At 44.0% G+C, this 72,089-nt stretch overlaps 3 protein-coding genes across 6 annotated transcripts; all 3 read left to right on the forward strand.

Moving 5' to 3' along the window:
- The first annotated feature begins 14,090 nt into the window (after positions 1-14,090).
- LOC127766338 (uncharacterized) lies at positions 14,091-14,652 on the forward strand. The gene is made up of 2 exons (XM_052291409.1): positions 14,091-14,423; positions 14,524-14,652. Exons 1-2 carry the CDS (start codon positions 14,091-14,093, stop codon positions 14,650-14,652), a joined length of 462 nt encoding a protein of 153 aa, XP_052147369.1.
- Positions 14,653-26,107: 11,455 nt separating this feature from the next.
- Positions 26,108-27,910, forward strand: LOC127766339 (protein FAR1-RELATED SEQUENCE 5-like). The gene is made up of 4 exons (XM_052291410.1): positions 26,108-26,574; positions 26,704-26,890; positions 27,417-27,665; positions 27,806-27,910. The coding sequence occupies exons 1-4, from the start codon at positions 26,108-26,110 to the stop codon at positions 27,908-27,910; spliced, it is 1,008 nt and encodes a 335-aa protein (XP_052147370.1).
- Positions 27,911-32,328: 4,418 nt separating this feature from the next.
- On the forward strand, positions 32,329-35,871 carry LOC127767804 (uncharacterized). 4 transcript variants are annotated; one of them, XM_052293251.1, is made up of 4 exons: positions 32,382-33,394; positions 33,500-33,651; positions 33,752-33,858; positions 34,678-35,806. In XM_052293251.1, the coding sequence occupies exons 1-4, from the start codon at positions 33,243-33,245 to the stop codon at positions 34,726-34,728; spliced, it is 462 nt and encodes a 153-aa protein (XP_052149211.1). In that variant the 5' UTR covers positions 32,382-33,242; the 3' UTR covers positions 34,729-35,806. The 4 variants fall into 4 exon arrangements, 1 of the variants encoding a protein (XP_052149211.1); XR_008016518.1 differs by having other exon boundaries at positions 32,329-33,262; positions 33,500-35,871; XR_008016519.1 differs by having other exon boundaries at positions 33,252-33,858; positions 34,737-35,871.
- The last annotated feature ends 36,218 nt before the right edge of the window (positions 35,872-72,089 follow it).

Here is a 72,089-nt window from a genome sequence, read left to right on the forward strand (position 1 = left end):
ATTTGGGGTTCGTATGACCAAGATATGATCATCTGAAGTTTAATGCTATTATATGGAGATTTGCGGATTATTATAATTAGGCTTTGCAACTATAAAACATACGTAAGCGCTAGCCTGGAAAAGACAGGAAGGCTGCGCCGTTGACATGCAGACCCCACATGTCAACCTAAAGGACCACGGTAGACCGAGTACACAGAGACTGTCCACGAGTCGATGGAAGCGGACCCCGTGTGTCAACCGAAGCGAGTGGCCGACAAACGGACTCCACTAGACACATGGAAACCACGCGGCTACCGAGCGGGCACACTAACATGGTCACCACACGCACAAGCGAACGACTACCGACACCAGTACACGGGTACCGGGGTCGACAACCGCACAACGGGTACGGGGCGACACCGAAAGGACGAGGATGGTGCATCGAAGGAGAGATCCTTACCACCACGCAACGAGGCGTGGGAACGACGACGACGAACGGGCGCGGCGGAGACGGACGGGAACGACGGAGACGAACGGCGAGGGGACGACTTCGGCGGCGATCCTTGGACGAAGGCGAGACGCGGCCGGTGCAACGCTTGACGACGCGGAGCCGAGGACGAAGACGAAGAAGGAGCTGCAGCGGCTCACTTTACGGACGCGGACGACGGACGAGAACGACTTGACGGAGGGACGAACGCCACGACGATGAGGACGATGACCGGGAACGGCGAGAAGGCGACGAGGGCAGCCGGCAGCAGCTGCACGGAGACGAGGACGGTGTGGAACACGCCGCTGTGATGACGATGATGGTGGCGGCGCAGCGAGACGACGAGCCGGGCGACCGACGGGACGTCGATGACGAGGACGAACGGTGATGACGACGACGGACAGCGGAGCAGTTCGGATGGAGGGGAGGTGAGGCCGAGGGCAACCTTGACGCGTCCGTTCCCGATGATTGGGGCCACAAATCAAGGGGGAAATATGGGGGAAAGAGAGAGGAATCAATGGGTATTAATTCCCACTAATTAATTTTGGAATCCAATGATTTAATCGCACGGATTTGAGGGAGGAAAGGAGCTAGGTTTTCGGGAGAGAGAAGGGAGGCCGGGTGGCTGGAGGAAGAAGACGACGACCGCCGCGTGGGCCCCGAGCGGGCGCGCCGTCAGCGCGCGTGCAACGCGCGTGCACGGCAGGGGGCGCGGCTTGGGCCGGGCAGCCGGCCCAGGAGGAGAGGAGGGAGAGGCGGCCCGGGGGAGAGAGGGAGGAGGAGGGAGTGGGCCGGGAGGGGGAGGGGAAGGGAGCTGGGCCGAGGGGAAGGCGGGAGGAGCGGCCCAAGAGAGAGGAGGGAAGGAAAAAGAGAGGGAGGAGATGGAGACTTTGGCCACAGGCTGAGGGAGAGAGAGAGGGTGGACTTTGGGCCAGACTTGGCCCAAAGGAGGAAGGAGGATTTATTTTTAGTTTTTCTTTTTATTAAACTTTGTTAATTGTTGTTGTTGCTTAATAAATACTTCCGGTGCTCTGAAAATTCAAGTAAAATTTGAGGGCTCCTTTTAGACCAAGAAGAATTTAACAAAAATTCTCCAGAGCATATTCGAATTTTTCTTGTACGTATTTTAGTGTTTGCCAATTTCTTTTCGAATTTTAATTAATTCTATTATTCCATTTAGAGAATGATTTTTATTTTGGGATGAATTTATCAGCCCGTGACATCCCGACACAATGTGCATTTCAATAGATGATGACAGGAAGATACAGATCACCCCTCGCACCGTGAGGCTTGCCCTGGGGACCCTGCTCGGTGGAAATGACATTGTAGTCCCATCCCACAAGGTTGTGCGAACCGTTCAAGAAAGCATCACCGATGAACTGGGAATTCATAAGAAGGCTAGGTTATCAGCAAAACAGTTGATCGAGGTGATCAAGAGCTAGAAAGATGACCCCTAGGCCGTTCGATATTTCATCATGGTACTTAGGTCAAAGCTCCTAGTTCCAACTACCGATTTTTATGTGCCCAGGGGCGATGTCCGGGTCGCCTCCGACCTCGACCGGGTCGCTGCTATTGACTGGTCCAAGGCTGTGTTCCGGGCTTTAAGTGACAGCATTAGGTGTTAGCGCCAAAACCCGGCATCGTCAATAGCTTCTTGTGTCGTATTCCTCGTGGTAAGCCATTCCGTTGACATTTCCTTTATTTTATCAAATCTTTCTTTACCAGCAAATTGTTGTTTCAATGCTAATCGCCGGTCTGTTTGCTATTTGTCAACTTCTTTTTCTAACTTTGTGCCTGCGTACACGGGTTAAATATATGGACAACATACTGCCACCAAGAGACATTGGGCTTGATTTAACCTTCACCCCACGTATATAGATGTTTACTAAGGACATCGTGGATAAGCTCATTGCTGCTGATCAGGAAGCAAGCGGGGACGGCATGCCGCCTTTTGGCAACCTCCCCATACGTGTTGTCCCCCCTCTTATTTTTATTGATAGTTTTAGCTCAATAGTATGCAGTATAACTACATTGTGTAGTACAACATCATCTAAAACATGAGAACAAGGGCCACCATTCTACTATTTTGCATGTCTTAAAGTTGAAATATTCGTTGTTCTGTAAATGTCAATGTTCCACACACACCCATTTATCGTTGACAATCTCGACAGTACTTTTTTTTTCGCCGCTAACCCCATGATTTGTCCCTCGCAGCTGCGACCGTTGGAGAGTACTTGCAACGCCAACAAGCCTGCCGACAGGGGAAAGGGGCCAATGGTTGAAGATATCAGGGCAGCGGTGTACACCTTCCCCAATATGTCTACTATTCTTGGTCCACACCATCCCTATCCGTGTACTTTTGTTTATGACCAGACTGAGCCACAAACTAGGCCTTACCCACTAGACATGTGGAAGTACGGTAGTGCTTTGCAACAGAGGCCCGAAGACCAGTCCTTATAGTGGCCGAGGTGCTGCTATCAAAACCATGTACCTCGAGCCCAGCCTAAAACCATTTTGGGGTTTTTGAAAGGAGGGGGAGGTGTGTGTCCATTTCCACATAATCTAATCATTCCATAGTGTCTAGGTGATATGAGAATTCCCAAAGTCTAAAAATTATAAAACCACCTAATGTTGCCTAATTAATCAGCGAAGCATTAACCTAAATTCATACTAGTGGAACCATGAATAGAGTACCCACTAGTTGGGGTTTCATTTTCCTAGGGTGAACAAGGTATTAATAACAATAGCAATAATAATAAGGTCATAACAAGGGTAAATAGGCATGGCTAAGTAAAACAGTGATAACGCGGGAATTTAAATAAAGCGATAATGCATTAATTTAAAACAAAATAATTTTAAAACATAGGACAACAATATGTTCAATGGAGATGTGCCTTGCCTTGCTCGCTTTCCCAAACGTCGGCTTCAACCCCACGAAGAGCGGATCTTCCGAAGCTGCAGCGTCTACACGACCAACGGAAAGAAAAAGGCTTTTACTCTAATAAACTCCATATAACAAGCAGAAACAAAGCACAAAAATGGGTTCTTGACTTCTTAAGGAAAAATTAGAGACTTTGCGGTCCAATTCCGAGTTCAAATGGCCAAGATATGGCCATTTGAAGTTTATATGCTCTTAATGTGAATATTTGCGAATTTCTTCATTTAAATTTTAATTAAAAATAGGGTTTATTGCGTCAGCCGAGGGGAGGGGGCGCACGGGCCGGGTCCACGGGAGTGGTGGGCCCCACGCGGCAGCCCCTTGGTCCACGATGGACGGGTGCACCCGCGGATCACTAGCCGGCACCGTGGGTCCCACGTGTCAGCCGCACCCGAGGGCACGGGTGGCTGACGGCGGGGAGAAAGGGCGGGGAGTGGCGGAAACGGACGGGGGAGGTACGGGGAGGGTTTATATAGGGTCGGGGCGAGAGAGGGCGGCCGGAGGGGAAGGAAACCGGCGCGGCGTTCTCGGGCTCCATCAATGGCGCCGGCGAGATTAGGGGAAGGGTTTCCAAACAAATCCAAGGGAGAGAGGGAGGGAAAATTGGGGGGAAAGGGAGAGGGAATCGGGGGAAACATTTCCCCCCACTTGATTTTGAACGAGGGCGGCTAGATGCGGCGGATTTGGCGGCGGCGGCAGCGCTAGGCGCGGGCAGAGGGAGCGGCGGGAGGAGGGGGATGACGGGTGGGCCCCACCCGTTAGCGAGGGTGGCGGGCGGGCCCGCCCGTCAGCGGCGCACGCGCGGGGAGAGGCCGAGTGGGCCGCGGGGAGAGGAGAGAGAGAGGGGGAGGGAGTTGGGCCGAATTCGGCCCAAGAGAAAGGGGAGAGGGTTTTAGGGTTTTTTTCTTTTTATAAAACCTTTTTAACTTTGTTTATTTCTTGATAATTATTATTTGTGCTCTGAAAATTCCACTAAAATTTATTTACACATTTTAGGCTTTTAGGAAATATACAAAAATCCTCCAAGCCTTATTTGACTTTTAGCTTTGCACATTAATTTTTGGAGGCTTTCACTAGGATTTTAATTATTCTAAGCATAATTTAAGGGATATATTTTAGGGTCGTTTTGGGACGTGACAAACCTACCCCCTTAAACGGAATCTCAACCCCGAGATTCGGAAGAACTGGCGAAGAGGACGGGATGGGCTGCCTTTAGCTCGTCTTCACGCTCCCAAGTAGCTTCTTCCTCGGCATGGTTGCTCCACTGGACCTTGCAAAAGCGGATTACTCGATTCCGGGTCCTACGCTCCATTGTGTCCAGAATCTTCACAGGCTTCTCCACGTAGGTCAAGTCTTCGCGAACATCAATCTGCTCTGAATCGGCTTGCTCGGATGGCACTCGAAGGCATTTCTTGAGCTGCGACACGTGGAACACATCGTGCACATTGCCCAAGGATGCAGGCAGCTCCAACTCGTAAGCGACTTCTCCGCGTCGAGCGATGATGCGGAAAGGTCCCACATACCTAGGTGCAAGCTTCCCTTTTGTCTGAAACCTGTGCACTCCCCGCAGTGGCGTGACCCGAAGATACACAAAATCATCCACTGCGAATTCCAGTTTGCGGCGTCGGTTATCTGCATAACTTTTCTGCAGAGACTGGGCCACTTTTAAGTTATCCCGAATGGTTCTGACTTTAGCCTCAGCTTCTCTTAGGATATCAGTCCCGAACACTTGGCTTTCTCCAACTTGGTCCCACAACAGCGGAGTCCGGCATTTGCATCCATACAACGCTTCATAGGGTGCCATTTGTATGCTGGCCTGGTAGCTGTTATTGTAGGAGAACTCAGCATAGGGGAGACTCTTGTCTCAGGTCCTCCCAAAATCCAGAACACAAGCACGGAGCATTAGAGCTTCCTGAAGTATCAACTGTTTAAGTTCCTTGTTGTCCGGAACGCATACACGATTTCCATTCCATAAGGTTCCGTGTTCATCTTTCGTGAAGCCAGCGGCTTTACCCTGCTTCATATTCTTGAGGATCCCCTGCATATCCGGATCATTCTTCTGAGCCTTGCGTATTTGATCAAGCAAGGTGGGCTTTGCTTCCAGTGCAGCTAGGAATCCATGGCTAACGACACTTAGGTTCAGGGCTTCCAACTGTTGATTAAGTTCTGGTGGAATGCCGCAGACACAAAGAGCGTTGCAGTGGCCTTTCCGACTCAGCGCGTCGGCCACCACGTTGGCCTTGCCAGGGTGATAATGGATTCCCACATCATAGTCTTTGATGAGCTCTAACCATCTTCTCTGCCAAAGATTCAGATCCGACTGGGTGAAGATGTATTTCAAACTCTTATGATCGGTGTATATTTCGCAGCGATTTCCAATGAGATAATGCCGCCAGATTTTCAGAGCATGGACCACCGCGACCAATTCCAAATCATGGGTAGGATAGTTGCCTTCATGGGGTCGTAGCTGGCGTGAAGCATAAGCTACCACATGACCTTCTTGCATTAACACACACCCCAATCCTTGGCGCGAAGCATCACAGTACACCAGGAAATCCTTGCAGGTATCAGGTAAGATTAACACTGGTGAGGAAACCAGCTTTTCCTTGAGAGTTTGAAATGCTCTCTCACACAGCGGACTCCACACAAATTTTTCTTCCTTCTTCCGCAACTGCGTCATGGGCCTGGCAATTTTGGAGAAATTCTCGATGAACCTCCGATAGTACCCTGCTAAACCCAAGAAACTGCGGGCCTGGGTGACCGTCTTGGGTTGCTTCCAATCGGTGACAGCTGTTACTGTCTTGGGATCCACAGCGACTCCTTTAGTAGATATCACATGCCCTAAGAACTTGACTTCGGACAACCAGAATTCACACTTGCTGAGCTTGGCATACAACTGATGTTCTCAGAGCTTTCCCAATACTAGACGGAGATGCTGCTGATGTTCTTCCTCGGACTGTGAGTACACCAGTATGTTGTCAATAAAGACCACAACGAACTTATCCAAATACTCCATAAACACCTTGTTCATTAGATTCATGAAGAAGGCAGGAGCGTTGGTCAAGCCGAATGACATCACCGTGAATTCATACAATCCATACCGCGTGGTGAAGGCAGTCTTAGGGATATCTTCTTCACGGATACGCAACTGATGATACCCGGAACGAAGGTCAATCTTGGAAAAGACAGAGGCACCTTTGAGTTGATCGAACAGATCATCGATCCGGGGAAGAGGGTACTTGTTTTTGATAGTGACTTCATTGAGAGCTCGGTAGTCAACGCACATCCTCTTTGTCTTGTCTTTCTTTTCTACAAAAATCACGGGAGCACCCCAGGGAGAAGTGCTCGGCCGTATGTACCCCTTCTCTTTCAACCCTTCCAACTGCTTCTTGACTTCGGCCAGTTCATTCGCTGCCATACGGTAGGGTCGCTTGTACATGGGAGTGGTTCCTGGAGCAAGATCTATCCTGAACTCAATCTCCCACTTTGGTGGCATATCGGGTAGCTCTTCCGGAAACACATCACTGAACTTGCTGGCAACAGGTATTTCTGACAGTCCCAGCTGATGAAGTACTGAGTTGCCGGTGGGAGTTGGGTGCGCAAAGAAGACAACCGGTTGATCAGGCCTCCGGTACACAGTGACAGTACGTCTTGCGCAATCCACTACTCCTTGGAATTGAGTCAACCAATTCATCCCGAGGATCACATCCAAGTCCTTGGTGTCAAGAAGGATCAGATCCGAGGGAAAAGAAATTCCCTGGATCTCTATAGGTATGGTCGGGCTATAATACTTTGCTGTCATAGCCCCTCCAGGGGTGGTGATGAGCAGAGAGCTCCTAAGCTTTGCTACCCTTAGTTGATTTCTCCCCACGAATTGCACAGATATAAATGAGTGGGAAGCTCCAGAGTCAAACAAAATGGTAGCGGGGATGGAATGAATGAAGAACGTACCGACGATGACATCTGGAGTTGTCAGGACATCCTCCGCAGTAACGTGATTCACACGACCCCGGGTGGCATCCTTACCACCGTTGTTGGGGTGGGGTGGCGCTGGGCCTTGCTGACGCCTCGGCTTTGGGCATTTATCCGCGAAATGCTCAGGCTCGAAACAGTTGAAGCACAGACGCTGCTGACCTTGAGCATCCCTGCGACCTTGACCAGGCTGCATAGCCGGTGCAGGAGGTCGGGTTGCACGGTTCCCTTGTTGATTCTGCTGTTGCTGCTGCGGCTGTGGGACACGAACCACATACTGAGGGCATGGCACGGGGCGAGGCTGTTGCTGCTGCTGCTGTGAGGAGGATCCCCCTGGATAGGGATTGGTGTAGTGGATCCTTTGGTTAGCCCCCTGTTGATTACGAAAATTCGCCAGGCGACGCTTGTGCGACTCCAGTTCCTTGTGCTTGGCTTCTAGGCGAATGCTCTTGTCCACCAGGCGCTGGAAATCGGGATAGTCCCCAGAGACCAGACGCACAGAAAGTTCAGGGTCCATCCCTGCCAGAAACTTCTCCTGTTTTTCTTCATCTTCACGAACATCCTCCGGGGCATATCGGGCCAAGTTGTTGAACTCATGCAAATACTCCATAACAGAGCGGTTGCCTTGCTTCAACTCCCGAAATTCCCTCTTCTTAAGGGCTACGACCCCAGCTGGCACATGGGTCCTCTGGAAAGCGGCGGTGAAGCGGGCCCAGGTGATTGGCTGTCCTTCTGGCTGCGTAGCCTGGAAATGGTCCCACCATAGCGATGCGGGCCCCTGCAGCTGATGGGTTGCGAAGATAACTTTCTCCTCATCATTGCACTAGACGGTGTCCAACTTTTTCCCAACGGCATGCAACCAATCCAAGGCATCCACGGGGTTATTGGAGCTAGAGAAGGTAGGTGGGCGAATGCGGAGGAACTCGGCAAGCTTGGAGTGCTGTGGGGGTGGTGGTGGCGGGGGTGGAGCATTGTGTTGCGGCGGATTCTGGATATGGTGGAGGAGAGCAGCCATCATGTTGGCCTGCTGGGCGAGGATTTGGGTGAGGATGGGGCTGGTGCCATGTGGCGGTGGTGACGGCGGAGGGGGAGGTGGAGGTGGAGGTGGACTGCCATGGTTGTTGTTGTGGCTGCCTTCAGGGTGACTGCCCTCACCGGTAGCAGTGCTTCTCCTGGTTGTCACTATCTGAAGATTCCACACAGAACCAGCTAACAGAAAGAGCTGACGATTAAAACTAACCACAAACAACTACCATAATTCTTAAATTTATTTCTGCTATTAAATTGGTTCATTAAGGTTCAAGTTGCTTACGCAAATAAAATAAAGACAGGCTCCGACACAGTTATACCACACACCGGTATAACCATGCCCCACACGACTCAGCAAGAGATCAAACGAAAAGAACACACGCGCGGGCCTACTAGCTGCTTGTCTACTTCTGCGATGGGCCGGGGCGGAAGGTGAGCAATAGCACATCCTCCGTGCTGCCAACGCCAGAGGCTCCCAACTCCTGAGGAACCACAGGCGCAGGCTCGGCGCAAGGAGTCTCCACGAAGCAGGTCCATGCTAAGGACTGACGAACCAGCTCAGGCCTGGAGGTACTCTTGCGGGCGGTGATCTTCTGGCTACGGCAAACGCGGCGGCGCTTGGGGCGGCAAATCTCCACCCGCGGTGACGGCCAGCAAAGTCCTCTCAGGGGAGCCGGTGAGGATCACCGCAGTGACCTCCCAAGCGGCGCGGGGCTCCGCATCGTCACCATCCTGCTCCGGAAGCCTCTTGCCCTGGTAGTCCACTCCATGCGGATATCCCAGGACAACGCACATGCCCCGCAGCTCCAAAGCAAAGCCAGTCATATCCAGACCACGACGGTTGAGGTTGGCGGCCATCTATAAATAAAGACAAAAGAAAAATTTTAGAGATCAGCTTTTGATGAGAAATGAAGCAGCAAGACATGGAGAGACTAAAGGATTTTCACAAATAAGAGATGATTTTTATTTCAAAATACTGCTAAGGCTTGGGTTCTAGGGTTCGTCCTAAGGTCAAGGAGGCTCTGATACCAACTTGTCACGACCGGAATTAACCCAACAGGCATTCCATACGTGCGTGTATTATTCCTTGTCCTAGGAGGCAAGGTACACCAAAAGTTGATACAATTCAGAGTTTAACAAGCGGAAGCGTAAATAGATAAATTATTACATGGGCGGCGAAGGCCCAGCACACACGAAGACAAACGGAAAACAGCGGAAGACTAGGGCGACGACCACAGGCACTTGATGGCAGGCACGAGCTAGACACCAAAGCCTTCATCCTCCAGGAACTCCTCTTCTGGGTTGGGGAAAAATTGAGCAAGATTGAGTACAACCACCGTACTCAACAAGACACACCCACGAATGCAGAATAAATGCAAAGGAGTACAAGGGAGTTATAATAAAGGGGTTAGGGTTTGCAGTAAACAACATTTACAAGACTTTTAGTTGCTCAGGGCCATTTTGTAAAGGCGATCCTAAAGCTACACAATGTTGTTCATCAAGGCCGTGAACCCACACGAACCTGCCTTAACCCATGGCCTATGATGATTCAGACCGAACTGGTAACCCGACCCTGGGTCCCAGCTCGTCCGAAGCCAACCCAGGCTAACCATTCCACATTTTAGTTGTTAAGCAGGTTTTAGGAATTAAAACACTAACTTGGGTACATTGCTAGGCTTGCCCATAACCGAGGGCACGGTTATTCCAATAGATTATACTCTGATCAGAGGTGTACATCTTTACCCACAAGACACATCTTCCTCACATGTAACCACGTGCCACATACCACCATGGCATATGGACGGAAGACATGACATAGTTCCCAACCCATCCTAACCGTAAACAAGAGTACCGACCCAACCCTGGCTACGGCCGGGATTCCCGAGATATGTAACCAAGATTGAGCCCTAGCAGCAGGACACCAGACCTGTGCTATGACATCTCGACTACTAGGCCGCAGCTCATGTAGCCTTCATTTGTCCTAGAGATGTCCATCGAGCCCCGACTTTGTCCATCCCTATCTGTGTACTTTTGTTTATAACCAGACTGAGCCACAAACTAAGCCTTACCCACTAGACATGTGGAAGTACGGTAGTGCTTTGCAACAGAGGCCCGAAGACCGGTCCTTATAGTGGTCGAGGTGCTACTATCAAAACCATGTACCTCGAGCCCAGCCTAAAACCATTATGGGGGTTTTAAAAGGAGGGAGAGGTGTGTGTCCATTTCCACATAATCTAATCATTCCATAGTGTCCAGGTGATATGAGAATTCCCAAAGTCTAAAAATTATAAAACCACCTAATGTTGCCTAATTTAAATAAAGTGATAATGCATTAATTTAAAACAAAATAATTTTAAAACATAGGACAACAATATTTTCAAAGGAGATGTGCCTTGCCTTGCTCGCTTTCCCAAACGTCGGCTTCAACCTCCACGAAGAGCGGATCTTCTGAAGCTGCAGCATCTACACGACCAACGGAAAGAAAAAGGCTTTTACTCTAATAAACTCCATATAACAAGCAGAAACAAAGCACAAAAATGGGTTCTTCACTTCTTAAGGAAAAATTAGAGACTTGAACGGTCCAATTCCGAGTTCAAACGGCCAAGATATGGCCATTTGAAGTTTATATGCTCTTAATGTGAATATTTGCGAATTTCTTCATTTAAATTTTAATTAAAAATAGGGTTTATTGCGTCAGCCGAGGGGAGGGGGCGCACGGGCCGGGTCCACGGGAGTGGTGGGCCCCACGCGGTAGCCCCTCGGTCCATGATGGACGGGTGCACCCACGGCTCACCAGTCGGCACCGTGGGCCCCACGTGTCAGCCGCACCCGAGGGCACGGGCGGCTGACGGCCGGGCCCCACTCGGCGGCCACACGGCGCGCCCGGAGGCGGCCACGTCGGCGCGGCCGGCGGGAGGCGGCGCCCGCGCCCCTATGGTCGCCGGCGGCGGCCATAGGCGCGGCGGAGCGGCGGCCGAGAGAGGGGAAGGGAAGGAGGAAAGAAGCGGCGGTCCACGGCTCACCCCGAAGCGACGGCGGCGACGGAGGATGCGGCCGGAGCGGAGGGAGGCGGTGGTGCGGCTCGGGTTGACGGGGACGGCGGTGTTCCGGCGGTCGGCGACCGAAACGGAGGGGTGGACGAGATCGGTAGCGGTACGGCGAAGCCGGAGGAGACGATGCCGTGGCGGGGGACAGTCCCGGCGAGCGGCTAGGCCCGGCCAGAGGTCGACAGCGACGGCGGAGAGAGAGGACGACGGCGCAAGCTCGATTCCGGTGGGGAGAAAGGGCGGGGAGTGGCGGAAACGGACGGGGGAGGTGCGGGGAGGGTTTATATAGGGCCGGGGAGAGAGAGGGCGGCCGGAGGGGAAGGAAACCGGCGCGGCGTTCTCGGGCTCCATCAATGGCGCCGGCGAGATTAGGGGAGGGGTTTCCAAAGGAATCCAAGGGAGAGAGGGAGGGAAAATTGGGGGGAAAGGGAGAGGGAATCGGGGAAAACATTTCCCCCCACTTGATTTTGAACGGGGGCGGCTAGATGCGGCGGATTTGGCGGCGGCGGCGGCGCTAGGCGCGGGCGGAGGGAGCGCCGGGAGCGGCGGGAGGAGGGGGATGACGGGTGGGCCCCACCCATCAGCGAGAGTGGCAGGCGGGCCCGCCCGTCAGCGGCGCGCGCGCGGGGAGAAGCCGAGTAGGCCGCGGGGAGAGGAGAGAGAGAGGGGGAGGGAGTTGGGCCGAATTCGGCCCAAGAGAGTGGGGAGAGGGTTTTAGGGTTTTTTTTCTTTTTATAAAACCTTTTTAACTTTGTTTATTTCTTGATAATTATTATTTGTGCTCTGAAAATTCCACTAAAATTTATTTACATATTTTAGGCTTTTAGGAAATATACAAAAATCCTCCAAGCCTTATTTGACTTTTAGCTTTGCACATTTTAATTTTTGGAGGCTTTCACTAGGATTTTAATTATTCTAAGCTTAATTTAAGGGATATATTTTAGGGTCGTTTTGGGACGTGACAACCGACAGACAAGTGTACGATAAAATCGAGGAGATTTGCAGGGTCGAGGGGGCTCCTACACTGTCAGAGGTTGTACTCCCAACCATCCATTTTTAATGAGTTCACTTGTGCTTCATAGCATAAATTCCTATTCACATAGTTGGGTTTTTACCTGCACACATTTTTTTTGCACCGGCTGGAGCGTGTACACTTAGGGTATATTTGCTAGTGCACAACATAACAGAGGTATATATGCTAGTGTACAATATAACAAATAGTAGAGTAATAAATTATAGTTAGGCAGTCATTTCTTAACTCCACTGACCAAGAAATAAGTCAGCAAGTGGTTCAAACAAATAATCTTATTACATATGGATGAGTACTCAACAAGATTTCATTGTGAGTTAAGTTATAATTCATTTAGTTCATCTTTTTTAGGATCAACACAAGGGTAATTTTGCTAGTGTACATTTAAGCAAAACTGTAGAGTAAATAATTAACTCCAACTTAAAAAACTCTGTTCTAGACTTATCCCAATGACAAAACCGATTGTTAACTTATTACTGAAATACCCTTTTTCCACACATGTTTTCAACTATCTGTCTTTTTTTGTCACATATAAAAAGAGCAGTCAACAATTATAGTGTGATATGCATGTGGAGTCATACAGTGACTCACGTAAAGATGGAAGTTAACATTTCACTTAGTTCGATCGACAACTATGTTGGGTTAACCTTTTTTTTCCACCTTAAACACTTTTTTGTTTCTGCCAGCTATTGGCCGAGACCAATGAGGACACCGATGTCGTAAATTCAACACCATGGTCTCAGCCAAAGCGGTTTATTCGAAAGCCTCCAAGATTTGTGTCGCCGGTGGTTGTTGGCCCAAGTATCATGCCATCTGACGTGTCGCTAAGCGTTCAGCTCAGAGACTTCTTATTGACCAATGGTGGTCGTATGGACAGGTCGGTGTACATTACGCTATTGATTATGTCCTTATGGTGCATCATGTTTTCATCCGTTCCCCCCTCCTTTTTTTGGCTTGCTTTCATTTTTACGGGTTTTCGTGTTATTTTTTCATGGTATGCTTGCAGCGTGAAATTGCTAGAGATTGACAGCTCCGTTGCGTATGGATACGATGTACTCAAATCGTTCTCCAACGGGAATCTGACAGAGGGGCTATTCATAGACGCGTTCAGCTCAATTCTGTTCAAGGAAGACATGAGGAACAGGCCAGATACTTTTGGAAAAAGGATTTTCTTACCGACTTCTGTCTCGGTAACGTGATTTACGTCAACCTCAATTGTTTTCCTTCTTTATTCCGTACGGTGCAGCAACATTATTGTTTGCCTCTCCTTTTTCACAAGATTTTGCCCTTTTTGTGTCACTACAACAAATGGCCTCACTTTTTTTTTCAGTATCTCCTGAACAACGACTTTATCAAACAAAATGGTGAGACACATGATTTCTCCGCCGATGCTTTGGCCGGAAACTTGCGTGACTATATCCAGAACGTTCCGATGACGAAGACTCAGATGGTAACCCCCCTCTTCTTCATTAGATAGGGTTTAGTGTTCGCATCAAGCCTAATGCCATGTATATTTTTTGCCGTTTCATCGAGCATCTCTTGAACCTAGCAAATATATTTGGCAATTTTTCGTGCCTTTTTACTTTTCAATCCCTGAATGGACAGATAATGTTACCTGTGCTCCACCACGACCACTGGTCTCTGTACGCCATCAACATTGCACACAGGCGGGTGGACATTATGGATTCGAACAACTACCTTTTGATTGGAACATTGGAGAGCGACCACCACCGTGCGTTGTCCAAACGCATCGTCAAGGGTCTGAGCAATGCGCTGCAGGAGGTAGCGCCTAAGAGTTTCTACAGGTTCGGCAGCTTCAGGAGAAACATGATGAAGTGCCCAAAAATGCAAATATGCTCCAACGACTGTGCATTTTACATCATGCGGTTCATGGAGGCTTACGACGGCAACCGGGAGTCTATCGAGACTCTTTCCATCCCGGTAACTACAGCAATCACACCCTAGCATCGGTGTAGTGACACATTCATCACTCAGTTTCACATTATTATATACCAATTCACGAACAACATTCTTTTCGCAGACCGACTCGTCGCTTGTCCGGTCAAGCATCCTCCACCAGCTAATGTTCAGCGAGTACAACCAAGCCGCGCCTCTTCATCCTGACATCGAGATGTACCGCCGATCCGATGTTGTCGATCCTGTCGCCTAAAAAAATAGTTGTGCTTTTTACCATTTGGAAAAACATTCTTCATTGGGATACAGGATGTGTCATATGCTACAATCTCATGTCTTCAGGCTTCATCACAGTTTACAACTAGTGTGGTACCAGTTCATTTTCAGGATACAAGACATCATTTTGTCATTGGTCATTGTACAGTTCGATCCTACTGGTTAGAATGACAACCCCCATATATATTATCTCCTGGCATGTCTTTTGTGCAATATGCTGTCATGTATGTTTCTAACTGCCTACTTCTTTCAATAATCCTGATAAAGCAAACAACATAATTTTTAGGGTTTACTCATTTTGGAGTTTTTTTTAACTCGCTCAGCACAACAAACATGGGTCTGTTTGTCGGCAGCAACATTCATTGTTTTCACCAGAGTCCGGACACACAAGTTACTTTTTAACTGAACAGTTAACAAGTAGACAGACTGGGACAGGATCAAAATTCGATATCCTACGTGACTAGAGTTAAAAATTAACTCAGTCGTCCAGCACACCTCGTGTCTATACACATTTGCAAGGTTATTATGCGAAGAGTTAAGTAGTTACCCATCCAAAAGGGTGTAGCATACATCAATGGACTAGCAGAATCTAAGTTAAAAATTTACAAAGTAAAACCATACTAATAACCGAGATCATCCGAAACCCTACGATGAGTTAAAAAATTACTTATTGCTTGAGCAGGGAGCATCCCGTACAACAAACCGTCCAATGCTATGGGACAAGTAGTTACATAATAACTCGCCATCCCTGTTGGCGGCTGTTAAATGCCGATTCTATACCATAAGTGTACATAGAGATAGGTGCTTAATCTCACATATTCCATAAGTGTTGGTGTATATTTGTATGCAGATGATAAACCCTGAAGTTGGGAGGAAAATCAGACTAAAGTGAGGAGAATTATGTATCCATACAAGGAGGGGTTATGAACTTCACCGAAACATCAGTAAATCAACCAAAAACTCCAAGAAATGGATAGAGGAAGGTCCAGGGAGTCCACCGACCGAAGGCCAGGCCAGGAGGGCCCAGCCCAGGTTCGGCTGAACCCCCTGGTTCGGCCGAACCCTGGTGATCGCCGTTGATCCCAGGTTTTGGCATGGACGTCCCAGATCACTCCCTGATGGCGGTTGCGGGGCAGTTCGGACATTTCCCCTTCTCACAACCGTCATAACTGCCCTACGATAGGACCTCACTTCATTCACTCTCACACACATTTCCAAGCATGAGCTGAATTATAAGAGGCTTTATTGTACTATATTGTATACTAGAATAGGAAGAGAGTAGAGTAGAAGGAGTCGGAAGAATTCCGGAGTTGTCGGTAATCTTCTCCTATTTCTTTTATTCTGTTTATTACTCTGAATTCATTATAATATTCTTCTTGAGTAATTTAGATTTATCTTGTGAGAATTATCTCTTGGTTAGTTCCTAAATAGCATACGGGATTATTGTTCACTATAATCAACTAAAATATAGTGATTGCTTTGGTGAGTTATAAACACTAAAGTAGATAGTAATTGCTTAGACGTTTTGTTTAGGTAATTGTTATCCAGTAATTGCTGCGTATCCCACAGTACGTTGAGGTGGGTGTAGAGGTGGTGACAGCCCTCGAGATCACTGAAGTCCTCCCTGTCCGGGTACGTAGTAGAGCGACATCTGCGAACAGCGGGTTGCCAGTGCCTGAAGTATTGCGTTAGGATTAAAAATAAGCTTTCCCTAGACACAGTTTCTCACTAGTAAATCCTCTCTATCCTGGCCTATCAATTGCTTGGTGTCCTTGGATGAACCGGAGGAAGTCTGATCACACACGTTCCCTTGGATTCGATACCCTTGGAATACTCCGTAGGGGAAGTGCTACATCGGTATATCCGTGCGCTTGCGGATTTTATCTGTAACCGTATCAATTACCAACAAGCATTTCTGGCACGGTTGCCAGGGAATGATTGCTGATCATTTCCAAACCCAGTTCATCCTCGTATCCTTTTTCATTTTTTTATTCTACCTTCGCCCCTGCTATCCTAGAGAAGTATTCCTATCAAACTCTTCTCGACCATGGTGCAACCTCTGTTTGAGCTGTCTGCTCCTCGGGGTGAATTCTATGAGCCACCTTCTTCATCGGAGTCCATTTATACAACTGGCTATGAAATTCGTCCCGAGCTAATTAGTATGGTTAGGGAAAATACTTTTTCTGGTTTTGATCTAAAAAATCCCTACCATCATCTGCGAGACTTTGAACAAGTCTGCACATGCCATAAGATTCGTGGCATGAGACAAGAAACTGTGCGGTGGAAATTGTTTCCGTTCTCTCTTCAAGAGAGAGCAAAGAACCTTCTTCCCAGTTACTCGTATTACTGCCCTTCGAGTAGAAATTCTCAATTTCAAGCAGATCGAAAACGAGTCAATTGGTGCAGCTTGGTCCAGATTCACTAATTTAGTGCAGTCCGGACCAACCCTGTCCTTACCTGAGTATGTGCTTCTCCAACATTTCCATACGGGTTTGGATAAGGAGTCTGCATTCTATCTAGACATAACCGCTGGAGGATCATTCATGCATAAAACGCCGTCAGAAGGAAAAACGATCTTGGATCGCATTCTAGAGAATACTTCCTTCATGACGCAGTCCAATGACCCCTAGCTGGAGGCATCCGTGTCCAAGATAGAGGAACCTCTAACGATAGAGCCATTTGCTGAACCGTCCACTTCTGCTAGCTCGATTGATGAGAAGGTTCCTGAGCAGCCATCCGTCAAGAATGAAGAAATTCAGACTCCGGATTGTGCCACAATTATGTTCAAGGACGGTTTTGACGTAGACTACGGCAATACCCTGAACTATTTTAGCAAGAGGAAACCACACGTTCCTTTGTCACCTCCCGATTCTATGGAACTCAGGTTCCTACGAGAAACTGTCCGGGAGTTGACATCCATAATGAGCGACGAATGGCAAAGGGAGGCAGAGCTTTCATCCGAAGTAATCCGGATAAATACCGCTCCCCGAATCATTCCTTGTCACCTAAAAGGGAACGATGTCGGTATTCTCTACAGTCCAACTATCAGGGCCAACCTCATCTCTGTGTCCTTTGCATTCGCTTATTTAAGCGATAAGGCAGTGACCCCGACAAACAAATTCTTCAAGCATCCGAATGGAAATATTATCGAAGGATTTGGGATTGTGCAAGATGTGCCTGTCTGCTTTGAAGACAGGGAGGCGATCTTGGATTTCCATGTCTTTGAAATCCAAGACTTTGATATCCTAATCGGGCTGCCCATTGAGCAACTTCTCATCAACACATCCCGATTAGGTAGCCTCAAAATAACACTGGGAGAGAATGAATTCTCAATTCCATTCTCGCGGGCAAGGATCACCTTGACCGACCCTCTCCCAGAAACTGAGTCAGCGGAAGAGGTTACCGCAGTTCCTCCTCATGAGTCTACCGAGGCCCTTCTGGAAGATGAGGTCCCCGACTTCATCAAGGAAGAAGCAGATCCCGGTGAGACTCTCGACCTGCCAATCATGGAACCACCACCTCGACCTCCGTTGGAGCTTAAACCTCTACCTCTAGGCCTACGATATGCCTTCCTACACAATGACAGAGAGGCTCCTGTCATAATCAGTGACAAGCTCTCAGAAGACGAGACTCAACGTCTTCTCACCGTGTTAGAAAAGCATCGTTCTATTCTTGGCTACTCGCTTCAGGACCTTAGGGGGATTAATCCCGCGCTTTGCACCCATCGTATTCCTATTGACCCCGAGAGTACTCCCTCTAGGGAACCTCAACGACGGCTCAATAATGCAATGCGAGAGGTTGTAAAGAAAGAGGTCTTGAAACTCCTGCATGCCGGGATTATCTATCCCGTACCATACAGTGAGTGGGTTAGCAAAGTTCAGGTTATGCCAAAGAAGGGAGGAATGACGGTCGTTGCAAATTCTCAAAATGAACAAATTCCGCAACGAACCGTAACCGGATGGAGGATGTGTATCGATTACAGGAAACTCAACAAGGCTACAAAAAAGGATCATTTCCTGCTACCCTTCATTGATGAAATGTTGAAACAGCTGGCAAATCATTCCTTCTTCTGTTTCCTCAATGGGTATTCCGGATATCATCAAATTCCCATCCATCCGGAGGACCAGAGTGAGACTATATTCACATGTCTGTATGGCACCTATGCGTATCGTAGGATGTCCTTTGGACTATGCAACGCTCCTGCACCTTTCCAAAGGTGTATGATGTCTATTTTCTCGGACATGATCGAGGATATCATGGAAGTCTTCATGGATGACTTCTCAGTTTATGGAACGACTTTCGGTCATTGTCTGCAGAATCTAAACAAAGTCTTACGACGATGCCAAGAAAAGGACCTAGTACTTAATTGGGAAAAGAGCCATTTTATGGTACGTGAAGGGATAGTTCTTGGGCATCGAGTGTCCGAACGAGGAAACGAAGTTGATCGTGCTAAAATCGATGTGATAGATCAGCTTCCTCCTCCCGTGAACATCAAAGGAATCCGCAGCTTCTTGGGTCATGCCGGCTTTTATAGAAGGTTCATTAAGGACTTTTCTATAATTGCCAGACCTCTGACAAATTTGCTAGCCAAGGATGCGCCCATTGAGTTCGATGACGCGTGCCTAAAATCTTTTGAAATTCTCACAAAGGCACTTGGTTTTGCTCCAATCATTCAACCTCCTGATTGGACCCTACCCTTCAAGATTATGTGTGATGCAAGTGACTTTGCTGTTGCTGCGGTCTTGGGCTAAACCAAGGATAAAAGGCATCATGCAATCTGTTATGCTAGCAAAATTCTAACTAGAGCCCAGTTGAATTACGCAACTACTGAAAAAGAGCTGCTCACGGTTGTTTTTGCTATCGACAAGTTTAGATCTTACTTAGTAGGAGCCAAGGTGATAATTTATACTGATCATGCTGCTTTGAAATACCTGCTCACTAAGACAGATGCTAAACCTCGTCTCTTAAGATGGATTTTGCTGCTCCAAGAATTTGACTTAGAAATTAAAGATAAAAAGGGAGTAGAAAATTCTGTAGCAGATCATTTGTCCAGGCTGCAGATCACTAACATGCAGGAACAACCGATCAATGATTTCTTAAGAGATGATATGCTGATGACGGTTCGCGACTCCAACCCGTGGTATGCCAACATAGTGAACTACATGGTATCCAAGTACATACCACCAGGGGAAAATCAACGAAAACTGAAGTATGAAAGTCGCCGTCACATATGGGATGAGCCATACCTATATCGGGTCTGCTCCGATGGCCTACTATGAAGATGTGTGCCAACTGAAGAAGGACTTAAGATCATAGAACGATGCCATGCCTCACCCTATGGTGGCCATTACGGTGCATTCCGCACCCAGGCCAAGATTTGGCAAAGTGGTTTCTTCTAGCCAACAATGTACGAAGATTCAAAAGAATTCATCAGAAGGTGCACAAGCTGCCAGAGGCAAGGAGGAATCACTGCTCGCGATGCAATGCCCCTTACATACAATTTACAAGTCGAGATATTCGAGGTTTGGGGTATAGACTTCATGGGACCTTTCCCTAAGTCTCGCAACTACGAGTACATTCTGGTGGCAGTCGACTATGTCTCCAAGTGGGTTGAGGCTATGCCGTGCAGCGCCGCGGAAGCGAGGCATGCCAAGAAGATGTTCACAGAATTCATCTTCCCAAGATTTGGTACCCCCAGAATGGTCATAAGTGACGGAGGTTCTCACTTCATTGACAAAACCGTCCGAGACCTCCTACGAGAAATGGGAGCTAAACACAATGTGGCCACTCCTTACCACCCACAGACCAGTGGACAAGCAGAAACATCAAACAAACAAAGATATACAAGACACCCATTGGAATGTCCCCATATCAGATAGTCTACGGGAAGCCATGTCGACTCCCCGTAGAACTTGAGCACAGAGCATACTGGGCCATCAGGAATTGGAACATGGATTTTGAGGGAGCAGGAGAATGGAGAAAAATGCAGATCGCTGAACTTGAGGAATGGAGAGAAAAGGCTTACCACAACGCAAAGATATACAAAGAAAGGACGAAGCGCTGGCATGAAAAAAGGATAAAGATCAAGAAATTTAAGCCAGGAGACAAAGTACTGATGTTCAACTCTAGGGTTAAGCTTTTCGGCCACGGAAAATTGCGCAGCAAATGGGAAGGACCGTTCGATGTCGTCAACACCTCTTCACACGAGGCAATCACACTCCGCGACAACTTAGGTAACATATTTAAGGTAAACGGTCAACGTTTAAGGATTTTCCTTGAGCCAAATGAAACTTTAGATAAAGAAGTGGACGTTATTGAATTAATTAATTATGAACCATGATGATCTCATCTAACACATGCTCAAAACCCTGTATAGTTGTCATTTTTGTGCTTAGAATAGGTTTTAGTGGACCTAGGGAAAAATTAGCGGCCAGCCGGACCCACCAGGGTGGTTCGGCCGAGCCATGGCGGTTCCCAATCGGTCCCAATTTCGAATGATGGTCTCCCCCGCTCGTCCTTAGTCCGTTTAGATGCGCTTTTGAAGGTACAACGTTTGGATCACACCAGAACACTCCTTCTTCCTCCTTTCCTCCACCTTTGCACACTCTCCTCTCCTATTCAACCCAATTCCTCGAATTTCCACTCATATCCACCAATGGCTGGCAAATTCCTAATCCCATTCATTGGCTCTTCCTCCAATTCCACTTACGACCTCACCGGAGAGCCGAAACCGGCGAATCAATTGATCCCGGTGGAACACTACACCATGGAAGGGGTAAACGCTGTATGGGCTCAACCCCTTGCAGCTGTGTCAGGCTCCCTTGCGAATTTGGAGCCGATCATCGAGCCCCCTGGTTCGGCCGAACCAGGGATTCGGCCGAACCCTTCTCGGCCCCAATCGGCCCCCGTTCGGCAGCGCGATCCCTCTCCCCTCGCCATGTTACAAGAACAAAAATCCAGGGGGATTCGCCTGCACAACGGCCGACTACGGGAGAGCTCGGCTTGTTAAAGGCACGATGCCTTTTCCAAGATGACGGGAAGGCCGCACCGCCTCCCGCCGAGCGCTTTGTGGGCACCCTCTTCACCAAGGCAGGGGATGAGGTGCTCCACAAGTACACCACACCCACCGCTACTCCATCCACCCCAAAGGGGGAGCGTTTCCGCATTCAGGGAGTACGAACTCCCGACGGTGGGTATGGTAAGGGTTTACTCCGGCCTTTAATGGCATCGGAGAAGGAGGGGGCAGCGGAGTCCCGTAGCCCTCCACTTATCAAGGTGAAGCGTCATTTGATGCCCCCTCCAATTGTGAGGGCTCCCGGCCAATTCCAAGAGGATGAGGTGAAATCGCCGGAGCCCTCAATCCACAAGCTCGCCGCTCAAGTGAAGAAACTCCGCAAGGAGAACATAGAGCTTAGGGATCGCAATGCGAAGCTAGGGATAGAACTCGCTAAAATTAGAAATAATTTTGATACCCTTAGTCGCGGTTTGTGCGCTAAGATAAGCGTGCATTCATAGTGATGGGAAAGGAAAATAAGTATTATGCTAATTAGATGTTTCCTTTCCCATGAATAAAATAGCAGTAGGTGCTTGGTTTTATTTTTCCAATCATGTAAGTATTATGCTAATCCATGTTTTGGGAACCTTATACATCTAAGTAATTGCTTTATGTGAGATGATTAAGATGAAAGGAATCCTTGCAACATGGTTATGACTCTTGGGAATTTATTTTCAAAAATAAAATTATTTTAAGAAGGCTCAATCCTCCAATTGACTTTACCTTATACCTACCAAGGCCATATGCAAGTACATTAATGATCAACCTTATCATGCATATGACTGCTTGACATTATATTGAGCTTTGTCAAAATTGTGTGACTTGTGTTAAATATCTTTCATACTCTCATGATCAAGGGGTCACTATCATTTCCACTTTCCAGTTCCACATATAAAAAAAATTGGCTAAGCTACTACACTGGAAGTTGGCTTTCCACAAAAATATCCATTCAAATAAACTCCTACATTGGACTATGCTTTCTTCTCCTGGAAAAGTTCTTGGCAAAAAAAGAATGACAAAAGGGGGAAAGGCATGGCTATGAAAAAAATAGAGAAAAGAAAAAAAAGAAGGAAATAAAATTTGCTCTCAAAACATTGAGCAAAGAAAATATAGCCATGCCCCCTCCACAATCATGCCAAGAAAACCAATTTGGAGAGAAAGTATAGGAAAAAGGAGAATCATTTCTTTATTCCATCATTCCACAACATATTTCACTTTTCCATTTTCAACCACAAATAAAGATCCTTGATCTAGGAGTATGATTGATGATCTTCTTGAGTCCATATTTTTGGCTTTGCAATATATATGATGCAAGTATGTCACCAGTTTATCCCTACCAAGCTCCACATATCAGCCTTAGAATAGGGGTAAATTCTGGCACACTTTGCCTTAGTGAGGATCCAAAAGAAAATATAAATCTTTGAGAGACAAGAGAGAAAAGTCAATATAAGGAAAAGAGCTAGTTTGCGAAAATTCATAAAAATCCCATGAGTATGGCAGAGAAGCAAGAAGGACTGAAATCAAGATTGTTCCATTTATCAATTATTCAAGATGGTAAGATAGCCATTGATATAGTTCACAAGTGCAGGTATGGGTGTGAATGATTTATATGCTTGATTCATATCATGAAGAAATTCATTCTACACTAACCTTTACTCAGGGACGAGCAAAGGGCTAAGTGTGGGGGTTTTGTTAGTGGCTATTAAATGCCGATTCTATACCGCCAACATTTGCATAAAGTACAGATAATAAAGCATCCAACATAGAGATAGGTGCTTAATCTCACATATTCCATAAGTGTTGGTGTATATTTGTATGCAGATGATAAACCCTGAAGTTGGGAGGAAAATCAGACTAAAGTGAGGAGAATTATGTATCCATACAAGGAGGGATCATGAACTTCATCGAAACATTAGTAAATCAACCCAAAACTCCAAGAAATGGATAGAGGAAGGTCTAGGGAGTCCACCGACCGAAGGCCAGGCCAGGAGGGCCTAGCCCAGGTTCGGCCGAACCTCCTGGTTCGGCCGAACCCTGGTGATCGCCGTTGATCCCAGGTTTTGGCATGGACGTCCCAGATCACTCCCTGATGGCGGTTGTGGGGCAGTTCGGACATTTCCCCATCTCACAACCGTCATAACTGCCCTATAAAAGGACCTCACTTCATTCACTCTCACACACACTTCCAAGCTTGAGCTGAATTATAAGAGGCTCTATTGTACTATATTGTATACTAGAATAGGAAGAGAGTAGAGTAGAAGGAGTCGGAAGAATTCTGGAGTTGTCGGTAATCTACTCCTATTTCTTTTATTCTGTTTATTACTCTGAATTCATTATAATATTCTTCTTGAGTAATTTAGATTTATCTTGTGAGAATTATCTCTTGTTTAGTTTCTAAATAGCATACAGGATTATTGTTCACTATAATCAACTAAAATATAGTGATTGCTTTGGTGAGTTATAAACACTAAAGTAGATAGTAATTGCTTAGACGTTTTGTTTAGGTAATTGTTATCCAGTAATTGCTGCGTATCCCACAGTACGTTGAGGTGGGTGTAGAGGTGGTGACAGCCCTCGAGATCACTGAAGTCCTCCCTGTCCGGGTACGTAGTAGAGCGACATCTGGGAACAGCGGGTTGCCAGTGCCTGAAGTATTGCGTTAGGATTAAAATTAAGCTTTCCCTACACACCGTTTCTCACTAGTAAATCCTCTCTATCCTAGCCTATCAATTGCTTGGTGTCCTTGGATGAACCGGAGGAAGTCTGATCACACACGTTCCCTTGGATTCGATACCCTTGGAATACTCCATAGGGGAAGTGCTACATAGGTATATTCGTGCGCTTGCGGATTTTATCTGTAACCTTATTAATTACCAACAATCCCCCCTCCTGACCGATGATATGATGGGATTAAAAAAGGGTTAGAAAATCATATGTGTTATTACTCATACGTATGCACGGGTCTAAAGCTAAAAAAACAACTCAATAAGCACAACCCACCCAATAAATCACGCAGTAATATAACGCGGCTACCGTACATAAGTAAATATTTAACTCTAATTGCCATCATAGCATCATCTATAATATATCTTTATTCAAATCTACACCTCGAAGGTCTCATGTCACATGGTTTAACTACAATGTAGTTAATTTATAACTTGTTACATCGTAGCAACGTCCAATATCGCCACATTGTTTGTTACAGAACATTTCATTCGGTACCAAAAAAAAAATAAACGGGCTGAGCATTAATCGGACAAGCCGTTATCACACAATTAACCCCACGATCGGTTATTTTTTTAAAAAAAACCCAAAAAACTGGGCGTGCAACACATGCAGATCCGTCATTATCGCCAGTGCTTACGTCCAAGGCGTAACTCCACACAGAAAGCAAAAAAAAAAAAAAGAATCAACAACCAAGCTAGCTTCAAGTTAGTGGGGGCTCTCGGAGCACATCCTTCTAGTCACTCCTTCATCTTCCTTGGCTGCTCATGGCATCGCTGGAGATCACTAGCTCCACGTCGTTTTGTCCGCCACTCACTCCTCGCTCATCAACGGGTTGCCCTCCGGCGAGCTCTCCACACCAACAATGTACCCCAACGCGCCAAGCAGGAGATGCTCCCTCTCAATGGATGCCGCCATGCTTGGATGATAACGACATTGCAACCCCCACGCCGAATAGGGTCTACAACCATGTAAGTTCCACTCCTTCAATCCCACTGTGTTCTATGGTGAATATTATCGACGTCTAGTTTGCGATAGTGATGCACCAAAAGCACATTATTTCGAGCCACGATTATTTTTTTTCGTTGCTATCGCCATGTGACGATACTAACTACTCCCACTAAAAATATACCATTTTTTATATTTTATATATGGTTTGCCAATATTTCATGAATCACATTCACCGATTGATTCTTTTAACGACAAGCAATTCTCATTGCATTCAATAGTTAAAAACTAACTCAACTCCCATTCCTAGAACAACTAGGTTCAACAAACATCTATGCACGATAACTTCGATCTATAAGTAATTTTATATCTCTAAACCTAACACTCCTGCTACGTAATTTTGGATGTTTTATATCACTACCTTCATGAATACGAAAGTTATTTTTAAACTATCACAATGATCCCGAACGCACGTCTCTGTTTTATTAACCGAATTAATCCCATACCTAAGGAATACACTAGCAACTGGATACAAGCCATTTTTTAACTGGCAATCCACGTGCTATACTCAGCAGCCATAATAATTTTAGAAATGGTATCTAAACTTTCATAATGTTTCCAGTATTTCATCGATAATTTATTAACAAAACTTATCTTTGCTATATAACAGGGTCCTAGCGTGCCACCGCATATGGTGCCCACCGAAGGCATGGCTTTCCCTACATACGACAACGCATACAACTTCTACCAGAGATATGCATGTCACGCTGGATTTGACATCAAGAAGAGCCGTACGCACAAAGCGTTTCGCGAGGTGTGTTGTACGAGGGAGGGCAAGCACGTGTCGAAGGTCACCGATGGTGATAGACAACGGAGAAGACCGTCCAAGAAAATGGGGTGCAAGGCTTATGTGAAGCTGAGGCACAACTACGACGGTGGCGCGCTCTCATCGGTGGTGTATGATGTGGTCGAGCTACAGCACAACCACCCTCTAACGCCATCCCCTTCGGCGGTAAAGCACATGCGTGCACATAAGAACCGTGACGACACAGTTATGCAATTTGTGGACACTATGCAAGAAAGTCACGTGCCGCAAAGTTGTATCATGGGCGTTCTATCTGATCTCCATGGAGACCAAGACAATATCCCTTTCACTTCACGCGACGTTGAGAACAGGTGATTTTTTTAAATTATTCCATTTCTTGGCTTTGTGATGTTGCTTTCATGAAAGTTTATTTTCATGCTTTCTTGCACGAAGACACAAATGTGGATTGTAATTAGGACGTTCCCATCTGACCGATGCAGGAAAGCAGCCAATGTCCGAAAGGAAAATGCAGATGAAATCAACAAGTTGTTGGCGTTTTTCAACGAGTGCACGTTGCAAAACCCTAAGTTCTACTGGGACGCCCAGCTCGATGAAAATGGTGTCATTAAGAACTTGTTTTGGAGTCATGCTAGCAGCCAGGCTGAATTTGCTGACTTTGGAGATGCGGTAACGTTTGACACCACATACAAAACTAGTATTTACGAAACGCCACTTGCAATGTTTGTTGGTGCAAACCACCATATGCAGAGCACACTCTTCGGATGTGCCTTGCTCAGAGACGAAAAGGCGGAGTCATTTGAGTGGTTATTCAACACCTTCAACAAGTACATGGCTAATTCCCTGGCTCCGCGCTGCATCCTAACAGGCAAGTCAATCTACAAAAAACTCCCTATTGTCATCCACCATTAATTTTTTCCGTGTCTCCAATTTATCTACACTTCCTGTACGATTGTTTTACCGCCATTTACATCATTTTTTTTCAGATCAAGATCCTGCTATGGCAGTTGTTGTCGGGCGGTGCTTCCCTAGGATAATACACCGACTCTGTAGTTGGCATATCCTCAACCGCCACTCTGACCCATTGAACACCATTTTTGCACGGGACGCTCAAATTGAACCAGACATGATGTTGTGCATCAATCAAACCTACATGCCTTATGAGTTTGAAACATCATGGGATCAATTCATAAAGAGTTATGATTTGGAGGGCTGTCCCACCATGAAAGCTTTATATGATATCAGGGAAATGTGGGTGCCTGCGTTCTTCAAGAAGGAATACTGCAGGAGGATGACGTCGATGCAGCGGAGCGAGAGCATGAACAAGTTGGTGAAGCACAAGTTTGCTGACCACCAAACCGCGCTGCACCGTTTTGCTCAGAGAATGTTGGAGGTTATAACTGACAGGAAGGAGAAGGAGGCTGCCGAGACAAGAGCATGCTCGGTTAGTGATATTTTTACTGGGGGAAACGGCCTGACATCACTCCTATAATTCTACTAAATTTTAACTCACACCAACTAATTATATTTCTTTTTGTACATGGAAAGCCAATGTTGGCTGTACGGTGGCCATCTGTTATACAGATGTCGAGACTTTACACCAGGGCGGCTTTCAGATTGTTCGAGGAGGCGCTTCAGGACAGCACTGACTTCAGGATCACACAAGACGACAATTTCCGCAACGGGTAGGTAGTTGTCGATGTTCGATGTCGCGATTTCGGTATTTGCATAGTATGGGCATCGTTGGTACTAGGATATATGCGAGACTGAGGTAAAACAGATGGGGACGAGGATTTTTATACAGGTTCGGGCCCCTGAATTGTCAGGTAATAGCCCTACATCCTGTTGGCCGAAGCAGGTCGTTGCTCTTATTCATCATAATCACACCAGTACAATATTTGGGGTAGCCTATCTAACTGTTGTCAACTTAGCGGACTGAAGTATCATCACATAGTCGACAACAGGGTAGTCTTCCTCCTCGAATCCGTGCCCGGCGAGATCAAAGACAGCGCTAGATTCCTCTCTTTGGTTCCGCAGGTACCATATGGGGTTTTCCTAGGCTTATCTCTGAAGTCAATATCCGGCGTCTTGTCTTGGCGTATGTTGGCTTGTATGTTGATCTTGTTTATTGATCTATTGTTCCGTATCCCCTCTCCTCCTAGGGGGCCTTGTATTTATACCCCTAGGTGTCCCCTTGTCCAAGTAGAACTAGGGAAACCAATATGGATACAATCCGAGTAGTCCTTATCGTTTCCATGTAGAACTCTAGTCATCCTTCCTTATGCGGAACTCCTCCTATATCCGAAGGTTGTTTCTGTATAAGACATGGTATGTGGTGGGTCCTGACAAGATTTAGTCAACTACTGCTAGGTATGTGGTATCCATAACCCTGACAGTAGTGTCACACACCAAACATTCCGAAAAACACAACTGGTGTCAGAAGCAATTCAAGGTTATTGCAGATGTCGATGAAGGGGTATTTACATGCAAGTGCAAACAGTGGGAGCATACATGTATTTTTACAGTACAAACTCGATATCGATGTTTTATGTACATTTAACATTTTCAGTATTCCGTTATCACACATCGCAATACGCTGGTTTAAATGCTCTCTCCTTTTTTTTGGATGTAATTTAGGCATGTTCTGCACACACATGCTCCGGGCATTTGTTCATGTACAAGTTGAGAAGATACCCGCTGTCTACATCCTAAAGAGGTACACAATGAAAGCGAAGAGCAACGTGCCCTTTGATAGGCGGGATCGAGAGACAACTAGACCAGATGGGGTTCAAGAAAGTTACAGGACAAATATGATGATGATTGAAGCGTTTGGAGTTGCTAGGGCGGCGTGCAAATCGAAGGTAGCGTTTGACAGGGCTATGGCTGTTCTGAAGGGATTGCGTAGTCAAGTAGAGGAGATACCGCGTGACTCTACTGCGACTGTTGACACCAATACGCAGGATGGCATTGCTAGATGAGTTCAAAATGCCGAAATAAGCAGGGAGCCCCCCTCCCCCCCCCCCCAAAGTCAAGAACAAAAGGAAGGACCCATGACCCGGATGAGGAAGTTCAACTTGGAGCCAAGGGCAAAAAGTTGTGCACACGGGAATGTGGGTGGTGCCATCTGAGGGATGGGCATTACACAAATACATGCCCGACGAACCTAGCAAATTTCGACAAGGTGATGAAGGCCGCTAATAGGGGTAAGGGAAAGAGGGGCAGGCCACGCGGATCCGGCAGGGGTAGAGGACGTGGTACCAATGCTGGATGCAAAGTTAGTACTGCAGTCCCTAGAACAACAAGGAGATCAAGCAGGAAGGGTCCATCACTGCGAAGATGTTTGGACGATGAGTGAGCTGAAGATGCGGCTGAATCTGCTGGGTATACTGATGACGATCAAACAAATGCAGACGATGATTTCGGGAGTTATGAAAACGATTCCGCACGATTACAATATAGACACTCCAATTTTATATAACACAGTCTATATGATACTTGTCTTTTTTTTTTCATCTATGAATCCATATTTTAAATTCAACAGTGACTAGTTCCATCCTTATTTAATTATATCCATTCTCACTATCCATCGTCGTATGTTCAGTTTGATCAATGTGGTTCTAGAAACTAAAATTAAAAACCCATAGCGTCTTTGCACACGAGCGACACCAAAACCGAAGTTATTTTTCAACTTACATACTTGATCAAATCACTCGAGTTCATCCAATAAGAGAACAAGTTAAATTTTAACTCCTTTCAGATTTTTTCAATACCATGTTGAACACACACACATATATGGACTATGTGAGTTAAAGTATAACTGGCGTACCACGACTGACCATATGTGATATTTCTAACTCACCCACTGAATCAACTCAGCCAAACCAACAAACATATCATGACTAAACGATTCATTCTTTATTATCTTTTAAAAAGCGGCAGACATAACACCAACATCTAAAAACTTTAACCCTTTTGGACTATGGGTAATGTAATCATAAAAACATATGGTCTATCATATGTAATGGTTTGTGGCAAAAATTAAATAGACATATCAAAACTAATCACGTTTATGGCGCTTGAACCGGGTTACTGGTGACTAAGCATCTCTTGGCGGGGTCTGGTCATATCGAAAGTTGTAAATGTCCTCTTGTATAATATCAAGGTCACCGCCGTCGTCGATGAAAGCTGGGTGCAGAATAATCTTGTTGTTGGGGTCTTCCGGCGGATTTAGATCGTCGACGTCAGAAGGGGGGAAGGGCATGGGGTAGACATGTACCCCAAGTCCTCCACGTAGATCATGCCATCATCTTCCATCGATGGCGACAGCGGGTAAGGGGGTGGCAACAGTGGAGGAGGGCTTGTCACCCCAAACTCTTCGGGGAGATCACTCTCATGCTCATCCTGTTGTGGCGTGGCATCGGTGGTGGGGTTGTGAGTGGGATCGACAAAATGTGTCTTTGTGGATTCGGTCTCTTGTTTATCACTCATGGTTGAGTTGGCTGCGTAATACAAATGATGAGCCGAGCAGTTTATATAGGGGAAACTGACAGGATGGTTGATTCCCACATATCAGGGCAAACAATCTCAGCGATTTTGTAGCGATTCTTGTTTGCATGCATGCGCGATATATCTGGAGTAACGTGCGCATGGATAAACAACCATAATGCCACCACAGCATAGCGACGTAAAGTTATTAAATAACTATATGTAAATCATGTCGTGTAAAGTTATTAAATAACAATATGTAAATCATGTCGTGTAAAAAAATCCTCTGGTACGTCTTTCAGCATCTATAGGCTCATTCCAGTTATTTTTTAACTTTGCCAACGTTTACTTAAATTCTCCCCATGGCCCTATAGTACTCCTGAAACAAAGACAAATTTTTAACTCCTTACATGCGACATCGAAAGGCAAAACAATTCTCTCAATCAGTTAAACTATAACTTCTCACACACGGAACGTCTTCATCACCGATCGGTCTATGCAAGTTAATTTTAAACTATTTGACCTCATATGCACAATCAACCACCACTGATTTTAACATAAACATGACTCTGTCGTACGGGTGGACCACGGTAAAAATTTAACTTGTTATCTGCAACATCTTAACTCATCACCAATATTTAAAACAGTTAAATTTTTACTATCACATTCGCTCTCCCTTTGACATGCGAACTGCAGGTATCGTTTGCGCCACAATTTCCGTCAGTTAATTTTTAACTCCCTAATAGGTTGGTTTGGTTTTGGTGGGCTGACATTCCTCATTTGTGTGTGGCACCATTTAAACCGTGGCGCAAAGCGCCTGTGAACGCCACCGTGTATATATATATATGTGTGTCTATATATAGACATACTATACCGCATCCTAATAACTAAAACACTCCCCCTCACACTAGGGATGAAAACGGAGCCGGATAGTTTCCGTCCGCTCCGGACAAAAACGGATACGGATACCTTTCGGATCGGATAATTCTCAGATAGTTCGGATACGGATACGAATATGGATATTTTCTCCCGGATACGAATACGAATATGGTACCAGGGTTTCCGTCGGATACGGATAATAATTCGGATATCCGGTGAACAGTGCTATTCGGATATCCGCAGGACCCATGAGACATACCCCATTTCTTTTTAACTCTATAACCTTCAACATATCTTTATAGATTTTAATAGTAGTTTATCTCTTAACACTAGTCCATACTATTAATATTATTTAAATTTTAAAAAATATTTATAAATTATACCTCATTTTATATAAAATGAGCTAATTATATATGTTGATATTTGTTTCTATTAGAAGTTGAGTTGGTTTTCGTGTTCCGAGAAAAATTTGTTTCCGTATTCGTGTCCGATCATATTCGATTCTTATTCGTATTCGAGATAATCCGTATTTGTTTTCGTATTCGAGCTATCCGTATTCGTTTCGTATCCGATAAAAAATATAAAAACGAATATGGGGTAAACATTATCCGTCCCTATTCGCTCCGTTTTCATCCCTACCTCACACCCCACCCCCAACCCCCTTCCCACCCACCCACCCTACCTCACCCCCCAGCCACCCCCCCCCCCCCCCCCATACACACCTTCCCGCGGCACCCCTCCCTGCGCCCCCTCCTCCGAGTAAATTGTTTACTACTCAACATCAGCATATATATACTTATGTTGCTCTCACACGTCGAAACCAACCACGTCACCATCCCATTTTTTCGGATCTGAGAGAGGCAGTTGCAGCGACGGTCGACGGCAGCGGTGGGCGACGGCGCGGCTGCGGGCCACGGGGCGGCTGCGGGCGACAGCGCGGCGGCGGTTCCGGCAACTACGAACGGCGCGGCAGCGGGCGACGGGCTCGGCGGGGCTGTCCCTCGCCCGGATCCGGCGAGGGCGGTCGTCCTCCGCTGGATCCAGCGGCGGTGGCCGCCCCACACCCGGATCCGGCGGTCGACAGGGGCAGCGGGCGACGGGGCGGCTGGCGGCGGCGGTTTGGGGATGAGGAGGAGCGGCGAGGAGGAGGAGCAGCGGCGTGACGGATCCGGCGATGGCTCCGCGTGGAGGAGGAGCGGCGGCGGCGGCGGATCGGGGATGAGGAGGAGCGGCGACGAGGAGCAGCAGCGTGGTTCGGGGATGAGGAGGAGCGGTGACGAGGAGGAGCAGCGGTGGTGGAGGATGAGGGAGGCGAGGGAGAAGAGGCTTCGTGCTCCTCCTCGCGTTCGCCCGCATCTGGCTCCTCCCTAGGGTCGGAGCACTGCAGCGGAGGTGGAGGATGGAGGAGGATCAGGGACGAGGCGATGGTTTGTTCCCTCTTCACTTATGCTTAGTCCCCTGCTCTGCCGATGGTGGTGGAGGTCCTGGATAGGGCGGATATGACGGAATCGACAGCGGCGGAGAGGAGGCCACATCCCGGCGTCCGGTTCACCTCCTCCATGCGGTGGCTGGTGCAATCCGAGCCATCGAGGTGGGCGACGATGCCATCAAAGGGGTGGGAGGACTGGTCGTTGCCGGCTCCATATCCACACCAGTGATGCGGCGGACCAGATCCAGGTGCTTCTTGCTTCTTTTCCCCACGAAGAGAGACAAAGAGGGAGAAGAAAGGGATGCCAGTGATGCTGCAATGCAACGTCACCTCTGTGCGCCTGGCATCAACCCCATCGATCTGATAATCTTCTTTCTCCTGTTCGTCTTCGTTTTCTTTCCTTCTTTTCTCTGACACGCCCATTGATTTTGCAAAGATTTCACTGTGGTGATGCCTGCTGAGTACTGTTCTCATAATGCATTCAGACGGTTGGTGGTGCTCCCCTCCAACCGAGTGACCGCCAGCAGGAGAGGGCGGTGGCATCCTGCGGTGGCTGGAGCGACGACTGGTGCTGCACCACTCCCCCAAGTTGAGACCTATTGGAGGAGCAGGCGGCAGCTTCCGGCGGTGGCCAGGCGTAGGCATTTGATCAGAGATTCATAATGTACACAACAGTGCATCAGATCTTTGTTGGGATACATACATCTGTTTTGCATTCCGTTTTCATTGATTTGCAGGTTTCCTGATCAGACCAGTAGAACAACACCTGCAACATGCACATACTCTGGTGTTTCTCTGCATTGGCTATTTTTGCCAACAAGATCATCAACACCCCACCCTCCAGGTACAAATATGACCCTTCACATGCTTTGATCTCTTTGGGTGCCTGCGGTATGTTTTTCACATGCATCCAAATATGTTGGTAACTAGGATTTATTTTTGGGGATTTTTTTCCTCCTGAATAGAGCAGAGCAGCTCGACTGCCTCTTGTATTGTTTTCATTAGTCTTCTGAGAACATTTAGTTGATATGCTAGCAGTTTCTGAAATTTTCTACCTGATAAGTTTCTGAAATTTTGTAGTAGTAGTTGATATCTTATTAGCTTCTGAAATTTCATTGTTCAGCACAACACCTAGCTGATAGGCTAAACAGTCCTCTGAATTTTTTTAAGAATACTTCTTTGAATGGCTGAAAGATGGATGGAGAATCTTCATTGAGAGAGATGTTTTTCAGAGCTCTGAATGTCATTTTGTCCAAGTGAAGCCATTTTAAAATTTTCATTTTGGTTGGCTGGACAGTTTGATACTCTGTTGGCATCGAAGCTCTGAAATATTGTGAAAATTGTGTGGTTTGGTGAGGCCGAAGGATAACAGCTTTGGTGTAATTTACAAGCGCATACAAAAAACTTACTAACAACTGCATTAAGGCTGCGTTCTTTCAGGGGAGATAGGGGGGATTGTCTCTCGTTTTTCGCGCGCACGCTTTTCAAACTACTATACAGTGTGTTTTTCGCAAAAATTTTCTATAGGAAAGTTGCTTTAAAAAATCATATTAATCCATTTTTGAAGTTTAAAATAGTTAATACTCAATTAATCATGTGCTAATGGCTCACCTCGTTTTGCGTATCTTCCCAATCTTCTCTATTTCCTTCTCCTCAAACACAGCCTAAGTTCACAGGTATATTAACATATTGTGTGCATGGAACCATCCACTGAAAATATAGTGCCAGATATTGCTGGGAAGCAGTGCAACCAGTCCATAGATTAGCTGCACTTGCTGATCAGGATTATGAAGCCCAACCCTGCTGCTTGCAAGAATGATTTCAAGTGGAATCTCTTTATCCAGTTTAGAAATCAGAATTGAAGAGGTGCTTAAATTCATGCTGGAGATGACAAATGCGTAATTTTTCTGTCCATCAACACGGCTTGCCCCTCTGCTCGCCGCTGGGGAAGATTGATGCACCGACGAAGTGGCCTCTGCCGACTGCTCCCTCAACACCAGATCCAACACGTACCAAGCAGTCACGCCGACACATTGTGGAGTTAGCTTCATGTTTCCTTCTCTTTTTTTTTTTTTTGCCTGTGGATGTGTAATTTTTTTTACCCATACAGTGACATGTTGATCATTTACTCCTAATTTGGTGAAAATGTTGATCGTTTACTCCTAATTTGGTTTCTCCTGAGTGATTCAGTGAAAAATATACCTGACTAAAAGTAAAAGTATTACTTCACGTGAAAAATACACTTGAGTAAAAGTATTACTACGTTATGTGGCAGTATGGTTAAAATGTAAATTTTGTGCCATTTGAGTTTGGTCGAAGAGTAAATCTATTACTACATTTGCAACTCTACCTGATTATACAGAAGTAATCTATTTACTAAGAGAAGATGCCTCTACAATCTGTGTAAGAAGAATGAGCAGTACCATTTATAGAACCAGTAGTAATTTTTTTACTAAGAGAAGATGCCTGTGTAATATGTGCAAGAAGAAGAACGAGCAGTACCCTATATAGAACCAGTAGTAATTTTTTTACTGATATGATATTTTTGGGGTACTTCATTGTAAAGGGAAAAGCATTGTCTACCATAAACCCAATTAGTAAATTTGTTACTCAAGGAAACATTGTATGTGTGGGAAAAAAAACTAAAAAAAAGAAAAAGAGGAAACGAACGGTAGTTACTGTGTGCGGGCGAAAAAAAGAAAACAGGTGGGGGTGTGTGCGGGAAAAAAGAAGGAAACAGGGTGAGGGTGGGGGAGGGTGAGCTGTGAGGGGAGCGTTTTAACTATTACGTATCCTGGGTGAATAACTATTCAACCCCCTCCTCCTCAAGAGCCCAACACGCCTCCCCCTTCTTTTATTGGGCTCAAAACCCACCTCCCACCCCAGTCAAAGCGTGGTCAAAGGACGGTCAAATCGCTGCCTGTTGATGATCATTATCGATCAGTTTCGACCCTCAATATCACCAAAATAAAGGAGAACTAGTGATGCTTGCAATGCATATATCTGTTAGAACAATAATATTCCACTAGTATTAGGTCTACTAACATTTTTGCAGAGAATGACAATAAAGTGGAGGAGAATCGACATCAACATAGATGATAAATCAATCGGACGATGTCGAGAGTTAGACTTATGCATGAATGGGCCAAGAACTCAGAATTGACACGACATACTGGGCCAAATTTCACAAGTCTACGGAGGAGAACAACAGAGGAGGCCACCTGCTGAATATGGGCTAGGTTGGGCCGGCCCCTGGTTCGGCCGAACCTCCCCTGGTGCCGTTGGATCCAGGTTTTGGCTGGAAGGCGTGGATCACTCCCCAATGACGGTTGGAGGGCAATTCCGACCATTCCAACTGCCACAACCGTCATTGGCAGCCTATTTAAGGAGCTGCTCTCCTCACTTCACTCATACACCTCAAGCAATAGCTCTCTCATTTCTCTCAAGTTTAGTTTAGTAGTATCTAGCTGGTGGAATAGGAATAGAGTAGAAATCAGGAGTCCGGAAGCCTTCGGAAGAGTTCGGGTATGGCTCTAGCAGCTTTCCTTTCCTCTTTTGTAAGCTTTGTACTTTTATTAGAATACTCTTCTAAATACATTTATGGTATTGAAATACTTTTCAAGTATATGAGTACCTACTTTACATTATGTTCATGTTATACTGAATATACGGCTAGCTTATCTGGGAGATGCTTTGGTGCGGGTATAATGTTTGCTTATGCAATTACTCTATGTCATGACGATGATATTACAGTAGAATCTGGTAGTTTAGGCGTGGTGTCTAGATTACAGGATATCATTATTTGGGGTTATATATTACGGATGAAAGGTGGGCCGCTGATGGTGACAGCTCAGTACGGGTATTCCTTCGCGCCGGTATATAATCCTAAGTTAATTCCCTGGGGAGGGTATTCCTCCGTATTTAGCCCCGGTTGTATGGTCATGACGGGCTGTCGTAAGTAACTCGGCAGTTAGGGGTAGCTTCTCGAAGTACTAGGCGGGCATCGGATAGAGGGTATTAGCTAGTATATTAGTTAACTAAAATGTATGTATACTATGTATATTAGAAGTATAGGAATAGATTTTCTTTCTCTTTTCTCTCCACTTAGCTTAGATGATATATTATGAGAATGAGTAGTTAATGCTTGTGTGTCACTCTACCCTTGGATTATCTTAATCCCTGCTTAGAATATGATTATCACAAGTAATATATAAATTATTAGTTGAGTTGTCTCTACATGATCTTCTCACGGGATAAAATAAATACGATACTCTTGGAATACTCTCGGGTGAAATGCTACAATGGTATATCCGTGCGCTTGTGGATGAACTCTGTAACCATAATATACCAGAAGTATTTCTGCGCCATTGCTGGGAATTATATTTCTAGTAATGTCGTTAAGAAATACCAACACTGCCACATCGGTCAACCCATGTGCTAACTTCCTCCCACGTTCACCTATTTGTTGTCCTCGTCTCGTACGAACGGTGCAGTAACAGGACGACCACTGTTGGTATTTCTTATGTCCACAAATAAATCCGCAAGCGCACGGAATACCGCTGTAGCACTTCACCTTCGGGTGACCCCAAAAGGATATCGAACTCAGGGAACGTGTGTAATCTACCTAAGGCTAAGACAATCCAAGGACAACAACTATAGGTAGGCTAGGCAGGCTAGAGAGGACTTTCTATGTGTTTTAGTTATCTAAGCTAAGCAAAGGTAATTTCCTATCTGTTGCTAAGGGCACCGACCCCTGCTGGTCTGCCAGCGTGGTTCCGGCTATAGCTCTATGATGTATCCGAACGTGGAGAATTACTAGGATGGGATTCAGGGCTGTCACCACCTGCCGCCTACCTCTGACAAATCCATGGGATACACAACAAACAAAGGTAATCTCTAACCTAGACACCATGTCTAAGTTATTAATTACTACTCTAATACTTGCGCAGGAACTTCCTTCTCTATCCGGAGTCCTAGTACTAGAGCACTTAGTATAAATACTAAACAACGAACCTGCAAAGATGGAAATCTATCTTACTTAAACAAAGTAATTAAATAACATAAGAAAGGAACACGAATGCTTACTTTATAGAAGAAGTTTCCCCGAACCTGGAGCAGAGTGTACCGACAGCTCCGGTACTCCTCCAGAATTCCTCCTAGGAAGTTACACTCGTCGAGGTAGAAGTCGGATGAGCGCCAAACTTCCAAGCACTCCTCCAGAGCTTCCCCTCACTCTCTACCTTATTCTAATGCACAAAAGATACAATAGAGCCTCTTGTAATTCAGCCCAAAGTTGTGTGTTGGAAATGAGAGTGAGCTCCTCCTTTTATAGGCAGGTATGACGATTACAGCCTATGCGAAATGACCAAACTACCCCAGAACCGCCATTAGGATGTGATCAGGGCCGTCCATGCAAAATTTGATGATCAATGGCCACCAAAACGGTTCGGCCGAACTTCCGGGATGGCTCCGTTTGGCCCTTTTTCGTCGTGGACACTAATTTTGAGGCCCTCAGCCCATTGGCATGATAGTTGGGCCCATTTGGATTTGTTTAATTGACTTATGGGGCCTCCAACCCATGTAAATGTGTCCTGAATGCGCGGAGGTGCAGTTTGTCGCTTGACGGATGTGTTTTCTTCTCAAAATACCTGCATACGCATATTTCACCAACACTAGTGGAAATGATTAGTAATAATACCTACCACTACGTTGGATACCATGTTTTATTTCATTATACGAAGGTATTGACGGTCATATATTATGATTTAAGGACCGTCAACAACCACCATGTAGTAACACTAATAAAATATAGTTAAAATATAGTCAAGACGGATCTAGTTTTGTAGAGCTCTTTTTTTAAAGCATTACGATGCAAACAGTTCAAAAATATAATAGATGGTGTGAGAGATATCATTGTTTAAAGATGAGAATTCAAAAGATATCACTTGCACTTACATTTACTAGTTCAAAGTGGGTGGTAGGTCATGTACCTGTGTGTTTGGTTGTTACCACATGTTTTGCAGTAACGCTATTAAGAAATTGCAGTAACATGCACTGTTACTGTAAAAATTATAGTTGTTACTGCACACATACAATAACGTCATGATGGAATGGTAGTAACTCACAATAAAAAGTAGTAACAATAATGAAGTCGAAGTCAGGAGGCAACCCAGCAAACGGATCCTCGAGCTCTTCCTCCTCTGGCTCATCGGGCTCGGCCTCAAAACCCGGAGGGGAAGGAGGGATATCGATGTGGTGGTCCTCATTATATTGCAATCGCGCCTTGAGGTACTTGACGTCGCGAGCCGTTTTCTTCGCCGAATTCCGCAATCGGCGGTTATTTTTTGCCTCCGTGGAGCAAAGACCAAAAAGACTCCACAAAATACGGAATAAGGGAGACGGCTCACAACGAGCCACAGAGGAAGGGCGCTTAGAAGTAGAAGGCGGCTGAGTGGAAGAAGAGGGGATGTCCCTAGCTGCTGAGGAGCTTGCCTGGGAAGAGCGGGGGGTCTTGACAAGGTGCAAGTGAAGCTGGGAATGAGACACATCATGACGAAACTGAAGCTGAGTGACAGTCTCGATCATCCGCATAATGTGAGGAATATAGACCAACTCCTTCCTGTACTGAATGGAGGCCATGCAGATTTCCTCCCACACAAAGTGATAAACATGAAAGCGATGAGGAGGGGGATCGAACCTGAGAAGCACAGTCCTGGAGAGGTGGTTAATGATGCTAGCATCACCATCCTTAGGCACAAAGGACCGGCGAAACATCCGGTTCAAGTAGGCAAAGTACGGTTTGAGACCGTCGACCTTACCCAACACCACATTAGGATCATTAGGAATGTAAAGAGGGAGTAAATCAGCGTTGGCAGGAATTGGAAGATTATGCAGATCAGGAAGGTTGAGCAAGTCATGCAAATCAAAACCCCAAATCTCAGCCAATCGCGGATAGGAGACAGAAAACCAGGATCCTTGGGTCATCCATTGCATGGCATGATATGGATCAAAGAAAACGGTGGCATAGAATTGAGCGATGACTTCGTTGCACCAATCCTGCTGTAAAGTCATGAAAGAGCGAATTCTCATGCACTCACAATTGGCAATCACAAAGTTGAGCACCGGATCATCATGCGCCTGCAGCTACTCCTAGTTGATCCATTGCATGGGATTGGTAGGATGAGCTTTGGACTTGATCACAGACTCATAAAAGTCTTGTTGAAAGAGAGTCCAAAACCGCGAATCCATGGCGGTGCGGCGAAGGGGGCGCGGATCCTCATCTTAGCGAGGAGCAACAACCTCAGTCTTCCGCCTCCAATCATACACTTGGCGAATCACCGCCGGATCCCTCTCGGGGGTATGAATGTGGAGAGGAGCAATGGGGACATTGGGTTGGTGCGGCGGCGTTTGCGGTTGACGAGAGGAGCCCTCACCATCACCACCACCACCAAGAGCTTGAGTGGACCGCCGAGGAGGGAGAGTGCCGCCCCGAGCCACCCACGCATCCTGAGGAGCCGCATCCTCTCTCCTGGACCAATCACTGTCCGAATCATCATGAGAGGATGGGGTGGGAGAGCGGTCCCTTTGGCGCTTGGATTTACGGGAAGTTTGCTTGCAGGGAGGCATCCTTCAAACAAGATATAGACAAGGGATCAGTGAATGGAAGCCAAAGAAGCAAGAACCAAGTAAGTGAAGGCAAGAATCGTGCAAAACCGAGGTGATAGGGGTCAGCCGGAGATTTTCGGATATATCCGAAAACAATTTTCCGAACCCTATCATCCGGATGCCGCACAAATCCGCCAACAAAAACTTGGGAAAATGAATCTGCAGGTCCTAGGGCACTAGGGGAAGAACTCCACCAAAGGAAATCGCAAGATAAAATTTGAGGAATCGAAGGATTTGATTTTAGGGTGGATACCTCAAGAACGCGAAGAACACTTGAAGAACGCGGTAAAGATCAACAATGTAGGTCCCAGGTAGTGCCCCAAATGCGCTCCCACGAGGATGGAGAGGAGGGGAGCCGCGGGAGGTCGTCGGAGAGGAGGTGGTCATCGGTGGGGAGCGGAGGAGGGAGTCAAGCCCGTGGTGAAAAAGAGTTGAAAGGAGGGAGAAAGGAGTCCACGGGGTGAAATATAAAGACCCCGATATTTTCGAATATTTCCGAAAATTTTTGGATAAGTCCGAAAGGATCCAGAAGGTTGCGCACACTTCTGTAGATTTTCGGATATATCCGAAGAATTTTTGGAATGTCCGAAAAATCCTGGGATAGCTTTGAATGAAGAGCGACAGGACAGGAGATTTTCGGAATGTCCGAAAATTTTTCGGAAAGTCCGAAAATTCCTGGAAAACAGTTTTTCAAAGGGATTTCGCTGGGAATTTTGAAGAAACAGTTTTGCAAACTTTCTAAAGGAATTTTGCAGGGGACTAGCACCGGGAATTTTTTTTGTCAAAAACACTTTTCACAAGGAGTTTTGAAAGGATTAAAGGAATGGAGGGATGGTCGAGCACTAAAGGCTCCATTTGAAGTTGCGGCTAGCACACACAAGCATACAAAACAATAGCCACAAATCGAATGGATGATCCGAGGGATCAAAAGAGAGGGAATTACCATGAGACAAGATAATTCACCCTCGAGAGAGGGAATGTGTGAATCTATTTCAAATTGTGCTAGGAACAAAATTCATTGAAAAATGAGATCCCCATACACATAGATTCAAGATCTCCACAAATATGACTAGTGTCCATCCATGAGTTGAATGTCCATTTTGTCACAAAGTGGTATGCAAACCTATTCTAGCAAACAAACATGCATGCAATAGATCAAGCCACATTCCGAGAATCCAAGATATTTAGTTCAATTCTCAACTCACAAAACCTAGCTTCATCTAAAAGCTTGGTAAAGATATCTGCCAATTGTTTGTCGGTTCTCACATGTTGGATGTCTATGTCGTCTCTTGTTGAATGGTCTCTCAAGAAATGATGGCGAATATATATGTGTTTGGTTCGGGAATGTTGGACGGGGTTATTGGCTATCTTAATGGCGCTCTCATTGTCACATAGGAGTGGGATTTTGGACACATTTAGGCCATAGTCTCTCAAGATTTGCTTCATCCAAAGAAGTTGAACACAACAACTCCCCGCCAAAATGTATTCCGCTTCGGCGGTGGATAGGGCGATGGATTTTTGCTTCTTGGAAGACCAAGAAACAAGAGACCTACCCAAGAATTGGCAAGTACCCGATGTGCTTTTCCTATCCACTTTGCACCCGGCATAATCCGCATCGGCATAGCCAATGAGATCAAACCTCGCTCCCTTAGGATACCAAAGACCAAGATTAGGTGTGTGCACCAAAATCTAAGAATTCTCTTCACGGCCACAAGGTGACACTCCTTCGGAGCGGCTTGAAATCTGGCACACATGCACACACTAAGCATAATATCGGGCCTAGATGCACAAAGGTAAAGGAGTGAGCCAATGATGGAACGATATACCTTTTGGTCGACGTCTTTACCTTGCTCGTTGAGGTCGAGGTGGCCATTTGATGGCATGGGAGTGTGGATCAGCTTGGCATTCTCCATCCCAAATTTCTTGAGCATGTCCTTCAAATACTTTGTTTGGCAAATGAAGGTTCCTTCCTTGAGTTGCTTGATTTGAAAGCCAAGGAAGAACTTCAATTCAATTCACCCATCATGGACATCTCAAAACGTTTGGTCATCATCCTACTAAACTCTTCACTAAAAGACTTGTTAGTACAACCAAATATAATGTCATCGACATATATTTGGCACACAAAAATATCATTATCATGTCTTTTAGTAAAAAGAGTTGAATCGGCTTTCCCGATTTCAAAGCCGTTTTTCACAAGAAAATTTTGAAGACACTCATACCAAGCTCTAGGGGCTTGCTTAAGCCCGTAGAGTGCCTTGTGGAGCTTGTACACGTGGTTGGGATACTTCGGATTCTCGAAGCCCGGTGGTTGCTCCACGTATACCAACTCATTGATAGGCCCGGCCCGTTGAGGAAGGCGCTTTTGACATCCATTTGATATAGCTTAAAAATGAGGTTAGTAGCAAAAGCAAGCAATATGCGAATCTACTTAAGTCTAGCTACCAGCGCAAAAGTTTCACCGAAATGTAATTCTTCGATTTGGGTGAACCCTTACGCCACTAACCTTGCCTTGTTCCTTATTACGACCCCGGTCTCGTCTTGCTTGTTGCGGAAGATCCACTTCGTTCCAATCACATTTTGCCGAGGTCGCTCCATCAAAGTCCACACTTCATTCCGGGTGAAATTGTTCAACTCCTCTTGCTGCGCCATCACCCAATCCGGATGATTAAGAGTTTCTTCCACCCTTAGAGGCTCAAGAGAAGACACAAACGAGTAATGCTCACAAAAATTTGCAATACGAGAACGAGTGGATACTCCCTTGTTGATGTCTCCTAAGATGTTGTCGGTGGGGTGATCTCTTTGGATACTTTGGTGGATTCTTGGGCGAGCTAGATTGATCGGTGAGGGTGGCACTTGCTCGCCATCTTCACCTTGATCCACGTTTGAAGTAGAGGGATCGTCGGCTTGGGTTGATGTAGTTGGCTCCACTTGTGTTGAGGAAGAGGCCCCTTGTTGTGGCTCCCTAGGACGTACGTCCCCAAGAGCCAACCTCTTGATTGCTTCGCTCGGGTCCTCCTCTTCACCTAACACATGTGAGTCAACTTGCTCTACTTGAGAGCCATTAGTTTCGTCAAATGTCACATCATGCGCGATCTCAACAATGCCGGAGGTTTTGTTGAAAACGTGGTAGGCACATTCATTTGACCCATACCCAAGCAAGAACCCCTCATCCACTTTAGGAGCAAACTTAGAGGATCTAGCCTTCTTATTAAGAATGTAACACTTACTACCGAAAACACGAAAGTAAGAGACATTTGGTTTGTTACTGGTAAGAAGCTCATACGGTGAAGATATAGTCGGTTGATGGCGTGGCATGCGGTGTTGACAGCTTCGGCCCAAAAGCGGTCCGATGTCTTGTATTCATCCAACATTGTCCTCGCCATCTCAATGAGAGTCCTATTCTTTCTCTCGGCTACTCCATTTTGTTGAGGTGAGTATGGGGCCGAGAACTCATGCTTGATGCCTTCTTCATCAAGGAAACTCTATATGCACATGTTCTTGAACTCCTTGCTGTTGTCGCTTCGAATGTTCTTGATCTTGAGGTTGAACTCGTTTTGTGCTCTTCTTGCAAACTTCTTGAAGATGGCTTGTGTCTCACTCTTGTCATGCAAGAAGAACACCCACGTGAAGCGTGAAAAGTCATCAATAATAACAAGACCATATTTGTTACCTCTAATGCTTAGATAAGCAATTGGCCCAAAGAGGTCCATGTGAAGAAGCTCCAATGGTCTCGTAGTGGTCATCACATTCTTGACCGGGTGATGCGCTCCAATTTGTTTCCCGACTTGACACGCGCTACACACCCTATCTTTCTCAAATTGAACATTTGTTAGTCCAAGGATGTGGTCGTGCTTTAGAAGCTTGTGAAGATTCCTCATACCAACATGGGCTAGCCTTCGATGCCAAAGCCACCCCGTGTTGGACTTCGCCACTAAGCATGTCTCATGTTTGGCTTTACTTCAGGAAAAATCCACAAGGTAAAGCTTTCCCTTGAGAACACCCTTAAAGACTACCGATGAATCATTTCTTCTATAGACGGTCACATCAACATCGGTAAAAAGACAATTCTAACCCATGAAACATAATTGAGAAACAGACAAAAGATTGTAGTTTAAAGATTTTACCAAGAGAACGTTGGCAATAGAAAGATCATTAGAGATTGCAATCTTACCCAATCCCATAACCTTTCCCTTTCCATCGTCCCTGAAGACTATGTTATCTTGTGAAGTGCCATTTGGATCAAGAGTTGAAAATATTGATTCTTCTCCGGTCATGTGATTGGTGCATCCGCTATCAATTACCCAACTTCTTCCACCGGAGACATATTCCTACAAGAGATCAATTTCTAGTTTTAGGTACCCATACTTGCTTGGGTCCTCTCATGTTAGTAACAAGTGCCTTAGGCACCCAAAGCACTCTCTTGATAGAAATATTCTTGCCCCTTGGGCCTACATACTTAGCAACAACACGACCACTAGCATTCTTCCTAAGAACATAAGATGCATTAAAAGAACAATGTGAAGCATAATCATTAGGAATGATACTTTTGGCCTTAACAAAGTTGCTAAGACCTTGGGGCCTCTTGATCATCACACCCTTGTCCACCTTTCCTTTTGGTGGAGGAACATACCCAAGACCCTCATGGTTGAAGTTGTTCCTTTGATAGCCTAGGTACTCCTTTAGGGCCTTACTACCCATATGACACTTAAGTAGGCCATTGTGAAGGAGTCCCATAAGCTTCTCATTTTGCTTTTGCAAAGCACTCAATGAAATAGAGTTAGTAGTACAAGCTTGAATATCAACATCTTTGCATCTCACACATGGTTCATTACTTGGGACAATTTTGGAACAAGATGGTTCGCTAGGGAGAGAGACACTATTTTTTAAAGTTTCGAACTTCTCTTCAAGAGAGAGGTAAGCTTTGTCTAAGCCATCCACTCTCTCTTGAAGTTGAGCGTTCGCCACCTTAAGATTAGCATGAGACTCTTTGGTTTGCTTGTAAAGCCGTACCAAAGCCTCATTTTTCTCTCTCTCCTTAGTAAGCTCACTCTTGAGTTCATGAGACCGCTCTTTCTCACGAATGAGCAAAGCCTCTTGCCTCTCAAGAGTAGCATATTGGTTCTCAATTCTCCCAAGCAACTCACTCAAGTGTCGTAGGGATTCCTTAGCTATGGATTTGAACAATTCGTCATCCATAACCTCATCCTCAACCTCATCCTCCTCATCACTAACAAGATCAACATTAAATGACTTGAGAGGAGAAGGTACCTTAGGCTCCTTTGCCATGAGGCAAATGGGAGCATCCTCATCACTTGAGTAGTCGAAGAGTCTCGGTGGTGATGAAGGCTTGACAGCGAACGTGGCGACTCCTTCTTTATCACTTGAGCTTGACTCAGAGTCGGAGCCAAAGATCATCCCAAGGTGAGCTTGGTCATAATGTTCCTGCTTGCTATGCTTGTGCTTCTCCTTCTTCTCACCCTTCTTCTTATCTTCCTTGATGAGGGAACCATCCTTGAGGTGGGGGCAATCCGCAATGAAGTGCCTGGGCTCTTTGCACACGTAGCACACTCTTGTGGAGTGTCTTCCACTTGACTTGTTGTAGTGCTTGGAAGAACCTCCCTTGAAGAGGCCGCTTCGCCTCATGAACTTGCCGAATTTCTTGACGAAGAGAGTCATCTCTTCATCATCGATCTCCGCCTTGCTCTTGCTCTTGCGGTTCTCTTCTTCTTCTTCCTTTGCCTTCAATGCCAAGTCTTCCTTCTTGATGCTTGCGATTGAGCTTTGGTTGATGTATTGGATGACATCCTTGGACTCTTGCACAAACATGTCATGGGCAAGGATACGTCCGAGCAAATCATGAGGTGTGAGAGTCTTGTAGTCCGGACGCTCACGAATGATGGTCACCAAGGTAGAGTTCCTTGGAGTGATTGCCCGAACCATCTTCTTGACCACAACCTCATCGGTATTGTCCTTGGAGCCAAGTCTCTTGATCTCATTGACGATCTTGCTCAACCGGTCATACATGTTGCTTGGGCTCTCACCATCCAACATCACAAACCTCTCAAATTGCCCCTTGAGGATCTCCACCTTGGACTCATGAACACTATCCGTGCCTTCATACAAGTTCCGAAGCGTGTCCCAAATCACTTTGGCACTCTCAATGCCATCCACATGGTTGAACTCACTTCCACTCAAGGTGCTAAGTATTGCATTAGCGGCTTAAGCGTTCTTGTACTCGTTCTCGTCGTCCTCCTTAGTGGGATCTTCGGGATTCTGCAAAATATAGCCTTTTTTGACTATTCTCCAAATAGATGGGTTAATAGACTTCAAATGCATCTTCATCTTATGCTTCCAAGCGGCTTAGTTCGTACCATTGAAGTAAGGAGCTTTGCCGCTATAGGTACTCACATAAGATGTAGATGTAGGGGGGTAGTCATAAGGGATCTTAGCTCCCTTATCACCATCATTCCCATCCCCCGTTTGGCCCGACATGATCTCTCCAAGCGGTTAAGCCTAATTAGGAGATTAGGCTCTAATACCAATTGAAAGTGTCAATTAGGCTTATAGGGGGGGGTGAATAGGCTAATTCAAAAATTCAATTAAAAGCGGAAGCAGTAATTTTTGGATATTTCCGAAATTTTCGGATATATCCGAAAATTTTCGGAGTCAGCACAAACACAAAGTAAATCCTAGATCTAGTTGCCTACAACAAGAATATGTTAGCACAAACGGCAACTAGACCTATAGCGGCTCAAACAAGCAAAGCTAGTGGAGAGGGAGGAAGTAAAGTCACCAAAGATGAAGCTCACGAAGTTGTTCCCGAAGTTCGAATCCTTGAGGGGATTCTACTCTCCGTTGAGGAGCTCACTAAGAGCCAGGTCTTAGCTAACCCTTTCCTCAAGAGGTTGCACTAAGCACCCTCTTTCCACTAAGGGTATCTCTTCCCTTTCGGAGGTGAGATCCGACCTTCACAAACTTCTCCCGGCCAACCACAAGTAGATCGGTGGCTCGGGAGCGACACCTAGCAGCCTAGAAGTCCTCAACCTCCAAGAGTAACAAATGGTGCAACGAACTCCCGGAGATGATGCAAGTGCTCACAAATCTTCACGAAGTCAACAACAAGCACTCACACAAACTCGAATCCACAACTCACACACATACCAAATTCGAATCGAACACGGGTGAGAGGGGAAACAAGAAAGCAAGGCTCAAAAGTGAATCTCAACAAGAGCAAGCCAAGGGCACAAGAATATCCAATGTGACCAGCAGCCCTCACAAGTGAGGGGAGGGGGCTATTTATAGCCACAGCCCAAAATCTGCTCGTTATGCACAATAATTGAGATTTTCGGATATTTCGAAAGATTTTCGGACATGTCCGAAAATTCCAGCTCAGCACTAACAATAAAGTCAACGAAAGATTTTTCGAACATTCCGAAAACTTTTCGGACAAATCCGAAAATTTCCAGAACCAAAAACCACCTTCTCGATGTTTTCGGAAAGTCTGAAAATCCCTTTCGGACAAGTCCGAAAATACACAGAAGCGATTTTGGGACAACTGATGATTTTCGGAAACTCTGAAAATCAATTTCGGAAAAGTCCGAAAATATACATAACCATATTTGCCTTCATAGTCATTTTCGGAAAGTCCGAAAATCCTTTTCGGACATATCCAAAAATTTCTAGAAGCGCCCAACAGGTTCTGTGTATTTTTCGGAAGTTCCGAAAATGAGTTTCGGACAACTCCGAAAAAATCCAGAACACTTCAAACTGAGGAGAGACACTTTCAAAAATAGATTTTGAGCACTTTGATCACTCCTCATATGTCAATGCACCATCCCTCTTAATAGTGTGGCATTCCTATTGACTCAAAGGAAAAGAAAAGGTACAATATACCATTTGCTCATTTGCCGCATCCCATCATGTCAACGTATTTGGCGGGATATGCATTACGCTAACTCATTGAGGACATAACAACCATCACTTGCTTAAATAAAAATGTTAGTCCTCTCTAATCGCATTGTAATTAATCACCAAAATCATTAGGGGCCTAGATGCACTTTCATGAACCATCCTTGATATTGTTACCTTTATTATATCCTTGTTGCCTAAGTCTATTATTTATGCGTGGTCAATTATTGACATTGCTTAATATTGCTTATGATATACACTCCATAGTAGTTGGATATGAATGTGTTGGTGGCGGTCACTCGTCGAGAGTGATTGCCAGAAGGCGGGTGGAGACATGAGCGCCACCCGCAGCACAAAAAGCTTTGCGAAAACCAAAAACCTAATGAAACAAAATGTTTTCGACTGGGGCGGCATGGATAGAATATGGGTGGTTCTGGAAACGGCTAGTCACCGACCCTGGTCAGTTAAGGACCGAGTCAAGAAGCTATGCAAGAAACGATCAGAGTACGAATGCACTTCTCGAGTGGGTATAGACCCGGTGGACTAAGAAATCCTCGTGGGGCGGCACCCCTGTCATGGTGGTTTTGATGTGAGATGTTGTGATGTTGTGAAGGGATGTGGATTGGTTACTGATGCCAAAAATCTAAAATGCACCTAACCTATATGTAATATAACCCATTGTGATCCCGGGAGTGCCAGGACTCTCCTCACTGCCGGCTCGAGGTGGTGTGTTGTGCTGGGAGTGCAATGGGGATCCATCGTCCTTGGAGCGGGTGCCGAAATGCAAGGGTGATTGAAAAACCGGGCCGTGGCAAGTCTCGTGTGTTGGGATTAGGCTCATGTGTTGGGCAAGCCGCGGAGTGCGGGATTAAAAGCGTACATCCACTGCAGTGTGAGTAAATCAAATATATTCGAATAGCCGTGCTCGCGGTTATTGAGCGCCGGGACTTGTACTACACTTGACTAGCCTCATAGATTTTAATCTTGCTTAGTTCAGGAAAGTGGTGTGACCTTGCCCGATGGGCGGGAAGGTCATGATGATGTTGGGAATGTGGAAAACTGGATGCGAGGGTAAACCGAACCAAGGTGGATGAACCCTCGCGGATTAGTGACAAATTCAACTTAACGTTGTTTTCAGTTAAAGCTGCTAGGTCATAGGTTTGCGAAATGATTTGTGAAATCTAGCTTTATGCGAATAAACCAAGCCACCCTTGAACCCCTGTGTGCACTAAATGCATTATGTAGTGGTGGCTTGCTGAGTACGGTTAGTACTCACCCTTGCTTAACTAAATCTTTTAGAGAGGAGTTGGAGTCGACCATTCGTGAGCAATGCTGCTGAAGAGTTGTTTAACACAAAACCTAGAATCATCACGCAGAGGGTGACCCAAGACTGCACTAGCATGCACCAGAATTTTGTTCATTTTTAATTTTTTTAATATTTACATAAATAATCTATCGTTGGAAAAATTTACAAAAATAGACCCTACCGCCCTCCACTAGGGCGGCAAGCTGATGTGGCAGACAGCGGCTCGACGGCGCCGTCTGTGAATTTTTCAGTTAGGTCCTTGCCGCTCTTACAGAGGACGCAAGGGGCGAAATGCAAAATTCACAGCCAATTTTCGCATTTGGCTGCTAGATTTTGCATCTGGGCCCCCTGCCACCTAGGGGGCCCAGATGCAAAATCTACCAGCCAAATGCTTTTTCTCTGCTATGTTCATAATAATTAAAGAATTATTTATTGGTATAACTTGTTAATAATGTTTTAAAAATATATTGAAGTTGGTTGTTTCGCAATTTCATATGTTAAGTAAGATATTAATTTGTAACTTATTCGACGTATTAGTTTACGAAATTGATATAGGCCTATCACAGTCTCGGTCATAGAAACATTATATACACATAAACAAGGAGAATTATGTAACATGAAGAAATAGTAGTAGAATTTGAACATGATACATCAGGTTCCATTGCGGTTACATAGATAATATTAGATTCGAACTAGTAGGGAGGTAGTGCAAGACTTGAACACAACGACGATGTAGTAATGTGACAAGGAAGCATGACATTACAAATTTCAATATGGCAAGTTGTCCGATAATAGTTAACCCCTACGTGAGGATCCCTCTCCTCTCTCAAACCACCCTTTAGTAACCCTGTATTCCTCTGGTAGTTCAAGCTGCACCACACGGCTAGGTGGAGTAGAACCCTTCTGGTGTCTACCCATTCTCTGTATTGACATCTCCTTGGTGGTTCCTGTGAGAAACGAATAGATGTAAAGCGAACAAAGTTAGTAAATGTTGTGAGAAAATAAGGATTCATGATAATCAAAATATTCTTACCATGAAATTGTCGTCAAGAATATTTGGACAAACAAAGAACCTTCAACCCAAAGTCGTAGGCTTTATGGAACGAAGAACCTGACAACGATCACCACATCTGCATCTTGTACGGGCTTCCCATGGAGGGAGTGCCGTAGTTAGCACCCGCCAGTTGCACTATTGTTCACGACATTGTCGTTCGTAAGCCGCTTGTAACACACCTAAGATGACATGCGCATACATACATCTCAGATGCAACAAATGCACATGTAATGTTCATGTGGTATTTCTGAACACCAGTTAGAAAACATGTATGCTTGGTAACCACTGACACTGTCCAGTAATCCTTCCAATTTTCCCTTATAAACGTGCACTCTCCAGGGACACCCATCTTTTTCCTTAACACACCTAACTTCATATTGCGACCGGTTGAACTTGGCAACCCAAAACTCTCTATGTAGTGACACTGCAAAATGCTTTACCGCCTCCTTCATATCTTCTGCTCTAGTATAAATCGCTTCCTGAATAACCTCATTTTCTTTGTGGGATCCACGCTTCTTAAGTTTTGAATCCAATTCCTTTTTAGCATGGATGTGAACAATTAATCTTGAGGCTACAATAAAATCTTTGTATTGCTTTGAGTATTTGTTGTCCACTAACCTTTTGCAGGAAATAAAAAGACAATCAAGGAGGAGTGTACAATAACTTCGAACACTTATATCACGCTCCTTATCTATGAGAAAAGATATGTATAGGGAACCAAGTAGAACAAATGCAAAACTTGTTGTATTCTTGCATTCGGTTCAAATCTTGGTAAGACATATCTGGTAAGAATCTCATACACCATGTGCATCCTCATCTCATGTCTCCATCCTGCCAGGGTATCCAGCATATCCATTGTTGCCATAAAAAAAGATAAAAAAAGGAAAAGAAAAGGAAAAAAATAAAACAAAACAAAATAAATGTGGCTCCTTGGTCTTCCAACCAAGTGAGTCCTTTTTGCTTCACTCTTGTTTTTGTTTTTTTTTGTGTCCAATAAAGCATCCCAGATACAAAGACAAGTGTGGGGGGGGGTGATCTTGCACATTAACGGCATAACAAAAGCAAGATCACCCCAGAAGTGATGAGCCATGATGAACCACACATGGAAAATTGATGCAGTCAGACCTAATGAGGGGTCAGCCAAACCTCATGTTCGGCTGAACCACCTCTACCATGAATCGTCCTCTGTTTAGAGTGCAGGTTTGCACAAATTTTCCTTTGGACATCCATTCTATCTTGAGTTTAATTTGATTATCAGTTCTAAAATATCGAAGATAATTAAACTCAAGCTAGGGATGGTACAATTAGAGTTCATGATCTCCCTGAAAATAACATGCATGCCTATTATTCTTAGCTCATTACTTGTTGCTTGTGGTGATATATCCAATAGGGACCCTATGTTATCCAGACAATTGATGAATGAGATATAGTCTGATGATAGAAATCCTGCTCTTCATGTTGCACACTTGGGAATTTTATAAAAAGAAAAATATATATAACGATGCTAAACTCCTCATTGATATTTTTATTCCCACTAGAGCCATAAGTTGATCAGTCATGATTAGCTTGCTACATACGTTGCTTGTCATTACATTGAGCGTTGTCAAGTTTTGTGACCCTAGTGAAATGTTTTTCATACTCTCATGGTCAAGATCACATACACTCCACATACACACACTTATGCTTGACTTCTACACTGGAAGTTAGCATTTCTCATTTACCATTCATTTCATCCATAGTCCACAAAATAAATACTCCATGTCGTTTATGCCTCTTCCTCCAAAGTTCTTTCAAAAAAAAAGTGAGAGAGAGGCATGGCTATGTAAAAAGAAAGGAAAAAAGTGCTCATACAAGTATGGAGCATGATGATGAAAAAAAATGGAAGAAAAAGAAAAAAAAAGAAAAAAAATAGCCATGCACTCTCCCAAATTTGAAAAGAGAAAATAAATGGAGGATGATAAAAGGAGTTATAGTATTTTCTTCCACCCACAAATTTACCATACACATACACATGCGCATTCTTGACCAGAAAGTATGACTTGTATTTCCATAGATCCTTTATTTGACTTTGCAATATATGTGATGCAAGTAATGCTCTACTCTTTTCCATACCCTGAGCTCCACATAAGCCTTATTAGATGGTAGGAAAAGAAAAGGCACAATCATATGCCTTTGTGAGGAATCATACACTTTGAGAGATCAAAAGAATCAATTAAGGAGTAAAGCAAAGTTATAATTTTGTGTTACTTGAAAAAAAAACCCCAAGTTGTTCTTCATGAAAAGTTAGGGTGACTTGAGTTAAGATTATTCCATTTCTCAATTGTCCAAGATTGCATGGTAGACACTACAAAGATCCACAAGTACAGGTATGACTTTGAATAATTTGTTTGCATGATTATTAGTAAGGAAGTCATAACTTTGTTGTAGAGTCCATAGCCTTCACTCGGGACGAGCAGAGGTTAAGTGTGGGGGTGTTGTTGACGGTCCTTAAATCATAATATCTGACCGTCAATACCTGCATATTGTTGACGATCGTTATCGATCAGTTTCGACCGTCAATATTATTAAAACAGGAGAGAACTAGTGATGCTTGCAATGCATAAATATGTTAGAACAATAATATTCCACTATTATTAGGTCTACTAACCTTTTTGCAGAGAATAACAATAAAGTGAAGGAGAATCAACATCAACACCAACGATAAATCAATCAGATGATGTCGAGGACCAGACTTATGTATGAATGGGCCAAGAACTCAGAATTGACACGATGAATTGGGCCAAAATTCACAAGTCTGAGGAGTGGAGCAATAGAGGAGGCCACCAGTCGAAATTGGGCTGGATTGGGCCAGCCCCAGGTTCGGCCGAACCTGGTGGTTCGGCTGAACCAATCCCGGCGCCGTTGGGTCCAGGTTTTGGCGTGGACGTCCAGGATTGCATCCCAATGACGATTGGAGGGCACTTCGGACAATACCCCTTCCACAACCGTCATACCTACCTCTATATAAGGAGCTCACTCTCTTCACTTCAACACACACCTCAAGCAAGAGCTCTCTCATTCCTCTCAAGTTTAGTTTAGTAGTATCTAGCTGGTGGAATAGAATTAGAATAGGAATCAGGAGTCTGGAAGTCTTCGGAAGAGTTCGGGTATGGCTCTAGCAACTTTCCTTTCCTCTTTTGTCAGATTTGTACTTTTATTAGAATACTCTTCTATATACATTTATGGTATTGAAATACTTTCCGAGTATACGAGTACCTACTTTACATTATGTTCTTGTTATACTGAATATACTGCTAGCTTATGTGGGAGATGCTTTGGTGCGGGTATAATGTTTGCTTATGCAATTACTCTATGTCATGACGATGATATTAGAGTAGTATCTAGTAGTTTAGACGTGGTGTCTAGATTACGGGATATCATTATTTGGGGTTATATATTGCGGATGAGAGGTGGGCCACTGATGGTGACAACTCAGTACGGGAATTCCTCCGCGCCTATATATAATCCTAAGTTAATTTTCTGGGGAGGGTATTCCTCAGTATTTAGCCCTGGTTGGATGGTCATGACGGGCTGTCGTAAGGAACTCGACAGTCAGGGGTGGCTTCTCGAAGTACCAGGAGGGCATTGAATAGAGGGTATTAGCTAGTATATCAGTTAACTAGAATGTATGTATACTATGTATATTAAAAGTATAGGAATAGATTCTCTTTCTCTTTTCTTTCCACCTAGCTTAGATTATTTATTATGAGGATGAGTAGAAATGCTTGTGTGTCACTCTACCCTTGGATTATCTTAACCCCTGCTTAGACTATGATTATCACAAGTAATATATAAATTATTAGTTGAATTCTCTCTACATGATCTTCCCACGGGATAAAATAAATACGATACCCTTGGAATACTCTCGGGTGAAATGCTACAATGGTATATCCGTGCGCTTGCGAATGAACTCTGTAACCATAATATACCAGAAGTATTTCTGCGCCATTGCTGGGAATTATATTTCCAGTAATGTCGTTAAGAAATACCAACAAGCATTTCTTATAATAAAATAAAACATGGTATCCAACTTAGTGGTAGGTATTATTACTAATCATTTCCACTAGTGTTGGTGAAATATGCGTATGCAGGTATTTTGAGAAGAAAACACATCCGTCAAGCGACAAACTGCACCTCCGCGCATTCAGGACACATTTACATGGGTTGGAGGCCCCATAAGTCAATTAAACAAATCCAAATGGGCCCAACTATCATGCCAATGGGCTGAGGGCCTCAAAATTAGTGTCCACGATGAAAAAGGGCCAAACGGAGCCATCCCGGAAGTTCGGCCGAACCGTTTTGGTGGCCATTGATCATCAAATTTTGCATGGACGGCCCTGATCACATCCTAATGGCGGTTCTGGGGTAGTTTGGTCATTTCGCATAGGCTGTAATCGTCATACCTGCCTATAAAAGGAGGAGCTCATTCTCATTTCCAACACACAACTTTGAGCTGAATTACAAGAGGCTCTATTGTATCTTTTGTACATTAGAATAAGGTAGAGAGTGAGGGGAAGCTCTGGAGGAGTGCCCGGAAATTTGGCGCTCATCCGACTTCTACCTCAACGAGTGTAGCTTGCTAGGAGGAATTCTGGAGGAGTACCGGAGCTGTCGGTACACTCTGCTCCGGGTTCGGAGAACTTCTTCTATAAAGTAAGCATTCGTGTTTCTTTCTTATGTTATTTAATTACTTTGTCTAAGTAAGATATATTTGAATCTTTTCGGGTTCATTGTTTAGTATTTATATTAAGTGCTCTAGTACAAGGACTCCGAATAGAGAAGGAAGTTCCTACGCAAGTATTAGAGTAGTAATTAATAACTTAGACGTGGTGTCTAGGTTAGAGATTACCTTTGTTTGTTGTGTATCCCATGGATTTGTCAGAGGTAGGCGGCAGGTGGTGACAGCCCTGAATTCTGTCCCAGAAATCCTCCACGTTCAGATGCATCATAGAGCTATAGCCAGAACCACGCTGGTAGACCAACAGGGGTCGGTGCCCGAAGCAACAGATAGGAAATTACCTTCAACTTAGCTTAGGTAACTAAAATACATAGAAAGTCCTCTGTAGCCTGCCTACCTATAGTTGTTGTCCTTGGATCGTCTTAGCCTTAGGTAGATTACACACGTTCCCTGAGTTCGATATCCTTTAGGGGTCACCCGAAGGTGAAGTGCTACAGCGGTATTCCGTGGGTTTCTGGACTTATCTGTGGTTGTAAGAAATACCAACAAAATCTTTCCTGTAGGGATTAGTCCACAGAAGATATATATCCAATGTCCATGAACATATTAACTCTGAAATTCATTAGTCAAACTAAACTTTTTGTCCAATTTGATTGAAGTAGACTATTTTGACCTAAGCACCATGCTTAATTTAAAAAGCCTATAGATGTCTTGCACGAACACCCAAAACAGAGCATATGCAAATAGACAAAAGAAACATAACCATGTAGGATCAAGTCTCATTCAAATGAAGATAAGTATGAGTAAAAGGAATGGTGAACCTTGTCTTATCTTTCACATACCTGAGTGTACTTACCGCCAGCATGATGTATATTTTGAAATCTCGGGGGCAGTGGCATGGTCACATATGATTGTCGATTTCTCCTCCATCTCCATGCAGATTGTACCGGAGGAAGGCGCTTTGACCATGCAAACTCAGGCAAGTAGTTTAGTCATGCACACACCTCGGGTGCAAGAACCTTGTGCCTTGAATTCGTGATCCGTTGGCACATTGCTGTAGAGACATAGGATACATCTCTTTTTGGAAAATGTGCAAGTACCAACTAGGGTGGAGCATCAAACGCCTATAAAAAAGAAAGGGGGCAACTCATCTTTCTTGTATGCACGTAAGTGCTGCGGGAGCGAGAAGTTGTGCATAGCTAGGAGTGGATAAAGGCTAAGCCAAGGTGGCACATGAGCTCGAGAGAGCGACTAGGTGTAGCTAGGCAGCACGATTGCTACTAGCGAGGTGTATAGCCATATTTCAAAGATATGCACATAATGCGGTCTTTGATCCAAATATAGCTCGTCAGCTCTCTTGCTCTTTTCTTCTCCTCCCATTTTTTCTTCTTTTCTTCTGTCTCTCTTTTCTCCTCTTTCTTTTTTTATTATCCTTTTTTTTCTAGCAAGCTAGTACTAACACCAACTTCAAACATAGATGGCCCTAGTTGATGGAACTCGTCATGAAAAACTCGTGGACCTTCCTTCCCCCCCCCCCCCCCCCGCCCGCCCCACACACACAGACTTGGACTTTTGTGTCGCAAGACATCAAAAACCAAGTGTGTGATGTCGGATTCTCCTATAGAGTGTGTTCCAATACCAATGGTCACCAAAGTGTACAGTTGATGTAGCTACCGTGTTCTTAAGCATCGCATGACCCTCGTTCTTAAACTCAACCTGAAATGGTTAGCGACCAAGAATACCCGAAGGTGCATATTATCCTAAAAACTGGTTCTTGCTTTTATTAGAAAGAAAACTTACCATAGTAATCTGGGCTATCTCCCGGCAGTGCTTTGTTTATGGTCACAAGCTCGACCATGGGGACATCGCTCTGCAAGATTAGGGCCACAAATACGAGATTTGCAGTATTTATGATAAATATAAGCATCTATAACCATTCTTCTAAACATGTTAGAAATGAAAACCGGAAGATGGTTGTGGTCCTCGCAAAGCGACGTGACACTAATTGAACAAGACTCTGGGATTCCTTATGTGAGCATGAATCCTGGGGGATTTTGAAAAAGAAACTTTCATGCTCATATGTGGAATGTTTTCTCTCGTCCTTGAAAGTCAATGTCTTAAGCTTGTCCGTGGCCTGAAGATTTTCGTTCTCAAGAGATACATTGTGCAAGAATCGGGTTGTTTCATGATGATAAACAAGAACAGTGTTTTGAGGGCCAGAGGGACAAGGCTTAGGCTTGATCGAGGGTGATGAGGGTCGTTTAGTTTCATGAAGATGGGAAATAGGTTCAGAAGAAACGAACGAAGATACAAACATCACCTCCTCGAACGGCTCATGCTTGGGATGAGCCTTTGTTTTGCTGGAATAATTTAGGGTGTTTCCATAATCTTCATAAAGACCATCCCTGAATTGGAATGGAATTTCCGGAGGATGAATTTCTTCTTCTTCTGGCTCCAGCAACTGGAATGAGGATTCGGCAGTTGAGTTGGGTTCCGACTCCACGTGCAAAGGATCCTCATAGATAATCTCGACCTCCGGGACAGCTTCGCTTCGGCCGAAAGAATCGTTCTCTAAGATCAAATCTAAGAGCTCTCTTCCTTCGGCAGTTGTCTTGTGTGCGAACGATCCTCCGGCGGAAATATCGAGATTTGCGGCAGAGTCCTTGTCTAAGCCGTACCGAAAATGTTGGAACAACACATGGTGGGGTAAAGACAAGTCTGGGCCAAATTGAGTTAACAATGAGAATCTGGCCCAGGCTACACCGAGAGAGTCCTTCTCATTCTGTCGGAAAGAGAGGATGTCTAATCGAAAATTAATTACACGGGTTAATGGAAATAAAGCATGGCAGAATTTGCGCTTGAGCTCCTCCCATTCACCGTGGAATTTCTTGACAGACATAGTGTACCATTGCTTCGCTTCATCTCTAAGAGAAAAAGGAAATAACTTCCACTTTAGAGTTTCATGTGTCATGCCTACAATGGATAGACATGAACACAATAGCTCAAAGCCCCGAAGATGGATGTATGGGTTTTCACTAATACCACCAGAGAAGGGTTGCTCTCGGACCATGGCTATAAAGTCAGGACTGATTTCGTAGCCATCAGAAAGGATTGGTTTTGAAGAACAGGACGGCTCACAAAGATCAGCCCAAGGAGCAGAAAGGGTTTGAATTGTGGGTTGCTCCATCAAGGAAAAGAATAAAAGAAGAATAAATAAAAATAAAGATACGAGGATGACCTAGACTCGGATAAATTAGCAACCGTTGCATGGCAACAGCGCCAGAAATGCTTGTTGGTATTTCTTGCGACCACAGATAAATCCGCAAGCGCACGGAATACTGCTGTAGCACTTCACCTTTGGGTGACCCCAAAAGGATATCGAACTCAGGGAACATGTGTAATCTACCTAAGGCTAAGACTAGCAAAGGACAACAACTAGTGGTACGCGGGCTAGAGAGGACTTTCTATGTGTTTTAATTATCTAAGCTAAGCAAATGTAATTTCCTATCTATTGCTTCGGGCATCGACCCCTGCTGGTCTGCCAGCGTGGTTCCGGCTATAGCACTATGATGCATCCAAACGTGGAGGATTACTAGGACGGAATTCAGGGCTGTCACCACCTGCCGCCTACCTCTGACAAATCCGTAGGATACACAACAAACAAAGGTAATCTCTAACCTAGACACCGCGTCTATGTTATTAATGACTACTCTAATACTTGTACAGGAACTTCCTTCTCTATCCAGAGTCCTAGTACTAGAGCACTTAGTACGAATACTAAACAATGAACCCGCAAAGATGGAAATATATCTTACTCAGACTAAGTAATTAAATAACATAAGAGAGGAACATGAATGCTTACTTTATAGAAGAAGTTCTCCGAACCCGAAGCAGAGTGTACCGACAGCTCCGGTACTCCTCCAGAATTCCTCCTAGGAAGCTACACTCGTCGAGGTAGAAGTCGGATGAGCGCCAAACTTCTGAGCATTCCTCCAGAGCTTCCCCTCACTCTCTACCTTATTCTAATGTACAAAAGATACAATAGAGCCTCTTGTAATTCAGCTCAAAGTTGTGTGCGTTGGAATGAGAGTGAGCTCCTCCTTTTATAGGCTCCAAATGACGGTTAGGGGCATGGGAAATGACCAAAACACGCTGCAACTGCCTTTGGTAAGGAATCCAAGCCATCCACGTGGAAGCAGATGGCGGGAAGCGACTAGAAGGGTTTGGCCGAACCCAAAAACACTCCTCCCGGCCTCTCCTTCGGCCGGGAGGTTGCTTAATGGGCCCCCAACAACCTGGGTTATGTTTTGGCCCAATTCTAAATTATTTTCATTGACTTATTGGGCCTCTAATCCGTGTAAGCGCGTCCTGAATGCGCGGAGGTGCATTTTGTCACATGACGGATGTGTTTTCTCCTCAAATTACCTGCATACACATCTTTCACCAACACTAGTGGAAATGATTAGTAATAATCCATACCACTAAGTTGGATACCATATTTTATTTCATTATATGTAGGTATTGACGGTCAGATATTATGATTTAAGGACCGTCAACAGTGTCCTTCTTGTTCAAGTGATCAACCACGGAATCATCATCATGACCCATAAAGCACACATGATCTTCGGCAATGGAAGATGAACAAATTGATGATGTGAATTCTTCAATTAAACATTGATGTTCATTCACTTTTTCCTTCAAAAGGTTAGTTTCACAAGTACTATAGGAAGTAGAGCATCCATCCATATCATCCTCATGCACATATCTAGTGCTAGGTGATAAGCATGAGTCAACAACACTATCAAATATAGCAATTTAATTATCGATTGTTGTTGGAGTCCAATGGGAGAGTTGGAAGATCATCAACCTTACTCACCAATTTATTACCTTGCTCATAGTTGTATGTTGGTGGGATGGATGATGAGGTGAGACCTTCTTGGTCGGAGGAGATAATCACTTGGGACTTGTCATGATGAGGCAATGAAGTAGAGCAATCCCCAAATGATGCTTCCGCAAGAGTATCCTCTCCATCACATTTGGACTTGTCATATCTTTCCTTTAGTGTTATCCAAATGAGATGAGCATCTTCAAGTGGCATGATGGTTTTGAACACATCATCACTCAAAGCACTAAACAAAACATTAGTAGCTTGAGCATTGAGATGTGTGCATTTCTCTTCCTCTTCAAATGATAGATCATTATCATTAGGAGGGAGAAATACTCACATCTACAACTCACTCTATATGAGGACCCATGGCCCTAAACACATTAAGTGCACGAGTACTCCAAGATATGTAATTTGAACCATCTAGCAAAAGAGGTTCTAGGAACATTTCACCTCTTGTTGACATCTTCTCTTAGGGCGGTGAAGTCCAAAATGAAAGACCTTGCTCTGATACCAATTGAAAGGACCTTGATGTCGCCTAAAGGGGGGATGAATAGACGTTCCTAAAAATTATTACAACTTCATAGCATATTGGAACGATGAGAACTTTTGATTCAAAACGGAACTTCCGGTATGGGATTCGAAGTTCCGGTCTCAACCGAAAAGTTAGGCGGATAACGGAATAAAACACTAGCTATAAACTTGTACCTCAAACAAAGAAAATGTATATGAATTAAAAGGTGACAAATAAGGTATCTAAGGAAGATATAAAGTTACCAACTAAATCAATTAAGCATGCAAGTAGATCGGGTAAAAACAACCTCAAGCATAATGTGAGAGAATGCAAGAATGGGCAAATCAAGAGAGGAGACGCGTGATTTGTTTCCCAAAGTTCGGATCTATGGATCCTACGTCTCTGTTGAGGAGCCACAAGGGCCGGGCCTATTTCAACCCTTTCCTCACGAGGTTGCACAAATGCATTCCTCGGTTTCACTCTTGATTTCTTTCCTTGCAGAGGCGAAATCGAAGCCTTCACAGACTTTCTGTGGCACACCACAACCTTGGGTGCTCACCGGCGATGCCTAGCCATCTAGGAGACCTTAGTCCCCAAGAGTAACAAACACAATCGAAGATTTGCCTGCTATGAACTTGAGTGCTCAAAGTATGGAGTGAAGCTCACTAGCTCTCCACTTCTCAATCTCTCAATCCAACTCTCTCCCCTTCTCAAATCCCTTTCACAAAGAGGCAACACAAAGGTAGGAAAATGGGGATGGTTATTTGGTTTTGAATGTGTCTAATACTCCCCAAGAACAGCAGCCACTCAAAGGAGGGGTGGAGGAGTTTATATACCCGAGCCTCACAAAAACTAGCCGTTGGAGACCAAGACTGTAATTTTCGGAACTTCCGAAAATTTACAGAAGCAAATCTCACGCAACCATTTTTGGAACTTCCAATAATTTTTTCGGAACTTCCAATAAGCACAGAGTAAAACGACCATAAGTTTTTGCTCCGGAGTCCTTTTTTATGATCTTGGACTCTGTGGAAAGCTCACTCAGAGGACTATCCAACTCAACCAAAAACAAGGCCTTAAATCACTCAAATGATAGGTTAAAGTTTGGGTTTCTCTCAAGGTAGCACTATGACAGGTCATTTTGAGCACCGAGACATACACAAACACATCGACATTGCATCTGTCTTGATAGTACGCCATTCCTATACTCAAATTTATATAGTAAGAGAATTATACTAATAGGATAGGAATGCCTACTTTCCATCTTCCTTTCATTGTCTTAAGGGACGCCAACACCAAAACCATTTCACCATATATTCTTCAAACGATTGATGTGGTTACTTGTAGCTTCAAATGGTCTCACACGGTCCATTATGACAAAGCCGCCACTCGTCCTTCACTACTAGATTTGGTTCTTCGGCGCCAAGCCCCTTGCTTGCCCTTTACCCCCGCATGGTCCATTACGACCGAGCATCACTTGCCCTTCACCGTCTTTCATAGTAGACACTTCGTATCTATCGACGAGTGATACTCGCGGACCGCATGAGTAGAGTATTCGGGTACGTTGGAATGAGGGTCTACGTAGTATGACATTAAGCAAACGAAAGACAAAGATTATACTGGTTCAGGCCCCTTATCAGGTAATAGCCCTAGTCCAGTTTATATGGGATTGATGATGATGAGAACATATTACAATGAGAGTAGTCGAAACAGATGATACCGACAAGATCGTAGTCGAGGGATTCGACAAGGTCTCCTGGCGACTTGGCTCCGTGTACTCCGGCTTCATAAACTTTGGTGCGTGTGTTGGTGATGGAATTGGATTTCCTGAACCCCTCCCAGGGGGTCCCTTTTATACCGTGGATCATCTTGACCCCCAAGAAAGGTTTGAGGATATAGGACCTAGTACAGTATAACAGAAACTCTATCCCTTCCGAGTAGGACTTTGGAAATCACGTGACTCGTAGAGATATTTTCCATAATTTGAAAAAGATTCCACGCGATATTTACGGGAACAATCCGTATACGTGAAGGTATACCTTATCGGTATATTCCATAAGTCGTAGGATAGGAGGTATGCCTTATCCTTAACCCTGAAAGTAGCCCCCGACTCCAACTCAAATGAATTTATGTTGTCATCCATGACTTCTCTCACCAGCGGTTTGTCATACTTACTTTATCGTTCTTGGTGTGGGACCGAGAAGACGAGAAGCTATTGACAACACTAACGGAAGTCCGACTGCTTAAACACTAGCGGAAGCAAAAGGGCTGGCCCGTAACACGCCTTTTGCTCCTCCCTCATCGAGAAGTCCATTTTGCCTCCCTCCTTTCAATTAATTTCAAAATATTAAAACTTCAAAGCGAAATTTATCATACTAAATGAACTTATGTGAAAAAAGTTGTCAAAAACAAAGTTGTATAACTTATTGAGATCTACCAATTTTATTTTGGTTATTTCTCCATCCGAGTTTAATTGACCTATGTAAAATTTGAATTTCAAATTATGACAACTTCAAACAACATTTTCAAATACTAAACGATTTCAACTAAAAAAGTCATAAACAACAAAGTTGTATAAATCATCAATATCTACAACTTTTGTTTTGGTCATTTTTCTAGATGACTTTGTTTCAATAATTTGAATTTGAATTTCAAATTATAACAACTTCAAACAACATTTTCAAATACTAAATGATTTCAACTGAAAATGTCATCAATAACAAAGTTGTATAACTCATCAATATCTATAACTTTTATTTTGGTCATTTTGCTATATGACTCTATTTCAATAATTTGAATTTGAATTTCAAATTATAACAACTTCAAACAACATTTTCAAATAATAAATGATTTCAACAGAAAAAGTCATCAACAACAAAGTTGTATAAATCATCAATATCTACAACTTTTTTGTTTTGGTCATTTTGGTATATGACTATATTTCAATAATTTGAATTTGAATTCCAAATTATGATAACTGCAAACAACATTTTCAAATAATAAATGATTTCAACTGAAAAAGTCATCAACATCAAAGTTGTATAAATCATCAAGATCTAATAACTTTTATTTGGGTCATTTCTTCTTCCGACAAAGCGATTTGTAACATTGTTCACAAAATATAAATATCTCTTATATAGTTTATAAACTATAAGAGAGATATGTAAATTTTGTGAACAATGTTACTATCACTTTACCGTATGAAGAAATGACCAAAATAAAAGTTATAGATATTGATGAGTTATACAATTTTGTTGTTGATGATATTTTTAGTTGAAATCATTTAGTATTTGAAAATGTTGTTTGAAGTTGTCATAATTTGAATTTCAAATTCAAATTATTGAAACAAAGTCATATAGAAAATGACCAAAACAAAAGTTGTAGATATTGATGAGTTATACAACTTTGTTGTTTATTACTATTTCATTTGTAATCATTTATTATTTTAAAATATTATTTGAAGTTGTCATAATTTGAAATTCAAATTTTATATACGTCAATCAAACTCAGATAGAGAAATGACCGGTAGATCTCCATAAGTTATACAACTTTGTTTTTGACAACTTTTTTCACATAAGTTCATTTAGTATGATAAAATTTGATTCGAAGTTTTAATATTTTGAAATTAATTGAAAGGAGGGAAGCAAAATGGACTTCTCGGCGAGGGAGGAGCAAAAGGCCTGTTACGGGTCAGCCCTTTTGCTCATCCCTCGCCGATAAGTCCATTAGGCATCCCTCCTTTCAATTAATTTCAAAATATTAAACCTTCGAATCGAATTTTATCTTACTAAACGAACTTATGTGAAAAAGTTGTCAAAAACAAAGTTGTATAACATATTGAGATCTACCAATTTTATTTTGGTTATTTCTCCATCTGAGGTTTAATTGAACTATATAAAATTTGAATTTCAAATGATGACAAATTCAAACAACATTTTCAAATACTAAACGATTTCAATTGAAAAAGTCATCAATAACAAAATTGTATAAATCATCAATATGTACAACTTTTATTTTGCTCATTTTGCTATATAACTGTTTCAATAATTTGAATTTGAATTTCAAATTATGACAAGTTCAAACAACAATTTCAAATACAAAATTATTTCAAATGAAAAAGTCATCAACAACAAAGTTATATAAATCATCAATATCTACAACTTTTATTTTGGTCATTTTGCTATATGACTCTGTTTCAATAATGGGAATTTGAATTTCAAATTCTAACAACTTCAAACAACATTTTCAAATACTAAATGATTTCAACTGAAAAAGTCATCAACAACAAAGTTATATAAATCATCAATATCTACAACTTTTGTTTTGGTCATTTTGGTATATGAGTCTGTTTCAATAATTTGAATTTGAATTTCAAATTATGACAATTTCAAACAACATTTTCAAATACTAAATGATTTCAACTTAAAAGGTCATCAACAACAAAGTTGCATAAATCATCAATATCTACAACTTTTGTTTTGGTCGTTTTGGTATATAACTCTGTTTCAATAATTTGAATTTGAATTTCAAATTATGACAACTGCAAACAATATTTTCAAATACTAAATGATTTCAACTGAAAAAGTCATCAACATCAAAGTTGTATAACTCATCAATATCTATAACTTTTATTTTGGTCATTTCTTCATCCGATAAAGTGATAGTAATATTGTTCACAAAATTTACATATGTCTTATATGGTTTTGAAGTATTTAAATCGCGACGAAATTGCTATAACGTCACAGGTTTTGGGCCGGTTTATGACGAAATCGATAAACTGTCACGGTATTATGGGCCTTGTATCCATAGTTGCATATCCGTGATGATCTCTGAAAACATCACGAAAATTTCATCAAATTGTGTCACAGATTAAATAGATTCTTGTAGTGTCCTTTGCCTCACGATATCGATTAAGCTCAAGGCTAGATATGTGCCATCCTCTAATAGCTCAATCATTCACTTGAACTTGTGATAGATTATATAACTTGTGATTGACTCCTCAATCACCTTTGGCATGGCCATGCACTTTCATAATCTATAACATCGAGGGGCCCAGAGATATCTCTCCATAAGAGAGGTAAATCCCATCTTGATTATTCGTATCGCACTACATGTTTCATAGCATATCCGAAAATTACTTTTATAACTACCCAATTACGGAGTAGCGTTTAGTAGTCCCTAAGTAAGCTACTACACATGTTGGGAACCATGATAATCTCAGGTCTAAGAATTCAATACCAACACATATGGCTCTTGCAGTGTCTCATGTTGGGTCTATCCAACAACATGTTCTCCCAACATGTGTCCACATTATTAATTTGGTATCTCAATACCATGATCCATGAGACATGATCATCAATTAATACATGTGCTGATCATTTAAACATATTTGTTCCACATGTGATATTTGATCAGAGATCCTTTAGAAATAGCAACATACAACATAAAGAGTCTCATGAAAGAATCACATATCATTAACCAATAATGAGTTATCTTTTTCAAGGAACAATGTCGGATAAATATGTAAACATAGTATGTGATACAATCATCTCTATGATTACCTCTAGGGCATACCACCAACACATAGAAAACAAAAGATAAAGTTCTACACGTTTAGGATTTGGATTCGGGCCTACTGACAGCACCAACTTCAAACGGACCTAGCTGCTGATATAGAAGGAATTTCGGGGCCCATGAGTACTGTTAGATGGTTTTGAAAAACTTATGGAGTCTACTTTCAGATGGTTTTGGTCCCACATCAAAATTCCTACCGAGCTGTCGGGAATCTGCAAAACAAGCCACATACCTTATCCAGTCCGAATCTGATTTGGGTTTTGGGCCTTGTAATTGTGTCGTGGGCTTAACCCAAGGGGGTGTGCGCCCTAAGGCAACCCTACGATGTCCCTAATCATATTTATTCAGTAGCCATCATCGTTTAGAGGGGGTTTTGCTTAGATTAATCTGTCAAGAACAGTTTCGCCGCTAGATCGGTTTGTGGAACCCCAAATTCGAGTGCTTAATCATTCATATGCAATTGTGTTGCAATCTATCTTGTTCTTGCTTGTGTTCTTGAATTCGCATATAGGGATTAGCCTTCTCGGCAAGGTCAACCGGGTTTCGGCATGGTTGATAACCAGAGGAAATGTGGTGCTGCGATTATGGGGCTTAAGAGCGTGTTCGTTCAGAAGCCGGATCGAGTTGTGTCGCTACTCCACCAAATCGATTGTTAATCAATACCTATCAGAAGATCGGGACCTATTTCCTCATTATTTGGGGTGGAAGGGAAGGGAAAAAGTGGAAAAATGGAATCACCGAAGCAAGGCCATGCCGGTGGTGTGAGGATTTAGTGTGAGGAGAGCCGGTGGACGAGATCGGCTAGTGGCAAGGTGGTGACCGGTCATGGCAGGAGAGACAACTAGAGCTCGAGGAGCTTGGTTGTGTGTGGGGAAGGAAGAGGAAACCTTGCCGGCTATTTATAGGCGACAAGAGGCGGTTGCCGATGGCAGTTCGCAGAGGAGAAGGGCGACTTGGCCATGGTGGCAGCGACTTGGAAAAGGGGAGCACGGTGCCGGCCTCGTCCATTCATTGGCTGGCCAGGGTGGCGTGCACACGCGGCGGCTGCAGTGGAGTTGGGCGGCGGAAAAGGAGATTCACAGCACGACGACGACTTGCCGTGGTCGGCAAGATGGCGGCGGCGGCAGGAGGACCACGGGCGATGGCGCCATGCCGTGGGCAGCGGCGCGCCCATAGGAGAGAGAGAAGGAAGGAGGCGGCTTCGGCTGGGCCGGCTCAGCTGGGCTATGCGCCAACTGGGCCGCGGCCTGAGAAGAAAAAAAGTGGAGGGAGGGAGAGCAAAAGGAATGGGCTGAATAGAGGGAAATTTGGCCTGGATGAATAGTAACTCTTGAGAATTTTGCATAGATAAATTTGAATTGAATTCAAAGGAGATGAAATCCAAAGGAAACAAAAATATTTGTGGACTTTTGGATTTTGACAAATAATATAAAATATAGTTTTTAAAGTACTAAAGAGGTTTGAAATATTTTTAAAATAAAACTAAAGATATTTATTTGAGATATAAATTTGAAAAGGATGCAAAATAAAAATGCTCCAATTTTAATAGAATTCAATAAGAATCAAATGTAAAACTTTTCACGAAAAATTTTCTCTAATAATTTGAAATTTAAATTGAAGTACTCAAATAGGAAGGAAAGAAACTACAAATGGCAAGGTTTCTAATTTTGGATAAATTTTGGGAAGGTGGCAGAAATAGATGGAGGGAAATAAATAGGACTGTAGCCCCAAAATATGTGGTATGGATTTTTGGTAAAATATTTGTGGGCTAAAGAAAATTTGGATTTTTGTAAGAAAGGGATTAAAATAATTTTCTTAGCACAAGAGCAATCACTCTAATATTGTGGTAATATTATTCTTGTGCCAAGAAGGATATTAAGCCACCGCAATTAAACAGGCGGCTGGATTAAGATAGGAGCATGACCAAAGAATAAATGATATAATATTTTTGGATGGAGTGGAAGTAAAGATTTTTGGAGATAGGTCTAGATAGAGGTTTGATCTAGAATAAATTCCAACAAAATTAGAATTATGCTGGTTTTGCCTCAAGGTTAAAAATGGATAATGAGATGTAACAGAGAGACGGGCCGATTGGGGAAATATTGGTCCAAGCTAAATAGTAGACTTTGAAATTTTGAATGGATAATTTCGATATACGAGATTCCAAAGGAAAAGTATTTGTTGGAGGATAAAACTGGATTTGGAAATAAATGTAGATGGGGAATCGTAAGAATTTCTATAGGAACAGAATTGGTGATAGTATGATAAGCTTCTAAAGGAAAAGTGTTAACTCTAGGGATATTGAAAAATGGTGTTTCATGTACTCTGGAAATGTTTGGGAAAGGATCCAAAGGAAATATGCTCCAGAGCAAAAGTTAGAGGCTAGGGAAAAATAAATGGAGGGGTTTTTATAAAGTTCGAAAGAAATAAAAAGAGAATAAAAGAAGGATTTTATAAAACTAAAAGAGAGCATTTAACTTTGCAAATAAAATTTAGGTTCGAGATAAAAGAAAAGATTAAAAGCAAGATTGCTCCAATGGAAAAGTCGAGAAGAGCACAACTAAAACTTTTCGCAAACTTTTTTCTTCAAAATTTCAGTATGTTACGCTGGATTACCCATAGGGCCAAGAAAGTGTTGGGTGTCGACATGAAGTACATGAATCAAGATTTGGCTTCTAAGGTGTTGAAACAACAAAAGCCGAAAGAGCGGGAAACCCTAAGGCCTAAGAAAGAACTGTACACGAAAGATACTGGCAGAAAAGGAATTTACCTCAGGAATGTCAGAGGTGGTCGCCATTGTTAAGAGTTTGAGCTGACGAAGCAAAGGGGCTCGCCGCCGGGAGTTTGGGTCGCTAGAGGAATCACTGGAGATAATAGAGCTTGTGCAGCAGGGGAGGTTGTGAAGGACTTAGCCGGAGAAAGAAAATTTGAAACAGTGGGCATGTGCTTATAAGCTTAACAGTCAAAGCAGAAACCTAGATTTTCACGGGTTCGACGAAAGAAAATTCTGCCTCATTATATAATACAGCGGAATTGGGGGGCATGTGTTAACAACATAATTTTGCATCAGACTCGGAGAGGAAGGAGCAAGGTTGAAGCAGATTTGGTACGAGATTGGAGCTGGACTTGGAGTCGGGCTCCGCATTGGCTAGATACCGTATCGGCTGAAAACAAAGTGTGAGCTGATCAAGCTTGATGGAGCCGATTGCTGATACAACTGATATGGTATGACTTGGGCTCGGTGTGGGCCTATGTTGGAATAACCATCATTACTAATTAGAGATAGAGCTCGGATAAGGCAATTGTATCTATTAATTAGGATATTTGAGTCGGTTTGTTAGAGATTTGGCAAGAGACGTCGTATATGGTCTTGTTTGTATCTTGTTTTTAGAAAGGTTCGAGTCGTGTCCATAATGGAATAGTTTGTACTCAGGGTATAAATATGAACCCCATAGCATTGTAATACGGGAGACAATCCAATACAACTTCGCGCATCGCCACCCTTTTTACTCTTCTTCGTTTTCGACGAGTTCTTCGCAAGAGGTAACCCGTCTCAATGGCATGCGCTATCGGGGCTAACATGTCGCTTTAGACGTGTTAGGCTCGATATCGCGAGTCATTGCTATCATATGTCTTAGTTAATATATTCTTAGCTTCTCAATTTAGCTCTATCGGTTATTGCTCGCTTTAGGGTTTATGCTGGTTTCGGCTAAATTGTCTTGCTAGATTTAGCTAAGGCATCTACCATCCTTAAAAGTGTTTAATTGCTTTGATTGTCTAGACTGCATGCTTCTTTTCATACTTTCAAATGCATCATCCCTAGTCGTGCTTAGAACCATGCAAACTAGCCTGCAATTAGACATAATAAGGATAGTATTGGGGTTTCAGCCGATCTTACCTAATATGCATGCTTCTTTATTCGTTTCATGTATATTTGCCACTCATACATACAGGTCATTTTATATAAGCATATCAAGCTTTAGTCACTATCAACCAGATCCTTACACTATCATGCTTGATCATTGTTTGACATGTTTATATAGATCAATTTATTTATATAGGTTTGTACTAGAGTATTAGCTAGTACATTATCTTTCATGCTCGAAATACTGTCACATCGGCTACTTTTATGATATTGTCTTAAACCAATTTATCAAACTTGATAGACAGTATTACAACTGATTAGGCATATTTAGGATTTAATATTCTTTGATATACTCAGCCCATAGCCGATTTGGTCTAACTCCATCGGCTGAGACCACCAACGATATGCTATCGGCCGACTAATTCTGCTTTTGTCTTTCTCACTAATTGCAGGATCAAATCAATTGGCGCGCCCTTGACACACTCGAGGCTAGCCTTGGACCTGCACTGGAGTTAAGTAGATCTCCCAGGCCGCCGTGTTTTCACATCAACACCAAGTGAAGCCTAGTAGCTTAGCTCCAGTTGGCATGTTGCTGGCGAGCGAGAGAGAGAGAGAGAGAGAGAGAGAGAGAGAGAGGACGCGTGATCTTGCTATAATATATGAGAACAAAGTAGCGAGAAACACGACGGCGATGAACTAATAAACGGAGGCGTAGGCTGCGGCGGCTTGATCCTATTGGATCGAGAGATTGTTAGGCGTATAGTTGGTTTCCAGTTAATACAAGAGAGAAATCGTTAGGGTTCCTAACAACTTGGTATCAGAGCCTCAATTCCTACCAAACTCTTGGCTCGACTATGAAATTCCAAATCGGGGATTGGAATCCACTTCGTTGAAGAGGAATTCCGTGAAAAGGAAACTTGCCTCAATCGGTTAGCTGAGTTCGGAGCAGGATTTGAGGGGTGTGAGAGCGAGATCCAGTTCTTAGTAAATGGGCGGAATGGATTTGGAGGGGAAATTTGACTCGCTCCTAAAGACGATCGCAGAGAATGAGAAAAAGAGGGAAGCGTCGGAGGGTCGCACGCGAGCTGATCTTGTCGAGCTCAAGTCAGCGGTGGAGGGGCATCTTCCCCAAGTCGATTAGTGGGTGGAGGATCTGAATTTGGCACTCGGGATTCTGAGTTCTAAGGTCGAGCAGCAGGTGAACAACTTTCCGCGTGCGGTACAAGGTGAGAAGGAACTCAATTGGGCCATCAAGGTAGGCCTGACAAGAATGAAATTGAAAAACAGGTGACTGAAATGTTGAACATTGGGGTAATTCAACATAGCCAAAGCCCTTTCTCTTCTCCTGCATTGCTAGATAAGAAAAAAGATGGGACCTGGAGACAGTGCATTGACTACAGGCAGCTGAATTCAATCACTGTTAAAAATAAATATCCAGTTCCCATAATTGAATAGTTGTTGGATGAGTTATCTGGTTCACATTGGTTCTCCAAATTGGACTTAAGAGCTGGTTATCACGAAATTAGGATGGCTAAAGGGGAAGAACACAAAACAGCTTTCCAAACACATTCTGGGCATTATGAGTAC

Source organism: Oryza glaberrima, chromosome 3, assembly GCF_000147395.1.
Source record: "Oryza glaberrima chromosome 3, OglaRS2, whole genome shotgun sequence".
Taxonomy (NCBI): domain Eukaryota; kingdom Viridiplantae; phylum Streptophyta; class Magnoliopsida; order Poales; family Poaceae; genus Oryza; species Oryza glaberrima.

What these genes read in the sequence shown, in the direction of transcription:
- LOC127766338 (XM_052291409.1), top strand. Translation starts at nt 14,091, where the DNA reads ATGTTACCTGTGCTCCACCACGACCACTGGTCTCTGTACGCCATCAAC. An exon ending in TCGAGACTCTTTCCATCCCG is followed by an intron (nt 14,424 to 14,523) that starts GTAACTACAGCA and finishes TTCTTTTCGCAG; the next exon opens with ACCGACTCGTCGCTTGTCCG.
- LOC127766339 (XM_052291410.1), top strand. Translation starts at nt 26,108, where the DNA reads ATGGCTTTCCCTACATACGACAACGCATACAACTTCTACCAGAGATAT. An exon ending in TTGCTGACTTTGGAGATGCG is followed by an intron (nt 26,891 to 27,416) that starts GTAACGTTTGAC and finishes CAATTCATAAAG; the next exon opens with AGTTATGATTTGGAGGGCTG. An exon ending in CCGAGACAAGAGCATGCTCG is followed by an intron (nt 27,666 to 27,805) that starts GTTAGTGATATT and finishes TCTGTTATACAG; the next exon opens with ATGTCGAGACTTTACACCAG.
- LOC127767804 (XM_052293251.1), top strand. Translation starts at nt 33,243, where the DNA reads ATGCGGCGGACCAGATCCAGGTGCTTCTTGCTTCTTTTCCCCACGAAG. An exon ending in CTGATAATCTTCTTTCTCCT is followed by an intron (nt 33,395 to 33,499) that starts GTTCGTCTTCGT and finishes TAATGCATTCAG; the next exon opens with ACGGTTGGTGGTGCTCCCCT. An exon ending in ATCAACACCCCACCCTCCAG is followed by an intron (nt 33,859 to 34,677) that starts GTACAAATATGA and finishes CCTCAAACACAG; the next exon opens with CCTAAGTTCACAGGTATATT.